The sequence below is a fragment of the Clytia hemisphaerica genome, unplaced genomic scaffold (assembly GCF_902728285.1).
Source record: "Clytia hemisphaerica strain Z4C2 unplaced genomic scaffold, Clytia hemisphaerica genome assembly, whole genome shotgun sequence".
Lineage (NCBI taxonomy): Eukaryota > Metazoa > Cnidaria > Hydrozoa > Leptothecata > Clytiidae > Clytia > Clytia hemisphaerica.
This window is the reverse complement of record NW_027104525.1, coordinates 113,072-185,007: the sequence shown is the minus strand read 5'-3', so window position 1 is coordinate 185,007 and position 71,936 is coordinate 113,072. Positions and strand designations below refer to the sequence as shown.

The 71,936-nt window shown below is 34.8% G+C and overlaps 5 protein-coding genes across 6 annotated transcripts in view; all 5 read right to left on the bottom strand.

Annotated features, from left to right (window-relative positions):
* LOC136821985 (hapless 2-like) overlaps positions 1-3,766 on the bottom strand; it is a 40,987-nt gene extending 37,221 nt beyond the window's left edge. The window contains exons 1-3 of one of the 2 annotated variants that reach the window (XM_067078201.1): positions 3,509-3,766; positions 2,108-2,251; positions 10-111 (exon numbers count right to left, since the gene is read on the bottom strand). In XM_067078201.1, coding sequence (XP_066934302.1) covers positions 10-111; positions 2,108-2,251; positions 3,509-3,736 — 474 coding nt within the window. In that variant the 5' untranslated portion in view covers positions 3,737-3,766. The remainder of the gene's footprint in view (positions 1-9; positions 112-2,107; positions 2,252-3,508) is intronic. The other variant, XM_067078202.1, reaches the window with a different exon arrangement.
* An 8,673-nt stretch (positions 3,767-12,439) lies between these two features.
* LOC136822023 (E3 ubiquitin-protein ligase UBR2-like) lies at positions 12,440-34,410 on the bottom strand. Its single transcript, XM_067078243.1, has 45 exons — positions 34,318-34,410; positions 33,781-34,213; positions 33,562-33,640; positions 33,217-33,330; positions 32,888-33,018; positions 32,508-32,652; positions 32,207-32,269; positions 31,925-32,048; positions 31,519-31,623; positions 31,112-31,148; positions 30,577-30,628; positions 30,389-30,445; positions 30,118-30,159; positions 29,778-29,862; positions 28,434-28,509; positions 28,206-28,302; positions 27,799-27,927; positions 27,546-27,636; positions 27,015-27,157; positions 26,547-26,735; positions 26,143-26,219; positions 25,974-26,007; positions 25,532-25,592; positions 25,151-25,281; positions 24,884-24,945; positions 24,630-24,732; positions 24,262-24,310; positions 23,963-24,105; positions 23,593-23,689; positions 23,335-23,417; positions 22,806-23,011; positions 21,774-22,235; positions 21,209-21,297; positions 20,799-20,874; positions 20,090-20,150; positions 19,431-19,509; positions 18,714-18,866; positions 16,560-16,784; positions 16,001-16,094; positions 15,739-15,872; positions 15,452-15,578; positions 15,096-15,140; positions 14,502-14,588; positions 13,269-13,544; positions 12,440-12,911 (listed from the first exon to the last, which is right to left on the bottom strand). The coding sequence occupies exons 2-45, from the start codon at positions 34,185-34,187 to the stop codon at positions 12,770-12,772; spliced, it is 5,262 nt and encodes a 1,753-aa protein (XP_066934344.1). The 5' UTR covers positions 34,188-34,213; positions 34,318-34,410; the 3' UTR covers positions 12,440-12,769.
* Positions 34,411-34,730: 320 nt separating this feature from the next.
* Positions 34,731-36,540, bottom strand: LOC136821996 (optic atrophy 3 protein homolog). Its single transcript, XM_067078212.1, has 2 exons — positions 36,393-36,540; positions 34,731-35,076 (listed from the first exon to the last, which is right to left on the bottom strand). The coding sequence occupies exons 1-2, from the start codon at positions 36,520-36,522 to the stop codon at positions 34,733-34,735; spliced, it is 474 nt and encodes a 157-aa protein (XP_066934313.1). The 5' UTR covers positions 36,523-36,540; the 3' UTR covers positions 34,731-34,732.
* Positions 36,541-51,297: 14,757 nt separating this feature from the next.
* LOC136822033 (uncharacterized) lies at positions 51,298-64,252 on the bottom strand. The gene is made up of 15 exons (XM_067078253.1): positions 64,133-64,252; positions 63,555-63,623; positions 63,294-63,413; positions 63,000-63,057; positions 62,568-62,707; positions 62,136-62,204; positions 61,805-61,886; positions 61,265-61,371; positions 60,938-61,042; positions 60,711-60,798; positions 60,267-60,421; positions 58,930-59,022; positions 58,529-58,687; positions 55,333-55,467; positions 51,298-52,622 (listed from the first exon to the last, which is right to left on the bottom strand). Exons 1-14 carry the CDS (start codon positions 64,250-64,252, stop codon positions 55,342-55,344), a joined length of 1,491 nt encoding a protein of 496 aa, XP_066934354.1. The 3' UTR covers positions 51,298-52,622; positions 55,333-55,341.
* Positions 51,788-52,573, bottom strand: LOC136822028 (ras-like GTP-binding protein Rho1). The gene has a single exon (XM_067078248.1). The coding sequence runs from the start codon at positions 52,571-52,573 to the stop codon at positions 51,788-51,790; it is 786 nt and encodes a 261-aa protein (XP_066934349.1).
* Positions 64,253-71,936: the final 7,684 nt, after the last annotated feature.

Here is a 71,936-nt window from a genome sequence, read left to right as displayed (position 1 = left end):
AGTATTCACCCTTGCTTGCCATGCGTCATAACATGTGTATCTGCTGATAGCTTTCCACCAACTACTTTTTCCCAATATGATTTCTTCCCATGGCTCATTATTGACGGTGTGCTAATTTGGGAAATTGAAATGAAAAGTGTTAAATCTTAAACTAAGGGTAAAGTAATCTTTTCGTCCTGCGAAACTTAAATCTTTTTTGAAAAAAATTATCTGCTTCTAAAATTTATTCATTCAAGGTAGTATACATTGATTTACGGCATTGATTATGCAGTCATTTTAAGTAGATTTAGGTAGAAACTGGCCAGGCCGTGTTGTCTAAACAAGGTAGTGTCAAGGCCACACAAATGTAAAGACAAGTGATACTTTTATGGACCTACCTGCTGGTTATCAAAACTAATCAATGAACATTAAAACAATGAAACACATAAGACATAACTGGTCAAAATAAAAAATAATAAGGTTTGTTTAGGTAAAAAGGTAATTCATTTATTTATAAAATAGAAGAATATTGATCTATACTTGTAAATAGTGATTCTTTCATAGCTAGAAATTCATTTTTTGAATGATAATGATGAAACCTTAAAAGAAACAGACATTATTGGGCATATTTTGGCCAAATTTCCAAACATGTGCTTATAAAAAAGTTGAAAAAAACAATATTTCAAAATAATGAAAGGTAGACCTGTAGTAGAAATTCATCCAATCAAAAAGTACACTGTATTTCAGCGGAATTTGACAATTTTTAAGCTCTTCATGCCAGTAAAAATACTTTTTTCCAATTTGCTTATAAACAAATTAAGAATTTGGCCCAGTTCTTATAAAAACAATTTTAGCAACTCAAAATTCGATCATCTCTTCCCTATGATGGTGCTCTGTTTTTATGCAAGAAATCAGAAACATTCAATGATTCAAACTCCAGGAAATCTCAAAAAACCTCATTTTTGGGCATATTTTGGCCCAAATTGACCCAAAAAAAATTTCCTCGGAAATCGGGCTCCGTCACATTCAAAGGTTTACCATTTTGATTCTTTGTGCAAAATATCAGAAAAACTGAATGAGCTGATCTCGAGAAAAGCCCATAACGAACGGACGAACGAACGAACAAACAGACAACGATTAATTTATAGGACCTCCACCGGGGTAGGTCCAAAAAGAGATGAGTCTTCAAAATCAAAAAAGTTGTAAAGTAAGTTTGTAAAGTAAGTTTGTGACTAAAGTCACATGGCGTCACGAATGCTCCCTTTTCTTTAGCTGTTAACCCATAAGTCATAGTTTCTACCCCCCCCCCACATTTAGGGGGTATTGGGTTTTGATGAACCGAAAGCAAATGGGTGTTAAAAGTACGACTTTCCTAAGGGGGGTTGCCAGTTAAGGGGGGTCTTCTTACGTAAAGGGGGGTCTCTTAGATAAGGGGGATCTTCCTTGAATTATGCGAAACTTCATTTATACTGATTTCTAAGGGGGGGGTCGAAATTTTAAATGAATTTCCTAAGGGGAGGTTAGCACTTGAGGGGGGGTCTTCTTTCCTAAGGGGGGGGGGTCTTGACCCCTCTAGAAACTATGTAAGTAGGGGTAGGGGTAAAATAGCACTCTATCTTCAAAACCTACTGTGCTAGAGTTTTTAGATGCATTTCTACCTGAATAACAATAGTATGAAAATCTTTTTGATTTCATTCATTTTTCAGGAATTGCCAGACCAAAAACTGACAAATAGGGTCTAAAACCCTGAAAACGCTGATTTTGGATGTTTTATCATTATTAAAATATTTAAAACATTTTAATGATAATAACTGGATGGTATTGATACTAATTCATGTTGAACTACTAAAATGAAGCGTCTACAGTCACTTTCAGAAGCAGTTAAGTCAGTTTTGGTGTAAAAAACTGGTCACAAAATCATGCGAAACTAGTGAGTTTAGGCTTGTCAACTTGACATGATGCCATCAAGTACCATAGTCTTTGGTATGACCCAGCCGGGGATGAATGAACCCACAACCGTGCACACCGTTGCTTGGGTGTTCTACCTTTATGCTACGGCCGCTATCAAAGCTTAAAACTAGAACTTTGAATTTTATTTCTGGATAATCTGCAAAATAGAGAGCCTTACACCGGTGTAAATGAAGGGATAATTAATAGTGATAGCTGACATGGAGAGCAGGATCACAAAAGGATTATACATTTTTGCAAATTCGCCTTCTGTTTCGTCACGAACACGTGATACGGTTGCCATCAACTTCTCTGTTCCTTCTTTCTATAAAAAAAGGGAAAAATGGGATCAAATTCATTGCTCTTTGATTATAATATTACAATCCAAGGTACATTCCTATAGCTAACAGGCTGATCCCACAAAGGAATTGCTTGATTATAAAAACTTGAACTTCTAAAGTGTGCACTAATTCTTATTTTACTTCTCATTCATAACCTCACTAGCCATCCAGTGGACATAAAATCCACAACAAGCTAATCTTGTTTTAGCTGGCAATTAGTCTGTTATACTTGTTTGGTGTTATCAATTATGCTAATCAAAATAACCAGAGATAGCAGCAGGTGGGAAAAAGCTAGCTAAAATAAACTGGTTTTTCCTTTTTCTCAGCAAAATCACAGGTTCTTTTCTTTGTTGAACTTAATAATAATATGAACTTTTATCAACAGAAGAGTACTAATCATTTTTCAAAATCAGAGAGCTTCGAGCCGCCATGGCATATTGATACCGGGTGCGCCACAAAAAAATTTCTCTCTTTAAGTTTAATTTTGTCAAAATTCCAAAATTTTAAAAGAACCAATTCTTTTCCACGAGAAAGAAGAAAGATAATGTGTCATTTTATTAAATTCGATTGATTAGATCAAAAGTTATGTTCAGTTGAATAAAAAAGTTACATTTAGAAAGTGCTCACAAAAACGATGTAAATGAACCTATCAAATGTTTATTCTAAAACTGGCAATTACAATAGCGTTCACATGATTAAGAGCATTTTTTAGTAATTAAGCATATACATTTTGAAACTGAAGGGTCGAATGGGTTTAAAAATGTCATCAAATTTCTTTTTACCAAAATTTCCCTCAGATTTTTGGTTCTAGACTGGATAAAGTCTATGTATAGCTAGATTTACCTCAAAACCAATATTTTGTGTATTTTTATGAATTTTACCAGATTTTTTGGAATTTTTCAATGAATACTCTTCCTTTTATTGGAATTCAACCTTCCTTTACACCCGGTAGTTTTATGAACCAATTGAGAAACAATACTCTCAACTCTACTTTCATATTTGATGGTTATCCAAACTCAATAATAATTCAATGTTTATACCAAAAGAATTTCGGACTTTTATTGACTTTCTAGACAATTCTTTATGAAATCTAAAGGTCATATTATAAGATCGAGGATAAATCATCTAAAGAATTTCAATAACAATTCACTGCTGAGTGAATGGAAAATTATGCAAAATAAATTTTGAGATTTGTAATGGGGTCAATTGTTTGTTATAAAGTAGAAAAACCTTAGACATACCTGACCATTTTTTACAGACATCAAAACAACCATTTTCTTTTTACATGCTTTACCATCGACCACATTATGTGGATCAGATGCACCAGCTATACCTTCTTTAGCAGCACTTTGGCCACGATCTTCACACATTTGAATTTTACTCTTTGAAAGGATAAGTCCAGTTACTTTTAACCGCAGATTATGCAGTAATAGCATTATTAGGAGAATGTATATTATTTGTTTCAACATTTTTCTTTAGTCATCAGTTATATAGATTTGTATACTAGAAAAGATTAATTAAGACAATTGAGTTGCTTACAATGACTGATAAAACTGAAACCAAATTGACAGAATGAATAATACGCTGAGCTTACAAAAGCACAAATAATAAAAAAACCTTACCTCTTTATTACTTCACACCTGGTCTATTTAACAATACACAGGAAAAATCTAGAGTGTGATTCTTTTAGCTCTGAGATTTTGCATTGATTACATTTCGGGTGATTTTGCCCATTTTAAAATCTTCTATATTACCTGATATTACTAAAAGTCTAATGTGAGTAAGCCATAAGGGGGCCATTATGGATTTTTGAGATGGGGGTTCAAGTGTTACGTGACCTATTTCAGTTGGGTGGGTGGTTGGTTGAAAACGAAAGCGAAAGTGTTCAGGGGAAGAGTGTGAAATTAGTGTTTTTGTGAGGAAGTCATCGTTGCAGTGCAAATATTTCGCAAATTTAAAAAGCAACATGCTGAATGGACCTACCTAATGATTACTATCAGATGAAAATAAGAAAAAAGTGACAATAATTGTACAAAAATTCAGAAGGGAAAAATAAAGCTTGTGTGTTGAATAATGTAAAATGGTAAAAAGGAATTTCCCCAAATACGAAAATCACTTAAACCATTCAGGCCCAAAAAACCCTATTTTTAAGCAGTTTTTTGCCCAAATTTGTCCAAAAAAATTTTCCTTAAAAATCTGGCTCCGTCACATATTGGGCATTGCCATTTTGCATCATTGTGCAAAAAATCAGAAAAAAACTATGAGTCAACATTGAGAAAAGCTATATTTTCTTATTTGGTTAAAGGGAATTTCCCCAAAATACGAAGATCCGTCTTTTAAGGTGAATAAGAATTTTCCGGGAAAAACCACTTCAGTCATTCTTTAGAGAATCTTGCCCTCCATATTTGTACAAAAAATCAGAAAAAAGTAATGAAAGGATTTTGCACAAAGTCTAAAAAACCCTATTTTTAGGCAGTTTTTGGCCCAAATTTGCCCAAATATATATATTTTTGAAAATCGGGCTCCGACACATTTTAGGCATTGCCATTTTGCATCATTGTGCAAAAAATCTGAAAAAAATAATGAGTCAACATTGAGAAAAGCTATATTTTCTTATTTGGTTAAAGGGAATTTCCACAAAATACAAGATCCGTTTTTTAAGGCGAATAAAAATTTTCTGGTAAAAACCACTTCAGCCATTCTTTAGAGAATCTTGCCCTCCATCTTTGTACAAAAAATCAGAAAAAAGTAATGACAGGATTTTGCACAAAGTTCAAAAAACCCTAATTTTAGGTAGTTTTTGGCCCAAATTTGCCCAAATAAATTTGTTCTCAAAAATCGGGCTCCGTCACGTTCTGGGCATTGCCATTTTGCATCATTGTGCAAAAAATTAGAAAAAACTAGTGAGCCAATACTGAGAAAAGCTGGTAACAGACGGACGGACGGACAAACGAACGGACGAACGAACGGACAGGTAGGTTTTTTGTTTTTTTGGGACCCTTGGGGCATAAGCTACCTGTTGACCGCAAAAATTTCAAAATTCGCGAATTGACCATTGACAGCATTAAGGGTAAAGGGACCCAATGATGTCACAGATTTGGGAAAAATTTTTAAATGCGATATCTCAAGTTTGAAAAGGAGTTGGGAGGTCGTTGACCCCTTGAAAAGTTCGAAATTTGAAAAGCCACCCAAAATGGCCATTTCACAGGCTTGGGATCTTTCAGGTTGTAAAATGGTCATTTCTCAGTCTGGTGTTATCACATACACAAAGTGTTCTGTCATCTAATTTTCGGTTTTAAAAAATAGTACATATATAACTTAAAAGCAGAAAACTCATAATAAAATCAAAATCCCTGTTAAAATGTATTTTTACAGGCCTGTAATTGTCTCTTTTTCACAGGGCAAATCTAAACATAGAAAAGGTCATTCCCACCCTGAAAAGTGACAGTTTATACCCCAAAATTAGAGAAGTTGTCTCACTTACAAGGCCAGCAGAGTATTTTTCAAGTACTTTTTACCACCTTCATTTGAATTGAGTGGGGGTGGGGTACTGAACCATAGCAGAGTTAGTACCTGGTACTACATTTTGTGGCGGGGAGGGCATTTTTTGTTGCTAAATGCGTAAGGATTTCCCAATTTTTGCAAATTTGAACAAAAATTTTATTAATTTTTTCAAAAAGAAAACCTGAAAATATTCAGATTTCATTTAAACAGAACTTTATTTTTTTTTCCTAATTTCTTAAAAATTCTGAAAAATTGAATTGTCTTAACTTCCAGCTTTTCCCACATAGTAGGGGGAAATTTGTAAAATCGTTCAATTTTTTTAGTCAAAGCACTTTGTTATACATTTTTGGAAAGCTAAGGGGTAGGGAAATCAAAATAACTTGGATGCCAATTTTTTTCGGACACTTTTGTGTGATTTTCGGACAAATACGACGGTCTCAGTCAAAAATCATATAGGCTGAAAAATTAATGAAAATTTTAGTTTGAGAAAACGGACACCTGTTGTATATTTTTAGAAACCTCTCAAAAAATTAAGATTAGTGATATATTGCGAGTATAGGTGATTTCGGTACCTAACTCGAGATATTGAGCTTCCAAAAGCGCAAAAACTGGACAAAACAGCTGTTTCTGGCTGAGAAACACTGAAAACACTGTTTTTAAGGGTTAATATCTCGAGTTAGGTACCGAAATCACCTATATTCGCAATATATCACTAATCTTTAATTTTTGAGAGCTTTCCAAAAATATGCAACAGGTCTCCGTTTTCTCAAGCTAAAATTTTTATCAATTTTTCACCCTATGATTTTTGCCTGAGACTGTCGTATTTGTCCGAAAATCACACCAAAGTGTCCGAAAAAAAATTTGCACCCAAGTTATTTTGATTCCCCTACCCCTTAGCTTTCCAAAAATGTATAACAAATGCTTTGACTAAAAAAATCGAGCGACCTCAAAAAAAAAAAAAAAATTTCCCCCTACTAACAATTTGGTGAGGTGAAATTGACTGCTTAATAAAAAACGGCATTTTTGCAGGTTGATTTACCCATATTTTTCTTTGAAACAGGCTACTGTATAGCGAATGGGGGTCACTTTTTTCCTCAAAACTAACCAAAAAGGGGTGGTGATACCAAGGACAAAGTTAATACCCTGCTCCCCAAATTGAGATAGAATCTGACAATGTTTGGTTCTGTCCATCTAGCTTATCGTGGTATTGAGGTAGATTAATTTAAACTGCCGTCCGAATTGAGATAAAAAATTGTCCAATAGCAAAGAACTAAAAATTGTCTTGTAGTCATAAATCTTGACTGCTTTGCTTTGGCAAGCTGAAATTTTACACACAATGTCCAACAAGGTAGGGAGATAGGATCAAAAGTGACCAAAACCTATAGAAATCATCATGTCTATTATTGGACCACGTAAAAGATAAAATTCTGATTTCACATTCTGAACAAAAGAGGACGGAGTAAAAATTGAATGCAGTTTGGTTTTAATAAATGTTCTCAAATCAGGACAAAGTTGTTGTCCATTTCATATTTCATTAAATACATATGGTCCAATCTAGGATAATTGTTTTGCAAGGACAACAAATTGGACAACAAGGCCATATTATATTACTGATTCTGAGTTTTTTTCCAAACCTATGTTATCTCTGGTAATATTAGATGATGCAACATTCAAACAACATATAATCTTAATATTGTTGAAAAAGCCCAAATAATGGTTGCTTTGATCATGAGAGAAAGATGCTATATGTGACACTCTATGGAAATCTCTTGTTATACCACATCTGGACTACTGTTCACAGCTATGGTCACCAAATGAAACACAACTAATCCAAAAAATTGAGGATGTCCGAAATCATTCACTAGAAGGATAAAAAACCTTCCACAACCAAGGCTACTGGTAACGTTTGAATAAACTCAAACTTTTCTCACCTCAAAGACACAGAGAACAATAATATGCACCTGGTGTATAATTTCTATTTGATGATTCAAAGGAGGTTTACAAAACCTATTCTCGCAAATATGGTAGATATATTGGGCTCTTCCAGAAAAAAATTGATATACCGGGTGCGTCAGAAAAAACTTTGGACGTTTGGTGAGCCACTGGGACCGAGCAAAGTCTTTTTGAAACTCAAAACCACTTTTATTAGAAAGAGGATAGTCTAACTTAAATTTTGAGGTATCATTCATAAAATTTGAAACAAAACTTTTTGAGATATTGCTATTTGAAGCTCAAAATTACTTATCAAAAAGAGCAAAAATGCATCAAAAACAGGTGATTAAATTTTTCTATCTCTCTCTTTCTCTTTTGTTCTGATGTGCACGTTTTTAACGATGTCATTAATGTTTCCACTGGTAATAAAACATACCAGAGTGGGAATTTGTAAAACAACAATTAAAAATTTTATTTTGGTGAATTTTTGAGAGAATCTATCTGTGAAGAGTGTGATGTATGGAAAAAAAATCTCTCTTTCTCAAAATGCCTCGACAACACTGTCTATTGTCACAACATTTTAATTACCCATTTTTGACGTTTTTTTACACTTTTCGAAAAGTGAATTTTAACTTCAAAAGCTTATAACTTGAGAAATACTTTACCCAACTTAAAAAGCTATACCTCAAAATTTAAGTTAGGCTATCCTCTTTCTAATAAAAGTGGTTTTGAGTTTCAAAAAGACTTTGCTCGGTCCCAGTGGCTCACCAAACGTCCAAAGTTTTTTCTGACGCACCCGGTAGGGGGTGGACAACAGGAATTTTCGGATAAAAAACACTCAGAAATCCAGTTAATTTTTCAAAGTGCTTCAGAAATTCCGCTCAATTTTTTATTTGAACCCTTGGGAATTCCACATAATTTGTCAAAATTTAGAAAAAAGTATCCAAAACATTTAACAAAAAAATATAAATGAAAATGAGTTAATAAAAAAATGTTTGTTTCTTTATTCAAAAATAAGAAGAAAAAAGAAGCTCTTAGGAGGCAATCACACTAATATCTTCGTTTTGCGTCGCCTGACCGACTCTCAAAAATTGAGTAGAATTCACTCGGTGAGTCAGTAAATTTCTCGGACTTTTTTTGTCAATCACGTTTCCTTTGTTCAAAACTTTTATTATTGCCATTTTTTGCGAGCAATTTCTAGCGCATTCAAGGCATTTTGACTTTGTTTATCATTAACATTACATGCGCCATTTTGGGTCGAAGGTCACAGTGTTCAAAGGTCATAATTTGAAAACACCCAAAACAAGCGGTTGTTTTGGCTGCTGGCAGTTTCCTTTTAAAATACACTCCAAAAATGGATGATGGAGGTCGGGCGGACGAGAAGAAAAAAACCAGAAAATTTTTACAACCAACCGACCGACTCATTTTTTAGACCCAACGAGGACGCAAAGTGAAGATATTTGTGATTGCCACCTTAAAACTAGGATAAGATAAAGTAAAGCCAGAATAAGCAGCCAGAATAAGCAGCCAAAATGCCTGTTATTTTTGCAAGCTTCTGCAAAAAGATTTTTCGATTTTTAAAGCTGATCCCCAATTTTATACTCAGACTCTAAAGCAGCTTGAATGAATTACTTATAGAATTGATCAGGTTTTCTCAGAAAAGTATTGTACTTTTTACCTATGACACAAATACAGCCAAAAGTTTGTTAAGTCAAGATGACTTCGCGCTCATCCCCAAATATTTGCAATGTTGGCACTTTTGATTGTCAAGGGACCTTTTTGGATGTTATATGTAAGTATAGTATGACTAATATACCCGGGGCGGGGGGGGGGGGGGGGTACTAGGGTTGGCGAATGAGGGGTATGACGGTATGCGCGGATGACGGGACCTCCAAAAACCGACCCTTAGAGAGACTGATTTTTGCTGAAAAGGTCTTAGCACTTAGGACCCTTAGAGAGACTTTTTGAATTTTTTTTTTCGATTTTTGAAAAAAGTCATACCCTTTAGAGACTTTATTACAATTTTTTCTCTGGAAATCCAATTTTTTTTCTAAAAATCATGAATTTTCGACCTTTTATAGAGAGACTAATTTAAAAATTTCTGATTTTTCCGACCCTTAGAGACTTTGAAAGGTGGAAAAACCGACCCTTACCGTCCGCACATACCCATCATCCATTTTTGCCTAAGTACCACCCCCCCCGGGCCAATACCCAGCCAATATATCATTGAAAATTAACTTCGTTGAAATTCTGGAAATTCTCTGCTGTTCTTTTATTTGAGAAATATCTTTACCTGTAGAACATATACCTTATTTCCAGTTGTAAGTTTTGTTAAACAGCTACTGCAAAAGCATTCCTATCAGATGACATTTTTCCTACTGGACACTAATTGCAACAGAAAAAAATTCAAAGAACTAAAATCAAGTTAGATTTCATTTCAGAATTTTTTAGACTGGGACAAATTCCCGCCAAATTTTGACCTTTGAGCATGCGTATTTTGACATCTGAGCATGCGTACATGCGTACCTTTTGCATAAGCTCTGTTGTGGAGCAAGAAAAACCATGAACATACACCTTATTTACACGAAAATAAAAGTAGACACATAAGGCCGGACTCCACTTGCGCGCGCTTCGATCGCGCTTTTTCGAGCAAAGCTTCCACGCTATTGGTCAAAAGAAAAATGAAGCAACTCCATTGGCGCGAACACAGATATCTGTAAAGCCCGAAGGGCTAGATTTGCAGCTTTTATCAAAAAGTGAAGCTCATCTTTGGAAGGATTTCCTACCAGTGCCACGTGACTAAAATATGCAATTTCACCGGTTTGAGAGATGTGAAATAGCGTTTGCCGCCTACGTTTTTTGATCTCGCGCTCCGAAAACAATCAAAATGCTAGATCCTATCCATCGGCACGAAATTTAAAAAGTCAAATTTTTGCTTCACTTTTTTTTGCTGGAGAAAGCTTAAAGCTGCAAATCTAGCCCTTCGGGCTTAGATATCTGTGGGCGCGAACTGACGTAACGGTTGAAAAAAGTTGAAATGTGTTCAACTTTTTTTTCAAGCGCGCGCTACATTTTTATGACGTAATCTTTTTTCCAAGCAAAAAGGATTGAAGCCCAAAAGTGCGATCGTAGCGCGCGCAAGTGGAAACCGGCCTATATAATTAGCCTGTTAACGGCCTTGAATTTTTTCTGCTTATATCAGCATTAAGCAGCCAACGGCGTAAAAAGACGAAATAGCTGTTCCGATTTGCCAGCCAGGAGAATATTACTAAAAAGTTGACATATTTAGCTTCTTCGGAACAGCTCCAAATTTTCAGCTGGAAAAGTAAAGTTTGTCTAGAAAAAATCCCACATTGCCAGGAACATCTCTGCAAAAGAAGTTTTTGCCTTGTTCCTTAAAGAACCTTATCGGGGAAAATTTCGAATCGACGATATGTCCCGCGCAAAATCTGCTTTTCAAAATCGTACCCTTACATTGCAGTTTAATATGGCTGAAAAGGTACCCTTTCAGCGCATTTTCTCTTGATTTACCCAATTCTTATAAGTTATAGTGCACTATATTTCTCAGCTGTAAATCTGCGTGAAAAGAAGAAGCTTGGAAATTTTCTATTTCAAAGAAAAAATGAGAAAATTATTCTTGTCAGCTGTAATTATCAGACAAAAGAACCTTTTTCAAACAAACGAGAAGCAAAAACCTTTCTTTTTTACAATTATTTTGAATTTGTCAGAAACATTAGTCCAGATCATATGAGTGCCCCCAGGTATTCACTTCATTGTAAATCAATAGACCTTTTACACAAATTACGTCACGAACATCACTTGCCTCGTATTCAAACAATTACCATGGTGATTATGTCCCCTGAGACATAAAAAGAAAGTAGTTTCAATAAAATCCGCTTGGAGTTAAAAAAATGGCTGATTTGAGGGCTCGAGTCTTAGCAACTTGGTTGCTTATAAAAAATGTGTAGACGTCCTCTTCTAAAAATAAGTCATCCCTAGAGATAAAAATAACCGAGAGATACAAAGAATCCTTTTTCGTGAAAAAAAATGCGTTCGAGACTCTGGGGAAACGACTTGATTCAAGAACTTCTATTACCTAAATCGTTATTGTTATTCCTTAAGAAAAAGCTTTTAGGAAAATGACCAGGAATAACAGCTGTTTGAAATCAAATCTATACCGATTGATAACCGTTTCTACATGTCAAAAGTGGTGGTGGCATTGCATAAGATGTGGTAAATGGCCCAAGTCCTAGCTTTGTTTCCTCTTTTATTTTCGATATTGTTGACCTTCAACATGACAATATGAAGTCTATCTATCGTCAAAAAAGCCACGTATTACAGTGGGGACAATTTCTTATATACAAACTAACATCAATCAATTATAATAACTTTGCAATAAAATAAATAAAACAAATTTATAAAGGTAAAAAGAAAGCAAACATAATCTTCCTCAAAACGTTGTTAAAATTTAGGATGTTTTTCAAATTAAAATAATTATAATCAACATTCCAAAACGAAGCGCCGTAAAAATGAATCCACGTCTCAAAGTTTGGGACAAGCTGGAGTTTTTACAAGCTCTTGTTTGATTTGGTTGGTCGTTAACCAGTAATAAAACAATTTTGTTACTTTTTCTAAAGAACGCGTCATGCCTATCACTTCAAATGACCAATTAATGAAGTATCTTATAAAAACTCCAGGTCATCCCCAAAGTTTAGATGTTTAGTTTGTTTTTTTTTCCTGTTGATATTCAGTTGATAGGCCATATAGAACAGCAAACTCTAATTGGAGATGGTCACTGAAAATTTTACTTGGTCCGGAAATCGGAAGCTTATTTGATCCACCATTAGGTAATTTTCACGCTGCAAAGTTATGTGAAAGAGTACTTACTGCGCAGATAAATCAACGACCTCGCGCATAAATACCGTGAAATGAATCACACATTTCAACACCTCTATTGTAGTTTTCTCACGAGGTACCTTTCGTTGGTTACAACTGAATCCAAAGCGAAAGCTCCGAATGCTAGCATCACTTTTTCTTTCCATATCCCCTCTTGTAATCTACCATCTTCAAATCATATTCCAATCAAAAGCAAGCAAATTTCGATTCTTTTCCATAGCTTGAACAATAGTGGTAGGTATTTTATGTTTTAACCAATAGTTCTGTATCCTCTCGTATCTTCCTTTGTCCAAAAACAACGGATTGCCTCGGCTGAGAATAAAGAAAAGGCGTTTTTAAGACTTTGGTAATCAAATCAAAAAATCTGGTTTATATTTTCATCCCCTTGTCTTTGGTGTCTACTTTGAGAAAATTTCCTCGGCTCAGTATGTTTAGCTTAACTTTTGACTGTGAGACCTAAAAAATGCTAATCTTAACAAAGACATCATCTTATAGATGACATACAAAGAGCAAAAGTAGCATAAGAATCTTTTCAAATTTGCTCTTTCTTGTGTTTAAATATACTGTGTATGAAGATGGTAAAAAAGACGTCCTTTAAAAGGCTTATTTGGGACCTTAGAATGCTTTCAATAGAAATTACCTTAATCAAGAAAAAAGAAGAAAACTTACTGAAATCCACGATCTGGTTCACCATAGGAATCCAAGTAGGGCGCTGCTATGAAAACGCCCTTCCTCTGATTGTACAGTAAATAAATTTCACAGTCTCTGATCTTAAGGAACGCCCCAACGCCCTGGCCGCATTGCTGAATGTGAACGGCAGAGGCACCAAATGATTGGTTTGGCATCCCTTTCTCATTGACACAACAATAACATTGACTACAAATCATTTCACCACAGATGAGGCACAAGGCTGGTGAACGGCTTGTATCTCCTACTGTCGGGCATCTGAAGAGAAACGGAATGAAGTCAAAGAAATGAAATTTGCGTAAAAAAGTGTCGTTTATAAGGTAAGGGGTTTGTGATTTGAAAGGAGAATAAATTTCAGGTTATAGTTGTGCGAGTCATAGTTCTCACAATCTCTCATCGTAAGGAACCAGAATTTTCAAATAGTGTAAGGCTGCTTTTCCTTAAAAAGCGAGAGCGACCGTAGTACAGTGGTAGAGCATCCGGCTACGGTTCGCAAGGTTGTGGGTTCAACCCCCAGCCGGGTCATACCAAAGATTCCCAAAATGGTACTTGATGCCTCTCTGCTTGATGCTCAGCAACTAAGAGAAGGATCAAGGATAAGTGGAGAAATCCAGGGAGAAAGAGTGGCGCCCTCCCCGACCTTCGGGTAGATAGCTATCGAAAGAGGAGCCTTCGGGTCGCCTCCGACTGCGGTCGCGGACTTACTTAGTTACTTATTCCTTAGAAACACCTCTGTCTCATTTTGAATTCTACCGGGGTAGCTATAAAAAATCAACTGAGTCTGAAGTTCCCTACACCGATGAAAATCTCTCTCACCCCAGTGAGTTATCGAGTTATAGTTGTGCGAGTCAGAGTTGTTGAGTATATTTGGTGAGTCTTTTTTTCCTAGAATTTATCAATATGTTTGTTTTTCGATTTTGACCGGCTTGCCAAAATTAATACCGGTGGCCGGTGTAAGACCATAAATTTCCAAATTTTGAATAGGTTATAGAATTTCAATTGAGTATGAGTTTACTTAAAGTTAGGCCATTTTTGGCAATATTTCTCATCGGATCATCCACTGGGGCGGATCTAATCAGGTCACTGTTACAAGGGTGTTTAAGATCTTTAACGATGTGGATATTTCATTCATACTTAAGGAGTCTCCTGAATCAATGTCATAAATAATATATTAATAACAGCAAAAATAACCATCGGAATTTAATATCAGCATACTTGAACCCGGATGCTCTCTTGATAAGTGTACTGTACTGCTCAGGGAGGTCTACAAGACGTCTCGATGATAAATAACAATCTTTTATCCTGAAGAAAAAATAAATAAATTGTGTATATATAAAAAATTTCTTCTCAAATTTGCGAAAACTTTCGCAGAAACCTATGCTTTGAGTATTATGCTGAGAGACTATACTACACTAGAGCAAGTTCACGAATTTATGTCCCTATAATTTCAATCGAATATCAAAGCGATGCATCATAGCTGTCAACTTTCCCGCATTGGGCGGGAGACTCCCGCATACCAACGTTTTCTCCCACATTTTCAAGATTTTCTCCCGCATCTCCCGCATTTCTAAAAATTTTCCGATTTCCTGAAAAAAAATTCTGATTTTGAAAATTAGGACGAAAAATTCCCCGATTTCCCCAATTTCCGACAAAATCGGATTTCGAGGGAAAATTCCCCCGATTTCCCGATTTGGAAGAACTGGATTATCGGGAAATTTTTCCGACTTGGGGCTCTCCCGCATTTTTGTGAGGCATCTGTAAAATTGTTGAATAACACCAAGAGAAAGAAAGAATAAAATCAGAACTTACGGTCTGACGAGTTTGAGTTGTTCTCTTCGGATGTCACTGCACCATCTGAAGGGTAAAGAATATCAATCATTATACTAAATTTTTGAAATGTAGTATGGAAGTTGAAAAAAAGCGTGCTGAAAGCAAATACTTTCATCAGGTGTCTGGTCAAACAAGCTAATCTACTTATAACCCGTATTTCTTAGAATAAATTGAATATTTTAAATTTTCGTGATTTTATGTACGGCGCCTATTTCGAAATTCGAGTTACGAAGTTTCTGCTCATTCTAGGTATTCGAACGATCTATCTGTTGATATCCTATGAAAGAATGTTTTTTTTCTCATCATTTTTTTCACAGAGCAATAAAATTGAATACCTGTCGACCATTAGCTTGATGGTTGGGTCATTGAATAATTTATCGAATGACAAAGCTTCAGACAAATTCGTTGGTAAGTTCATGTATCTCAACAACGAAGACATCTCCAATGAATCAGTCATCGTTTCTAAAGAAAATTATATTTGAGGTTTATGACACTTTCCTTCCCATAGACCCGGTAGGATCCTTATGCATCGTCTATTGAAATATCCGATTATCGCAGTATTGATGATAATTCCGCATTCGCCAATTCTATATTGGTTCCAATAAAAGGGAAGATGACATACTTAATTTCAAATCTTCCGGCATTGACACGCCCACCAAAAGGTGAAAGAAGATGGCTGAACATCGAAGGAATGGTAACAATGATGACGTCACACGTTCTTTCAACACATGACCATTAACCACTTGATTGTCGGGTCTGAAAAATGAGAATTAAAACAGCTTTGAGCTAATAAAAAAAACATAAACTTTGACCGAAAAATTCACTATAGACCTTTCTTCTTTGCCGAGGTAGTTTTACTTCTATGAGAATTGATGTTATCTTACCCGATCATTGATTGGACATATTTCCATGCTTTCACCAGATATTCAACATTTTCATCATCCTGTCCACTTTCATTTTCTCCTTCTTGCATTTGATCTGTGAAAAGGAATTAGAAATATTTCATTGCTAAATCAGTATTTTAATCATGATTTGACGAGACAAATGCAGATCATAATCTTAGACCTCTTTTAAAACAAAGTACACACTTAGAATTTTAGGCTCATAGAATGTAACTATGTTTCTCCAAAGAAATGATTTCTATAAACTAATAATCAGTGGTGAAGGACCCTCTGTAAATTGTTATAAAAATGGCCTCTCCAAAGAAAATTTACCCAATGTAACTTTTTAATTCATTAGAACTCTACTTTTTCAACCTGATTCAACTGGGTGCATGTGCATTATACGTTGACCAAATCTACTCAGCTTGTACACAGCGTGTCTGTAACTTATCACATATATGGCGTAAAATAAATAGTAGTACGGCAAAATTATTTTTGCAATTTCCGTAAATGTCGGGTGTGTTTACAGACAAGCCAAATCAGATAGCACAAAAAAACATACCATCTTCGTGTAAACCAGGTGTTTGTAACAAAGCTTTAACGTATTGCGCAACGAAACAAACTTTAAAGATGACATCATTCATTTGGTTTTGTTTGATTTTCATAAAGTTGGGTTGTTTCTCTTGGAAGATGTGACCACAGGTAGACAACAAGCAACGTAGACTGACCATCAATCCGAACACATCAACACTGTTCAATGTGAAGTCACTGTTCTCGTCACAAAAGACTGGAAAATAAGATGAAAGAGAACGATTGAATGATATTACCTGGAGAGATTCGGAAATCCCGAGTAATACTATTGAATGAGGTAAAAAAACAGAGCTACGAAGAAACCGAATTATGACGTCATTTTTGCTCGGGTTATTTTCATGCTTTTAAATTTTCGAGTTATTTTCCCTTTTTCAACTCGGTTTTTCATTTCCTTTAAAATTTCGAGTTATTTTCCCTTTTCTTAACTCTATTCATTTAACTCTATTTACATTTCGAGTTATTTTCCTTCCGTTTAAGCTTTCGAGTTATTATTCTGTTCCTTCAGGTTTACGAGTTATTTCTTTTTCTTTCGGGGATACCCGAGCTACTTAATTGGGGGTAATGGGTCTAACCACGAGTTGAGGTCGTATTGGAGGCCGATCTTGTGAACACTTTTTTAGCAGACAAGCTTCGATGTATTATTCATAGTTCTTAGTACATAAATGAAACTCACATGTTGAATACATGAATAAAACTCGACTCGATCAAGTTGAAAGCATTATCAATGCTCAATCAAAAATAACACTTTTTATCAATCGAAAATAGAACTTTTTAAACCACTTCACACAAATTTTGATTTCAAACTCTTACTTTAAACAATCAAACAATTTTGTACCTATATTGCACAAGAGAGAAAAGAGAAGAGAAATCGTATATGACTAGACCTCTAGTCCTCAAGATATATATTGAAGTTTGAATATGGAAAATCAAGCGTTAACCGACACAGAATTTGAAGAACTCGATAACGCCATCTCACATCATTTGCAAGATGGACATTACAGTGATGCAATCGAGGTGTATAAAAAATTGGTTGAAAAACAAAAATCCGTTTTAGGAACGAACCATCCGGACACTTTAGCGTCGATGTCCGGAATGGCTTATTGTTTCATCAGCAAAGGAGATTACGGTCAAGCTGCACCGATTTATAAGGAGGTGTTTGAAACAAGAGTTGCCGAACTCGGTCCAACTCACAAAGACACATACACGAGTCAAAATAATTTAGCTGATTGTTATCTCAACAAAGAAGAATACTCAAATGCAATCCCCGTGTTCGAGGACCTGATTCAAAAAGAGACGTCGTTTTTCGGGGCCGATCACCAGGACACGATACTGAGGAAACATAATCTGGCGTTCTGTTATCAAAATATTGGAAATTACACGCAAGCAGTCGTTCTTTTTCAAGAACTTGTAGAAAAACAGACTTCTTTGTTAGGGCCAGACCATGCAACAACACTAACAAGTAAACATAACTTGGGACATAATTTTATAAAACAAGATAAGCATGACAAAGCTATACCAATTATGAAGGATATTGTAGACAAACGTAGCCAGACTCTTGGGCCAGGTCACATAGATACCTTGAATAGTAAAAATACTCTTGCGTTCTGCTATGCTAAAATTCGTGATTATAAGGAGGCGTTGCCAATCTTCGAGGATATTTTGAAGCAGAAGACGGAAAGTCTGGGACCAGATCATAGAGACACAGAGAGTTGCAAACGAAATTTGGAGTTTTGTCAAAAACAATTAGCTAAACAAGGTTGAACTAGCTTTCTTCTTTAGAAGTAATGTCAAATACATAAATTGTCTCAATTCGAAACGATCACCTAGACAACTTTGTGCACCCTGATTCATAGTTAAATGAATAAGGTACATTAAATAAAATTCTGTCAGTAACAAGTTGTCATTTTAGTATATTGCTTCAAAACAACCCCCACCTGATTCAAAAAAATTGAAAATCGTCAACCCCACCCCCCAGAATCCTGGGGGGTGCCCACTATGACGTAACTTATAAAAAGATCTATCATGAAAGAAACTAATGACTACCAAGAGAGGCAAGAGGAAAGAGGCAAGAGAAAGCTAAAATATATGTTCGACGATTTCTATGAAATTATTTTTCGCAACTTACAGTTGAAGACTTCTGTTCCGTATTCTTGTATGGGTTCATACACTGTCGCCATGGCTGTGGAGGAGAGATATTGCACAAAAGCGTAAAAAAACATCCAATCACGCTCCAAGATTTCTTCGAACATGTTCGTCCCTCCTTCTCGGTGTATACATTCTGATATAATAAAAGTTTGGAAAAGTGTTTTTTAAGTCAGTTTCGCAACTCTGTGTATGTTTTACATATAAAAATCAAATGTTCGGCCATGGTTTAAAACCAGGCAAAGTAAACATTTTCTATACAATAACCTTGAAAACATTTATAAAATTTTCACATAGGGCATGTGAAACATGCTAGGTTCTGCCCACAGAGATCTTATATAAAACACTAGATTTTCGTCCCATGCTAAAGCAAATAATACACTTTCTTTAATAAGTAGACCACGGTTCGGTGCCGGCAATTTGATCAATCGAGACCATTCTCTCGCCTCTTAATTTTCCGCCTTGTCAGGTGTTTGTTCTGATCGAATAAATTACCGGTGCCGAACTGTGGTCTACTACTGTGTGGTCTACTCAGAAGAGATGGCTCAATATTTTGCTTCAAATGTCGTTGCTTAGGATAGCTCCATAAGATATATGTGGTTCTGCCCAGCTCAAAAAAACTTGCGGCCCATACAAAACGATACATTGCTGTAGTTGCCATCAAAACGAAAATGCATTGCATGAAAGAATAAATTATTACCAAGCGTTTGAAGGGTGAAAGAAAAAACCATCCAACTTAAAGGTATAGCTTGTCCACTGTTTTCGTCAAATGCGTCCAGCTGTAGAATATAAACAAATTTTAAAGAAACGTTTTTCTTTCATCATGAAGCCACTACTTACCTTAAGTGGATTTATTTTGGCGTGGACTTTTCTTCGCGAATCGGGTATCTAAAATTTTCGCCCGGCTTTCATAAGGGTTTCCCCCAATTTTGAGATTTTAAATATTTCGTCAGAATCAATGTTCGCGAAAACGGCAAAAATTCGCGAAAATCAAGAAAATTAATCCACGCGAAATTTAATATACTCTAATCGTTTCTTTCATCAGTCATTTGTATCATCAAACTTTCGTGACCATTCTTCAATTTATTCAGTGTGATACTATTCTTGTAAATGAAAGTATATACACTCAGTACATTAAGACAGGGACTTAACATTAACAAAGATTGTTTTCTTAGCCTGTGGCTCACTTAAGACTTTTTGTAGTGGTAGAATAGTAGTATAGTTCTCAATTTCGAGCTTTTACTTAAGCGGATTGTAGTACAGTTATGATTCTGTTTAATAGAATATAGTAAAAAATAATACTTTTAAAACACGATTAGGAAGATATTGTCAGAGGTCAAAATGAGAGCAGAGGAATACCTGCATTAGTTTTTTCGGGAACATATCCATCACGTTTTCATTTTGTTCCAATTCAGCAACCCTTTAAAAAAATATCCATCGATTAAACATGTTCCATTGCGGATGATGGAGACCCAGATGTGGTTAATATCATTACACGTGTTTTTTATAAGAACAAACTATATAAGAACATAAGGCTTCGATGGCCATAATGTTAAGAACAAATTAAGAGCATTTTAAGGCTTTGTGGACCTTAAAGCACCCGATTTCAAAAAAAAAAATGGTCAAAAATATTCAAAACAATTGCGAAAATAAGACCATATTAAGAACATTTTTAGGCTTAAAACTCAAAAAGTTAAGAACATCCCAAGGCTTCAAAAATTTTGGATGTTCTTATAAAAAAAACGTGTAACTGCAAATCTGCCATTCACGTATTCTGTCTTTCCGAATCACAGATTATAATTATTGCATGCTTTGTGCGGAAGGGGAATAAATTCCCAAATCAAATCGGGCAAATATGCTTCTAAAGTTGAAAATTCAAAAAAGGAAAAAATCCTGATCACTTGAAGAGTTTGAGGAACCCTCTTCTTGTGTCTTTCTTTCGGAAGGTATAAAAAAGAGTTCGAACTACGGCACGAAGGAGAAAAAATGGCGCCCACCCGTACCTTAGGATAGATTGCTATAAAAAAAGGGAAGCCTTCGGGCCGCAAGGCATTAATGAAGATTTCACCTGATGTAGCTTTGTAGCATTCGAACACCCATCGATATGAAGCTTCGGGATTTGGTTTTACGGTCTTCCTTTTCCACTGTTAAAAAGAACATAATTATTTCAAAAAAGCCTTGCAAACATACCGACTAACTAACGGGAGACCGACGAATAGTATAAATGGGTTTGACGTTGTCTGTAATAATGCAAGATTTTACGAAATTCTTTTATTATTATACAAAATAGGAAAATAATGTAAAAGGGGATATAAAATTTAGCGTTTTTCACTGAAATCTCTTTGAGCTATCTCTCAGATTTATCGTTTTATTTTATTATTTATTTCTTATGTTTCAACAACTTGACGTCTAGATTAAGAACGCCGCATGTTCAGCAAGGAAATAGAAAGACAAAATGTAAAAAGAGATAAATCCAACCTTTCTTTTTCGGTAAAGTCGAAAGTTCTGAAGAGAATTTATCAACGTATGACAGGAATTCGCTCAAACTCAATTCCAAACTATCTTCGCTAAAATAAAGAATAAAGGAAGATATTTGACTGAAGCGAAGTCAATGCAGAGCATGTTGAGCTTTTTGAAAGATTCTTAATGAAATGATTCTATGTGGATTCCATTTAGGTATCTGTAAAATTCCGATTGCGTCAATTCGCAAAATAAAATACCGCAAGATCTATCAAAATGAATCCAAAATTTGAGATGAGAGCGAACTTAAAGACCAGAATTTAGTCTATTTAAGGCCGGTCTCCACTTGCGCGCGTTGCAATCGCACCTTTTAGCTTCAATCCTTTTTGCTTGGAAAAAAGATTACGTCATGAAAATGTAGCGCGCCCTCGAAAAAAAAGTTGAACAGATTTTAACTTTTTTCAACCGTTACGTCAGATCGCGCCAATGGAATTGCTTCATTTTTCTTTTGACCAATAGCGTGGTAGCTTTGCTCAAAAAGTGCGATCGCAGCGCACACAAGCGGAGACAGGCCTTTACTCACCTTTTCTCTTCTTCCAACCTCGGTAATATTGGTAACACAGTATTACACAAGGAATTGCAAAGAGGGCAAAGATACTCTGATTGCAAGACATCAATAGATCTTGTTCTTGCCAAAGATCGATATCTCTCCTTAATGGTAGTGTAAAATTTATTCCAACATTCACTGTGGAGAATGTGGCCACAGCTGCTAACGTGAGTCATGGTCACACCGTTAAGTTCGGCTGTAATCTGACTGACATCCCTACTATTTGGTTTAGTTCCTGACTTATTGAAAACACTTGATTTTTGTTGGAAGCAAGTCATCAAGAACATCTTTTCATCGTTATCAATAGATTGTTCTTCTTGACATAATATACATTGTACAGGATCACTTCCAATGCTGGAATCGGTTACCGTACATTTGGAACCCAACACAACAGGGAATGTGGAGGGGCTGATGATACTTGCTCCATCAGTTTCATCGCTATAAGAAAAGGAATACATCATAGTACACAACTATGCTTAAACGTTATTAGGCTGACAGGAAAATCACCATCCGGACAGTGTTGTCCTCTGCACTATTCCCCGGCGGACGATTGCCCCGAGACAATATTACCTCCGGCGGACGATTGCCCGCTATGACAACTCCTAGAGCTTTACTGGGAAGATATAACAATTCACTATGAAAAATGTGAAGAGAGAGAGCTACGCGTAGAAAACGATGGAAATGAGTTGATTTCTTGATTTGAAGCTTATAAAGAGCCACAAACCAGGAAAGCCGCAATAGTGAGATCAATTAATTAATTTTGGTCAAATAGTTAATATTCACTCTACAAACGAGAAACTCTCCATAGACATATTTACCACCCTACCATACTCCACTCACTTGCCCTCCATATCATACTCTTAAAAATATTTCAAGAGGAAACTTAAAGTAGTCTACACGATAAACAGCTCCAGGCTTTCAGGCTTTACTCTTGAGCAACTCAAAGTAGGAGTTCTACGCCCGAAAAGGAGGAAGTTATGACGTAGCCTGATTAAAAGCAACATTTACCCAACGTCCATTCCCTCTGAGAAAAACCCTTGGTGTGATTGCATGAAAGCTTTTTGCATGTTGTTCATTTTGGCCATCATTTTAGCACGTTGTTCTTGAGCTCGTTTCTTCCTCAATAGCCGTTCAGTTTCCTCCGCTTCTTTGTTGTTATCTTGGTCCAACTCCATGGTGAGATTATCTTCGTCTGGATGTGCTTGTCGTAACAACTGAAAATGTTGAAAATAGTGAAATTATGAAATCAAGCTAGTCTTTAGTGAGTGGTTCCAGCGCTATATTGAAACAGTCCAACTAGCCTTTTTAGTCAGAAATATTCTTAAAAATAATTCATATCCGTACGATACAGGGTTATAGATTTACAGTCGATTTGAATAAAAAGTCAGTCCGTGTGATCAAAATTCCGAATGAAAGTATGGGCGAGCTTAGAAAAAAATGTATCATAATTGTTCACAAACAGCTTTATTTAAGAAGTCCGTGATATATAACAGGAAACTTGCGATAGGAGTAAGGACAAAAGGGGTATTTTCAGTACCTCTATGACCCATTTGAAAATTCCAGAGTCTGAATGTTTTCCACTCTTCAACATTTCTTCAAGAAGGTTCTTGATATTTTTACCTGTAAAACAATTCAGAAAAAAATGGTTGTCTCAGCATTAATAATTTCAGATGTTCAGAATTGTCTTGCAACTATCAAAATACAAAATCTTTAAAACATAAGAGAGCAATATAGGGGATATAGGTAAACTATTTGGATCATTATAGAGGCAGTTGCAAGCTTCCATTTTACATACCTTCCTCTATCGGCTTCGAGAGCATGGGTAGGAAGTTGGGTAGTTTTGAAGGGTGTCTTTTAGCTTCGATTAAACCAGTACCAACGATGAACAACGCCTAAAGGATATTAGGTAAGAAAAAAGTTTTATGAAGGGTTAACTGATTTGTAGTTGCAGAGTTCTGCGGAATATTTATGAAAGGGAGTGGCTATATCGCTAAATTTTTTTCAGATTTTGATATACCAAAGTAAGTTTTTTGACATAAAAATAATACATGCCAAAATACAGAGGTTTCTTCTTAAATATATTCGAGGCAGTGAAAAAAGGTCTGCTCGACTTCAATCAATTTGTAACATCCACTATCAACCACATTTATTGTTGCTATACTTACGAGTTCGACTGTTTCTTCAGACCCGAAATGGTCAGGATTTTTGAGGACGCATCTCAATATATAATCCATTCGATCACACTCGAAAACTCGAAGAATATTTTGAAATAACGGATTCCATTCCGGAAGGTCAGTCAACTCATATTCTAAAAAAAGCAAAAGATTAACAATGGAAGTTGGAAATTAAAATGTATCTGACATCTGTATCAGACAAAAAAAAACGAGTTCATCCTTCAAATTTGGTCAAAATCGTTTAAAAATTAAGCAAAATTAATTTGGAAGAAAAAAATGTAAATAGTTACCTTTCATGTTTGGAAATAACTTGGCGTGCTTCTTCTTCTGTTCCACAAACTGAGATGATAATAAAAACAAAATTTAAGCCATTAAAAACTATTAGGCACTCAGAAAAAAATCAAGGAAACGTTTAAGCTCGAGATGACTGTTGCGAGGAAACAAGTATTCAAAGACGTCTCAGGATTTAATGGGCGCGATGAGATTCTTAACACTACAGCTGCACTGAAAGCTCCCGACCTCCTGAAGAATATTAGTACAGCGGAGTCTCCGTAACTCGAATAAGTATAACTTGAATCTCCTTTATTTGAACAATTTGCCTTTGCCCTTTTTCAACTGATCAAAGAGACTTCAAAGTACCAAAAATCATGTTAAATACCTTGGCTCGTTCGTTTCGCGTATAATGGAGGAAGTATTGGGAAGTTGTTTTCATCAAGTCATCACGTAATTGGTATGTGCCTTTCCCATCAAGACCTGGACTCCTAAAACAAGCAAAGTAAAAAGAAAATGAGTGTATAGGTTTTTAAAAGAAAATCATTTAAAGCCCTTAAAGCCCAGTCAATAGCAAGGTTTAAAGCACACCCAATCCATATTTAAGAGTATATGAAATGCGATCAAAAGACCATTTCTTACTTGTATTCAGAGACATCTCGAAGAACATCATCAAGGCGTTCGTCGACCGAGGAATCATCCTCCTGAAAGAGAAAAGAAAGATAACGTTATCGTTATACACTTTCTTCTGTTTCGACAAAAAAATGTAGGGGAGTTTTACAATTTGCAAAATAAGGAAAAAATTATGATTAGGGTATTATTCTATTAGCAACTTCCATCATGTCCAATCGGGATATAAAAACAATTCCCCCCAAGGTTTAATTACAGAACTAAACGATAATCTCTTACGTGATCTTTGAAAGGTAAGTTCTTGACTAGTGAACTTCTGGTTGCCGGACCAAGCGCCAATCGATGGCATACTTCGCGACGTAAGATGTCCCTTGCACTTATTTCACTCAAGTTCACTACGTATCTCTCCACTATAAAATGGGGAATATGAAATAGGATCACCACAGCGTCGTCAATATCAACAAACACAGCTATAGTATACTATAAAACCTGAAACTATCAAATGGATACAGCAGTGTTCTATTTTTTAGATATGTTTTAGAGTGTTTAACTCGGATAAAAACTCGCATTAGTAACTTTAAATATCACCTTTCTGTGCTTCATTCGGCTATCTTTTTTTTTGCTTTTAAAGTTAAATAGAAATCATTTGAAAAGTCTCACCTAATATGAAATACAGTAGATGGAAACACTCATGAGCCAATATTCGAGTTTTATCAATGGTCTAAAACGCAAAAAAAGAACAAAGTATTATTACAAATGGAAATCAACCATAGTATCTAAGATAGAAGTTTTTAGCATAATCGAAAAGGAAGGAAGTTATTAACTTTGAAATTAAAATATAAATATATGTACTAGTTAATGCGACGACTTCCGAGTGTAATACGAGAAATATTTTTCCGAGCCTTTTTGGCGTGGAAAAATATTTCTAAAATCTCGGAACAAGTAAAATATCGAATATTGCACGAGAAGTCATGTGATAACTTCACATGGACACATGGAAATCAACTATAGTATTTTAGGTAGAAGTTTTTTGGCTTAATCGAAAAGGAAGGGTTATTGATTTTGACATTAAAATATGCAATATAAAAATATTAAAAATTACCTCGCCTTCAACTTTTTCACCTGTCATACTTGAACTAAAAAACAAAAAACACTGCAAGGTCTATTGATCATTGGAAAATATTAGAAAATTAGGAAGAAGAATTAGTTAAACTTTTAAAGGTCAAGAAACTAGAAAATAGTCGAGTTTCAAGAAAAGGAAAACCGTATACCTGAAGAAATCATGCAGCTTGTACTTTTGCAGAATAACATCCAAGAAGTGATTTGGTGACATCAATGATCCCATGATCTATTAAAAGGAAAACATGAGTAAGGCCCAAAATTAAGAGGTGTACTGGTTTAGCCAGAATCGACCGACCTAGACTGATAGTCAAAGGTTGAAAACGTGTCTATGTGCGCTAAAGTTCGTTTAGACTGTCTATCTTTGGGCATATAGCTGGAAAAAAAGTTTGTACTTTGGCCTTTGCATGCTGCAACAAGTTTGAAATACAAGAAAGGAAATTTTCTACTTTTAGATTCCCAGACTTTATTCCTTTATCATAAAAAGTTTGTTTGAGAAATACAATATTTACTTTCGCTTTCAAAAATTCAGCGTAACTAATAATTCAAATCTTACCTGAACCAATAGAACATCACGGTCGAACATCTCAGTACCAAATTTGACATTGTGATAGTAAAAGATTTGGTGGTGAATAGCATAACCGTTACGTTTCCACATTTGAGCATACTCTTGTCCCATCAACACCAATGTTCTCAGAGGTGCTTCTATTAAAGTGACTTGTGTTTTCAAACGGTCTTTCTCGGGCTGTAATGGGGAAATCAAGAACACATATAATGCTATATTTTATTGTTTCAAATTTTGAGGTTTCGCGGTAGATAGGAGGTCGAATCTTTACTTATAGACATTTTTTCTTATAGACAAGGTTGAAGAACTTAAATTTCTAAAATTCACAACCTAAAACATTGTTACTATAAGTTTAGGGTGACGCTACCACTTTAAAACTGGCGACTCAGCCGCTAGTTTAACTAGTACACTTTATGACGTAAACAGAGGAAAGTCCTTCGATTATAATGTTTCATATACCAAACCATCGTAGATCTGGAGTAGTTCTTTGAGATTGTTGATATCTGAGAACTTGACAGCAGCCGGTATCAAACCTGCGATGAACCTGCTTAATGGTGAGTGAACAGATACCAGTTTCTTTGAAACGTCATAATCACAAATCACTAAAAAGAAATGGATTCATTATTGAAAACCTCCACAAGAATCAGTAGACCTTATCACGTTGGAAGGACAGTCCAGATGAATAATGCACGACAGGTACACGCTTTTTTTATAAGAACAGGAGGCTGAAGATTGGCCAAATCCTAAGAACAAATAAATTCTCAGATAGGGAGTACGTTGAACGCCTTACTGTCTAAGACTGACCAATTGTTTATTTGACCGTCCCATCCCCCCCCCCCCCCCACTAACCACTGCTTTTTGATAAAGCTTTTATAAATATTTCTCCCTATGTCATCATTTCGCTATTACAACCAAATGATAGTGTAAAGGATCATTGGTTTTACAAAAACATTCTTAAGTAATAGCAGTAGCATAAAAATGTTAACTTACAAGAATTATTGACAACTTTGAAATCCAACTTCGGATATATTTTCATCAACTCGGTGACACATTTGAACATCACCACTTTATAAACTTCGAACTACGAAATAATTTTTTAAAAAAAGAGGTGCGATATAATATATACGATACAAGACATATGATATTTAGACTATTATATTATCCATGAAAAATGAACTCTACTTATATACAGCCAAAGGTCTGACCCTTGGAATGTTTAAAAATAGAAAAATGTTATTCTTACATTTGTACAAGTCCAGTGGAGAAGCATCTCGATAATTGGTACCAAATAAACCTGTAGGTTGAATCCACTTTCCCAATTCGGTTCGTATGTCACATGACTTTTCGTGTACCTTTCACATGAATCCATACCCTGAAAGCCAAATCCAAAAATAGGTAAAGATTTTTTTTCAAATGTCGGTAACATGCTTAATTGAATGTATTTATTATTTATTCTTTCCCGTTTATAGTCACGTGATATCAGCCTTTAAAAAGGGCGACTGTCATGTCAGACACCATTCACAGGCTGTTAGTAGAAATAAATTTGTGCAATGATGTATTTTAAGGTTAAAATTGCCATTAAAACAGATTAATTAAAAAAGAGATTAATTTCAGAGAAAATGATATTATCGCGAATTGGTGAATTCTAACCTGCATCGCTTTCAAAAGCTGAACAATTTTATCAAATGCCAACAAGAATTCCGTTTTGATTTTGTCACTCCATTTTGGTTTGTTGCGGAGAAGATACCTTGAAAAGGGATGAATGAAATATATAATGCACGTTCGATAATGCATGCTCGATAACCACTACGAAAATAGTGTTTGTATGGAAAGGCACGAAAGGCAACACTAAAAATACCTATTGGAACATCAGCTTACCCAATATCTCTTAGGATAAAATCAGCACGTTTAACTTTGATGACCTGCGATGGTTGAAAATCAAGCCAACCATGATCTAAAGATAAAATAAAGTATTTAAATAAAGTTAAATCTTTTCTGCTACCGGATGATCTACAAAAAGGTAAAACAGTTTGATGGCTCATTAAAGGCAATGAAATAGTTAAAATACGACTTATTCTGTTTGGAGGGTGCGTTCATTGATCTTTTTAGCGGTTTTTTGAGCTTGTTTCCTAAGCTTAAAACTGAACCAAATTTAAAAATTCTCTTCACAAATTATTATTATAGTCGAACGTGCGCAACGCACTGGGCTCAACTTCAGTGGCTTCAAATCATTCATAGGCCCAATTGTAGACCCCCAGATATTCACCCAATGAACAAGTGTGCCAAATCTCAACCAAATCCGATCATTTTGGAGGCCTGTAGACTGCTCCAAAGCTTTAGCCTCGTTTTGGCAAAAAACTCGTTCCCAGGCCCCAAAAATCAAAATTTTTGAAAAATGCAAAAAGCACCCCCAGATATTCACCCAAGGAACAAGTGTGCAAAATTTCAGCCAAATCGAACAATTTTTGAAGTCTCCAGGCTGCCCCAAAGTTTTAGCCTCGTTTTGGCGAAAAACTCTTGCCCAGGCCCCAAAAATCAAAATTTTCAAAAAATAAAAAAACACCCCCAGATATATACCCAAGGAACAAGTGTGCAAAATTTCAGCCAAATTGAACAATTTTTGAAGTCTCCAGGCTGCCCCAAAGTTTTAGCCTCGTTTTGGCAAAAAACTCGTGCCCAGGCCCCAAAAATCAAAATTTTCAAAAAATGAATAAGGTACCCCCAGATATTCACCCAAGGAACAAGTGTGCAAAATTTCAGCCAAATCGAACAATTTTTGAAGTCTCCAGGCTGCCCCAAAGTTTTAGCCTCGTTTTGGCGAAAAACTCGTCCCCAGGCCCCAAAAATCAAAATTTTCAAAAAATGAAATAAAACACCCCCAGATATTCACCCAAGGAACAAGTGTGCCAAATTTCAGCCAAATCGAACAATTTTTGAAGTCGCCAGGCTGCCCCAAAGTTTTGGGACATATACACACACACACAGACAGACACACACATATTTTCAGATTCTAACTCAACTGAAGTTGAGAATTATTAGTTATTCATTATCAATATTAGTTATCAATGGAAACACTTAAACTTTTTCGTGGGTCACCAAGTAGTTTAACAAAAAGATTCATAAAATTATCAATTTTACATCAGGGGCACAGAAGAACACTAAATCAGTGTGCTTAAATCCCTTCTGAAAAAATTTATTTTCAACTGATAAAATGAAATATACCTGAATTCATTGCAGGCTTGAGTTCATTCCAAAAAGCAGAAAAACATTTTTGTAAAACTCCTTGTTCCTCCAATAACATATGTGCCTGAAGTATAGAAAAAGAAATTGAAGATCAAACTTCCCATATCTAACTACTTACAGTACGATTGCGTCCAAAACTAACGATTGACTCAATAAAGCTTACTTGAAATAATTTTTTTTTGAGCCAAATTCAATGTATGAATAACTCAAAATTGATGTTTAAAGCTTTTTCATTTTCCAACGTTTAGAGTTTAGTCTTATAATACCGATGCAAACATGTACATTCTTATTTGAAACATCAATTAGTAAGAAAACTTACGATGGTTGGTACAGTATAAATTTGAACTGACAGTGAAGCAACCTGGACATAAAAAGAATGAATAATAAGTTAAATTTCAGACATGATGTAAATAATGTCCCTTGCACTTGTGGAATCTTTAGTTACAGCAGAAAAAACTCTATTCATACGTCTAAAATTTTTAAACAAGTAATTAAAAGTAATAATATCAGACATGAAATATTTAGCCATCATATTTATGAAATTTTAGTTACAGTGTACAATATCAAAATCGATGCCTTAGTATATTTACCGATATAGAATGCTCATGGTCATCTTTTATGAATTCACTCATGATTTGACTGTAATTCTACGAAAAGAAATCAAAATGGGAAATCACAATAAAATTAGGTTATCCTGGTCATATTTAAGCTTTATAATTCAATCTAGATAGTATAAAAGATTCAGAAAAGATTCTTTAGATAAATTTCAATTTCTTACTTTGCAAAATGTAATTGCAAATTGTTGACGTCCATACATATCCATCAGAATCCTATTAAAAAAAGAAAAACAATTGATTTAATAATTGGATCATTCTCACCCTTTTCTTTTCTCTGTCTTTAAAAAAACTATTGTAAGCTTTTATATCTGGAGTCCCTTTTTAATAAATTGAGCAAAAGCTCTAATGCATAATGATGACATGAAAATAAAATCAATGAAATCATGGTTGCCAGTATTAAAAGAAAAGTATTTAAGTCTAACATATACTATTGCAATTGGAAGCGATACTTGCTTCTTTTCATGATATGCACCACTGGAGAGTCTTCTGAGAACTTTTAAGATTTTCCACCCAATACGCCATTTTTTCTATTTTTTAAGGGACGTATTGGATGGAAGATTTTCAAAGATCTCAGAAGACTCTCCAGTGGTGCATATCATGAATAAGCAATTAAAACCTTCACTGAATCATGAGAGTTTTCAGTACTGTGCTGGTTTGAATTTTTTCAAAAAGTGCTGCCGGCACTAATGAACTTACCCATTCATGAAGAGCTGGTGAGTGTCATGCCTTGCAGCTAAAATCAAAAAATATATATTATACAGATGATAAAATTATTTTATCAGTATGATGACATACAATAACAACCCTGTGAAAATTTCCTTAGATAAATCTGCATATTGGTTTAAAGTAATTCGATATAATCTGCAACGGCGAAAAAAGGCTATATACTTTTTTGAATTTTTTTCTATTAGATAATATTCCACTCTTGAATATCTTTTCAACAAACATAAAACCGCTATTCAATTCAAATGTTTTCAAAAGTAAGTCACAGCCTTTTTTGTCTCTGTTGCAGATTTTATCGAGACAGACTTTATTATTGTTTTTAAGTCTTATTGTTAAATGAATTGACATAAAAAATATATAATAAAAAGGACTTTGTAAACCTTTCCACAATTGAACATCTACAGAGATCACTTGTTCTAGTATCGAACTCTGTCTTCCATACAAATGTTTTGTAGACAAAACAGTCAATATACGCCTCAGCCCATCTAAGAATGAAGGTGACGAGAGAAAGAGTCAAGAATAATACTCAATTTAAGAGTTCATGCTAAGACTATTTATTTGCAAAATAATAGTCCAGGGTGACGAGAGAAAGAGTCAAGAATAATACTGAACTTTAAAGATTTCATGCTAAAACTAATTATTTTCAAAATTTTATCAAAAATTATGTCATAGATGAAGGTGCAGCAAATTATACTTTAATTACACTGTAGGGCTGAAAATTAAGGGTGGTTTTTTTTCTAAAAGCAATCAGTAAGGATTGTGAGATTTTGAATAAATGATGCTCACCTGACATGTTTACAGTATTGAGTAGCCAATTCATTAAGCTCTGTGCTACACATTGATGTGCCACCAAATCTCGTATCAGTGCCTCACATTTTAATGGGTCTTTGTTATTTCTCGATGTCAATTCCTAAATAAGTTAAAAAGTCATTACCATATAGAATTAATAGAATTGATTTTAGCAAAAAGTAGCCAATATAAATTATCTAAAAAGTAGTTAACTCACATTATCCTAGACAGACTTTGAGTATGTTAACTCAACAATTTGAAGAGGTTTGCTTTACTTACCCTACACAGTGCTACTTTTTCGGTACAGATTTCTTTTTTTCCTTTAACAATTGCTGATCTTCCCTGAAAACAAAACAATGATAAATTAAAAGCTCATTATTTAACAAATTGAATTACACTGAATTTGAAAAACAACAAGAGTTGTGTTCACAATAAGTGGGCAATCATGTGGACGCCACTCACAAAAGAGAATAATCATAACACTAAAAAGATTTCCACAAGCAAACCAAAATTTAACACTTATCAAAGAATAATTAAGAGAATAAATGAGAAATTTTTTATATTATATTTTATGTTATACCATCTTATCAACTATAGTTGCAAAATGAAGTGCTTGGTTATTTCCACAGCCTGGTACAGTTTTAGTCAATGTTTCTATGACTTCGTCATAAGTATGTGACTCATCATTGAACAACATCACAATGAAGTTTTCTTTACCACTCTCACTGAAAAAATATTGACAATTAACTAGTATATTCCAATTAGTAAATTTTCTTTGAAGCAACTATACTATACTGTATTATCAATAAAGGTGTATTACAATATAAATGAAAAAAAATCAAGAAACTTTTAAATCAAAAGTCAAGATTGACAGGAGAGAAGAGGTAAAAAATTATGCCTTCATCCAAGCTCACTCTTAATGAGAACAATTATTCTTCATTTTGAGTTAGAAATTCAAACCTTGCAACCAAAGGGTGTGGTAATTCATCAGTTTCTTCCCAACAGATCAAATCCACACAATATTGAATCAAAAAATGAATTAGGAAGATGGATCTTCTTTTTAAGTCTTCTGGCAACTTTTCTGTAGGGTCCTTAAAAAAGAGAGGAAAAACAAAACGTATAACTATATTGAGGGTATTTCATTTCAAAAATACAAAGAGCAAAACATAATTCCATCAGTACTAGAAGAAGGTGATTTTACAATACCAAACTACATTATTTATTTTATAAATGAGAAAGATGGGAGCCTTTGATAATTCTAACAAAGGAGAGTACAACAAGCAACCTACAGCAGCCTCATCCACATCTAAGCCCTCTTTATGTTTATTACATGCTGGGTTAGTTGACCAAGCTTCATCATCGCCACAATCACAGTATCCACCTGTGCCTGATGATGCATGTAGCTAAAAACAAAGAAGTTGATAAATTAATAATTAATAAAAAATAACAATAAAATTTAATGCTGAAATCCTTTTCTGCTTTATCTTCAGTGCAACAGGTAGTTAAAAATCTTGAAAGCAAACAAAATTCATCACTTCAAAACGATTCTATTTTTTTAAAGTAAAAAACTTAAAGAATCTTTCAAACTATAACCAGTAGTATGGCGAAATGTTTTTAACAAATAAGAAAAATACCCTATATTTGTGATGCTGATGTTCAGAATTGAAAAAGCAATCGTGACAAAACACGCATGTTGGATCTGCTGCACAGTCCCTTAAAAACAAATAATTTCGAAGAATCTAGTGAATATAGAAGAATCTAGTGAATGTAGAAATTTTCCTATTCAATAATTGGATCAAAACTAACACTGTATTCTGAATAACGAATCATAGGGCAGCATAGGGTTTCCTTACTTGCATGTGTAAGTTGGGTCACCCAATTCAAAGACTTTTCCACAAAATTTTGTTGGATTACTGAATTCCTCTAAAGTCTCTTTTGTATTATAGCTATTGCATAAGAAATATTCAAGTTCTTGCGCAATCAGTTTTTCAAACTTCTCTGTATTGGTGACGTAGCGTAGCACCCCACCAACATCATTCTCTGTTAAAAGTGAAGGGACAACATTTGAAAGGTATTCAAAAATCTCTTTCTCTAATTTGGTATCTCTGATTTGAATTTGTGATGGACATTCAAAATGTTTATTGATTTTTGGGTCTCCATTGAAAAGCTGCGCCCAATATGCTGCATGGTTTTTGAATGAACGAGGAGACATCTCTGATTCTGAGGGATATAAGTCCAGTTTTGCTTTCTTCATTTCCATGTTGTCTTCAAGTGAAAATCGTACTCCTAAAAGAATAAAAAATGATTAGTTGGTGATTAAAATGGTTTAAATTATTTTTTGACGAAATTGAAGTTGAAACTAAAGTTTATAGATGAGACGAAATACTTACATTATTTTTTCTTGATTGGCTAATTTTCTTCAATCTTTGCTTGAATGAACTTCTATTATTATTTTAACTTTAAACTGTAGAAAGAAATGTACTAGAATGTAAAAAGGGTTGAAAAAGCAAAATCGAAGATCAAACAAAAAAAAAACAAATGAATAAGATGAATAATACTCCCCTCAAATGCTCATTACTCCCCTTTGCACCTAGAGTTTGTGTACGACAGATTAAAAAATGAATTTTTCTTTTTTCTGATAAAAAAACTACATTGCTTTTATTGCATACTATTATACAATTGATACATTGATAAAAAAACAAACAAAATATTCAATAATCAATACTCAATATCCTTATGCTATATATATTTCTAAAAAATTCTGTGACTGCATTCTATCTAAAATTGTGATAATTTAATTGTTTTTCAACCATGTTGCTTTTGGTCCAATGTACCACGTAATGTGTCGATTTCATTCTGCAACATTATTTGCTTAGATGCTTGTGTTTTAACTTGTAGTCCTAATATATCAATTTGTTCTTGTAAATTGAATAATCTTTGGTTTTGAATTGCTTCTTTTGCTTTGTCTTTTTTATGTCCTCTTTTATATTCAAAAAATAATGATCCAAGTGCTATTGAAAAGATTACAAGTTCTCCTAGTAGTTCTGCACCTAAGTTGATGGCAGCATCTTGTGACAAAGGTTTTACATCAATTTTCTTATTCCAACCCATTAGTTTCATCCGAACAGTTTGTTCCAGTTGATGATAACCTTAGAAAGAACATAGAAAAAATATTGATTTGGTAGCTGAATACACTGTTTAGAATTGTTGACTGCGCACGCGTAACCATAGAAAACTTCACTCTCACCGTAAAAAACGATAGGTAAAATTACGGTTCTCGTAAGGAATTCTTTTCATCTGGATGAATTTTTGTGAAATTTTCAGGGGAGATCCATAAAATTATCATTGATATCATGTTCAAATATCTAAATCATATCTTTAAAGAAAAGAAAAAATTGATAATGTTTACATTACTCTAACCTTCCACAGTACTAAAGTGCACATTTTTACCTACCGTTTCTACGGTGGAACACGGTGGAGATAGCGAAACTCCTAAACGGTGTATTCAAATAGTCAACTTGACTTTAACGTCTTGTAAATGATTTAGTTTACCTTTGATCCAATTTTAGAATTACTAAAATCAGTTGTTAGCTTTTCTTTTTCACACATGCTATTAAAAGAAATCAAGTTTTGGTCTTTTTGAAAATGTACAAATTCATCTTTTCAGGGTCAAACTTCCTACACTCAACATTCTGCCATTGGTTAAGCGCTTTGGTTTTCAGTGAAAATTTGAAGTCCCTTGAAGGTTTTTTGCTCTTTTATCTGATTTATATTTATAAAAAAGGGTTTTAGAGCAGATAGAATGAAATTTCAATCTCTGATCTTTTTTTACGATTGAATAAGAATTTCAAAATTGGATTCCTTAAAAGACCTGCAAATGTTGAAAGGATTTCCTTCAAAGAACTTCAATTCAGCAAGATCATCAAAAGTGTCATGGACCCGGTTGTTCAAAACTTGATTAGATTAAATCCCCATTAGAGCTAATCGTGAATAAATTTCGATTAGCTAATCCTAGTGATTAACTACCGTTGTTTGAAGGTTAGATTAACTAATCGTGGACTTTTGCCTGTGTTTTCAAAAATCTTAATCTTGACGTCATTTTTTGAAATGTTTTCAAAACATTTCGAAATCTTTTTTTGTTCGAATTTCTCGCAATGCAGCGACTTCACTTTTTTGTAGGAAAAAGCTTTGTTAATCCTATGTCAGAGCAGGATTAAAATTTGGCCGATTTAATTGGGATTTAATCCAGATTTAAAAGCCTAATTTTTTTTTGAACAACCAACGGTTCTGTGCTAAGCGGCGCTAATCGAGATTTAATAGAAAATTAAGCTAGTCAGCCGCTAATCCACTTTTGAACAACTGGGCCATGGTAAAGAAATATTGAAATAGTTCTCTAGATTGTTTCTTTACTACAAAGAAAAATTTTAAAACTAAATTTTTTTCAAACACATAGAAGTCATTATACCTTGAGCTGGAATGGCAATTGTGCTGGACAAACTTGGGTGTTCTTTCACATTTCTTTTGATTGCATTAGCCAGTGGTTTTGACAAAGTTTTTATGAAGAGTGAGCCTAGCTTGATTAATGGCAAAGGCATGACTAAATAATCTGAAATGTTAAAATCAACTCATTTAAATAACTCTCAAATCAATAAGTCTCAAATCTGGGATGGGTTGAAAGACCCCATTAAATATCGTTTTCCTTTGTGCTGTTCCTTTTATAATGTTTGAAGCAAGAAAATAGGGGAAGATGTTTAATACCAATTTTTTGAAACCCATTCCAAATTGAATTTGGGTGTAAACTAAAAGTTTCATTTTTATTTTTCAACCATTTGTGCATCTTTGGGGTAGGGAGATCCCTCCCTGAGGATGAATGAGGATTTTTGATAATTTTTTAAATCTCATCCAATTGGGATTGGGATAAAAGCCAACTATAGAGCCTGAAAAATACAAATCATCACCTGCAAGAGCATGTCAAAAACAGTTTTTGACAATATTGCTAAAAAAGTTTCAAACCTAGTATTTAGATAAAGCAATCAGCAAAACATTTTTCTGTTTTTCTATTTTTTGCAAATGACTGACAAATAACCTGAAAATAAAGGTCTGTTGAAATATAATTGGCAGCATTGTTTTTTCTTCTGTTTTCTTTAGACTTTTATTCAACTAAAATTTGTGTGCAGAAAGACTTTATATAAATCAGAATTGAGCTGTGCAAAAGATCATCTAGCATTTCTATGTAAAAAAGACGTTTTCATCAGATCAGAAAATAAATCACCTCCACAAAAGATGCATGAGTCAATTTGCCATCCCTTTTCTGCCTGTTTTCACACTAACTCAGCTAGTTGACAGCGTGTGTAGTCAGACTTGGAAATGCGGGTGTCAGTGTTCTATTGAGGAAATAAATTTTTACCAATGTCTAAACTTTTCTTACTATATCTAATTCTTTCAATAATCTATATACATAAAAAAGGTGTTTCACCATTTGAATTGAAGTCGGAAATTTTTATCATGTGACAAATAAATTTCCAACATCCAATAAAAATGTATGGTTATATTATTATAAGCTGGGGCTTCGTGAGGCTGAGCTTTTAGGGCAATGTTTCGGTTTTTCTGAAGCATATAAGATAGAGGAAAACCTACTGAAAGGTTGGAATACAAATAATGGCTTCAAGATGTGAGCAGTGAATGTGTGATTAAATTGTTATCAGACAAGCCTTAAGACATTAGCTGCAAAGTCATAGCGAAAAGTTTGAAACCGGTGATCATGTATTCTACAAACGAGAATCGAGTAACAAATGGATGGGTCCAGGAAAAGTTATCGGTCAAGATGGCAATACTATCTTTGTTCGTCACGGAAGTGTTTGCGTCAGAGTCCCTAAACTGTCGAATCCTCAAAGTTGGCGAAGAATTCAGCAACAAACCATTGACCAAACCAAAAATGAAACTAACAAGATTACCTCAACGAAATCTAGTCTGACAGCCTCTGATGGTATTATTGATGAACCAGAGACAAGTGATACTACAGAGAGCCAAATTACCAATCACCACAAGAACATTGTGATAATTAAAAAAGTTCTTATTAAGTGATGCTATCATAGCTTATCTAAACCTTACACAGAGAGTGGAGGTAATATATGTTAGTTACTTGTTTGATTGACCTTCATTATAATAGACAGAGAATTAAAAAAATAAATTTGAAGAATTGAAAAATTTGACTCCAATCGGGATTGAACTCGGAAACCCATGCTTATGAGACAGACGCTCTAACCGCTTGAGCTAACCACGCTTGGAGAGTGTGAGGGAAAGCGGGAACTTATAAGAAAGAAAAAGGAAAGAAAGAAACCAGAAGAAAATTAGTTCCCGCTTTGATGTTATTATCGAAACAAAAGGATCAGTCACGGCGACATTCCTTTCCACACGTCAGCAATCTAGTTTTTATAAATATAAAAACTAGATTGTAAGGAAGATTCTAAAAAAGAATAGCCGTTTTCTTAGACGACTACGTTTTTATTACATCTTAATGACCAACCAAATCAAATAAGAGCTTGTAAAAACTCCAGCTTGTCCCTATTTTTTTTCTCAAAATACCGAAATACTGGACAGAAAAAAGGCCAATACTGTGTCACCATAAACCTTGAACCCCCCCCCCCCCCAAAAAAAAAAACAAGTAATACTTTAATGGACCTACCTATTTATAAAACGAATAATTAGAATTTAATGGAAGTAATGTATAATTTTAAATTTCGATTTATATATCTATTGGAACGGAGAAAGCAATTAAGAAACGCATCGATGTTTAACGGTGAAAGAAAAATAATATCGACACTTTAATCAATCATTCAGAGAAAATTAAAACTGAAGTAAAAAATTCAAATGGCTTCGGATTCAAAGGATGATTTTTTTGGAAATCAAACGATGCTAAGTTTTGGGCATCATCATAAAGAACATTTTTCTGTAAAGAAACAATTAAATAAGTTGAAAAAATGTGACGGAAATGTGAAAAAACGACGATTTCCGGCACATTTCCGGTTCTACAGACCGGAAATTTTTTTTTTCGGCAAACGGTTTTCGACACCTTTTCGGCAGTACTAATGTGCATCTATGTGCAAAAAATCGCAAAAAACTAATGATAAAGTCTCGAGAAAATCTCAAAAAACCCCTTTTTTCGGGACATTTCCGGTTCTACCGGCCGGAAAAATTTTTTTTTCCAAAATCGGGCTCCGTCACATTCGAGGGTTTATAGTAATGCACCTTTGTGCAAAAAATCAGAAAAATTGAATGAGCCAATCTCGAGAAAAGTTGGTAACTAACGAACGAACTAACTAACTAACGAACACGGGTTAATTTATAGGACCTCCACCCCACCGGGGTAGGTCCAAAAAGTCAGTGAAATTAAATCGGATGAATTATAAAGAAATTATTACAAAACTACTCGACATACGCGTGACTAGACCAAAAGAAAATAAATTCAGCTTTCGACAATTTTTGCATCACACAAACTTTGCCAAATTTGGTTCTCCATTGTCAAGTCAGGATCGATGGTGACGTCACCTTAGCATAAAAAAGAAAGGATTTTGTCAGTTTTATGCATATATTAATTTGCGAGATATTCGCCGCGCAAGCGCACTTTTCGTAGACTAACGTCGGAATATTTTCTTTTACTCGCGGGATTGATGGTAACTTTTCATCTTCGTCAGGGCTCGAAATAACAATATTTAGGTGGTCGGACACATTGTCCGATCAAAATTGATTTGGGTCGGACATGTCCTAAGGCTTTTAAAGTAAAATGGGTCGGACATGTCCGATTGATTTTTATGTGGGGTCGGACATTTGTCTTTCAACTTAAAAGCAAAAGGTTTCTGTAGTACAATGAGTCATCTCAGACATAATTTAATTTTAAGCCTCTATCTCCAAAAATCATGATCGATCATATAAATCCTCAAGAATGCTTGAAATACTGAATTTCCTTATAAGGAAAATCAAAACAAACGATCGCGATTTATTTGAGCGAATAGGAAAAAAGCAGGTGCCTTATTTTGTTTTTGTGAGCTTACATAAGAATAAACCGAAAGTATGTGGAGCCACTTCAATTTTTTTCTTTCTAAACAATTTTCTTTTAAAAGGTGTTACCTATTAAATGGTAATTCAGTTTTGTGCTTACCGATTTTTTTCATCTTACCGCATTTTTCTATTAACAATTATGTACTTCCAAATCTATATACTTCAAGTCTAATACAAGCTTCTGATAGAATTTCACATTGATCACGAAGAAGCTAAACAAATGCCAATTAATGGTCAGAAGCCCATGATTTTTACTTGAAGCATGCTTTCATTTGTTGAGACAAAGCATCACACAAAATGAATATCTAACACTAATGATCGCAACTTTGAGAGTTTTTTTTGTTTTTTGTTTTTTCTGCGTATGTGTATTTTAATGACCAGCCAGGTCATTCATTTGAGGGCTATGCGTGGTAGCCTCCACTGATGCAAGTTACCCTTTCTCATGGTATGTACTCCAGCATAAAAACAATGATACAGCCCACGTGCGTTTGCGTAGGGTAAAATGGAGAAATGCGAAAATCGAATTTGGAAAAAAATTTTTGAAAAATGACCCTACAAGATTTGGCTATATCTTTTTATTCCATGAAGAGATTACTTTCAAATAAAAAATGTACTAACAATGAATGGGTAAGCTTTCTAGAAATCCAAACATAACTTGCATAGCTTTTACCAAAAAATAGCACTTTAGGATCAGAAACAGTCAAAAACCAGCTTTTCCAATTTTCTTTGAGTTACAGGAATTAATTCCTTGGTTGTTTTGATCTGAAATTTTCAGTAGGGGTGGCCAACATGGTTCCCTTGCTCATATCAGGGGGGGGCCGAGACGGGGGTAAGAGAATTAAAGTTTTTAAGTAAAATCTTAATTATCACCCAAAAAAAGTGCCTTTTTTTGTCCATATCTTTTAAATAGATTGTCCCAGCCTTATCCCTCTTTCAGTAAAGCTTCCTATACCTTTTGTCCTTCAGAAAAACCAAAAATATTGGCCTTAATTGCTTGCTTTCAGTTCCTGTAGCCAGTAGTGGACGGAATTGCGGGCACCACCGATCGACTTTCCACCGTACAATGTTAGCGACTCCAGAAGTCATGCAACTTTCGTTGACGTCAAACCAAATGTTTCATTTTTCCGTGAACTTTGAACCCTTGGAACTTTATTTCTATGTATGCTAAAGCGTTCCGGTTTTTACTAAATGAAAGCCTGTGATCTTAGCTTTCCACCGGTATATAACACTGTGGACACGGGCTAGACGGCAAATTGGTAAAATGCCGAACGTTTTGCAACATTTTGAAAATTGTTTGCCGACGGGAGAAAAACAATTAGCAACTATCGAAGAACAAATGTGTCTGGAAACGGAGGAAAATGTATTTGGAGGCTGAAACTTTGTATGTTTATCAGAAAAAGGGTGAGGAATTCAAAAATCACAATCGCTAATTCTAGTTCTTTCATTTTCATGTAGTTTTTTTAACTTTTTTGCTTCTTTAGCATGGGAATGTCCCAAAAAAAAGTTTTTATTTCTGCTGAAATGGATTTTCTTTTCATTTGGGGTTTCTCCTTTCAGAAAAACTTATTCTTTACTCATAAGTTTTTGTTCCTCCATTTCCAGAGGCCGCTTGAAAATGGGTCCTACCACCTTTTTTGACTCATTTCAACCTTTTCCAAGCTATTTTCTTCAAAAACAAAAATAAAACAATGCAATGTCTTCTTTTTTCAAAAAAAGATATATCTTTCGTTATTTTGATAAATATCCTAAACATTTTACAAATATTTTTATATAATAATATTTTAATAGGGTGGTCAGAAGAAATTTCAAACTTACTTGCATAATACCAAACCAAGTTTAATGGAAAGCCATAACCATCAGAAGAAAAATGAGGGGTCATTTACCTTCCAATTCTTTAAAGTTCCAAAGATATTACATTTTGAAGTTCAATTTTTCAAGCATTTTCGTGCACGCATCGCCAGCCATTTTGTACCTTCATTACGGCACCAAAAGCGAAAGTGTTTTATGAAAAATTCCGCGCGAGAGGTTTGGTGCGAGTTTTATTTTCCGTAGATGTAGCTGAAACGGGGGTAATTACACCATAATCTTTCCCTTAGCGCTTGCCACCGGAAACAGCTTGATTCTTACTTTTTTCACATTTGGAAAGAAAAAACATTGTTCTTTCTAATAAATTCATGTTCGATAAAAAAATTTGATTTTTTCAATGAAAAAAACGCATTTTAAGTACATAATTTGACTTCCTGAAAAATATACGTTGCTCCAACCAACGAACGTGGTACGTCTCAAAAGCTAAACTATTCCGGGGAACGATGCAAAAAATTCCAGGTCGATAGCTGTTTCGGGTGGCTAGCGCTTTGGATTTTAGAACCCCCGGATAAAAAAATTTGCCGTGCCGCGAACAATAAGTTTTAAAAAACTCACCCGCGAGTACTCATTTTCAAATTTTGAAGGAACATGAAGACATGATGTGCTGATTTTTTCTGCAAAAGAAAGCTGAACAAATTCTCTACACTTTGGAAAAAATACTTATGTTAAAAGAGGTTTCCTTCCTTGAGATATGTAAGCTTGAATATTTTTTTTCGAAAATCTATGTTTTGTTACTGCCGCACGCGTAAGGCCTGACCTCCCTAATTTTAACACCATCAAAGAATTCTCCCTCCAAATTTAAGGTCTCTAGCTACACTAGAAAAAGAGATATGCAAAATTTAAGAAGCATGACTGGAAAATTTCTTTTTTTTCTTTTTTGACACATTTTTCGAATATTTCCAAGCTATTTTCCTAACCTTTTTTTTGACATTTTTAGTCAAATTTTTGACACTAAAATTTGAATATCTTTACAACCACTAATCCTCTGGAGGCCTATGACCCCTCATTTTCTTTCTTTTTCAAAGCTCTACAAGATAGGATAGATTTTGAAAAAAAAATTAAAACTTGAAAAATCTTCTGGAGTTGCTAACAATGTACGGTGGTATTTTTCATGTATGGTGGGACATGTACGGTGGTAAAAATAGGTTAGGCTCCGCCCACCGTAAGCACACCGGACGCCCACCGGACTCCACCGCGCAATGTACGGCGGTGTCCAGGGTCGTCCTTGGCCTTTATATAACTGTCCGAGTTATTTTTCATTTTTTAACTCGGGAATTTTTGCTTCCTTTAACTTTCTGTAAATAGATTTACACAATACACTGATTGGCCTAATAAAAAGGCTCGGCTCAGTAAAATATTTCTCCATCTCCTCTTAACTTAGATTCCCTTTCGCTTTGCGAACACGAGACTCGTTCGCAGTGCCGTATAACCCCTTCTACGATTGATTTTAAATAAAGGCTTTGTCCACTTTTCCAGATTTAAACTTTGACATCAGACTTTTGACAAGAAACCAGGAAAAACACATCAAGAAAAAACAGCAAACTTACGACATATGTTCTGAACAAGTTCCAGTGTTTTGGTTATGCACAGCAAATCGGTTGAAGATTTTCTAGAAAATAATTTACATTTTAGCTAGCCGCTGAGCACTGTGAACTAGCCTGATAATTCGGCGATAACAGCGAGGGCGGACAGGCGGAGGGTGGAGACCATTGAGTTTCAAGCCGAAGGCTAGAGGTCAATCTCCTTGGTAGGATTTGAAGCCAACAAATCCTACCAAAGTTGCGCGGCCTTGAGCGGCTCGCCTGGTTTTTACACAAATGACAGATTGAAACTAAAATTTACCGCTAAATTTCGAAAAAAATATCAATCGTAAACAAAGGAATTGCTAGATTCAATCTGTCGTCAAAAATGCGGCGCATTTTTTAAGGCTTCACTTTTTCTTGCCTAAGAAAGGTTAGAGATTGACCTCTAGCCCTTCGGGCTTTAAACTCAATGGTGGAGACACACTCATACATCGGGCGCCCACCCACACGCGCATGGCGCATGGTATAAAAAACGCCCTCTAAATGTTATCAAACGCCCCATCCACTGAGCAGTTTGCGTGGTGCCTAATTTAATTTAGGCTTTTTTGTTACGTGATAGTATGGTTCACAATTTTTTGGTGTGATGTGATGTGTTGGCGAGATTCGTTTGTTTAGCGTGGAATTATAGTGTTGATGGAAAGCGTACACCCCCATCGAGTTTAATAAAGCCCGAAGCCGAAGGGTTAGAGTACAATCTCTAACCTTTCTCACCTCAGGCAAGAAAAAGTGAAGCCTTAAAAAATGCGCCGTATTTTTGACGACAGATTAAATCTAGCAATTCCTTTGTTTACGATTGATATTTTTTCGAAATTTAGCGGTAAATTTTAGTTTCAATCTGTCATTTGTGTAAAAACCAGGCGAGCCGCTCAAGGCCGAGCAACTTTGGTGGGATTTGTTGGCTTCAAATCCTACCAAAGAGATTGACTTCTAGCCCTTCGGGCTTATATTTCATTGCGTACACCGTAAGTAAAGGCGGAAAATAAAAAATGGCGATATGGCGGAATACGAAAAAAATCGGCAGGAGAGTTTCGAAGACTGGCAAACTCTACTGGCTGTAAAACGATGTAAACTACTCTTTATTTATTCGGGAAAAAAGCTCGTTTTGAGAATTTTCTTCGGCTTTAGGCTTATATAGTATAGTCTAGCAGCACCGCAGTATATTAGTATACAGTCTAGTACAGTTCGGTTAAATATTTTTTTTGTTCTCTGAAAACTTGGCCAGGGTATCCAGGGTATTTAAAGTGTGCATGTATGTGTGGTGTGTGATGCATGGGGCATTTTTTTTATTATTTATCGTTATTTGTGATCATGATGAGAGCAAAAAAATTAGAGTGATTGCGTATGATGAGGGGCCGGTGGGGAGAAGGTTCGTCAAATCATCATGTTGTCTACACGAAAAACAGCTCCAGGCTTTAGGCCTTACCCTTGGTCTATAACCAGCACTGCGGGCACTAGTAACCCCCATCCCACCGAAACGAAGAAAGATATGACGGCTACAAAGGAGATACAAATAATCACAATGCTCAAAAGACAGTTATTCAATTTGAGAAAGGTTAAGTGTGGCTTCCAAGCAGTGGCGTTGCGGGAAAATTTTTCTGGAGGGGCCAAAATCAATTTTTTTTAAATGGCGCCCCCCAATTTTCCAAAGCGGCGCCCCCACCCACCAGTTTCTAAACTTTTACTACTTTATTTGCCTAGGCATAATGAAGGAGGAAATTTTTAGTGGATGAGTAGATATATCTTTGATGAATGAAAAAGGGAAAAACAGGCCCACCATGGTTGGGGCCGACAAGAAAATTTTTGAAAATTGACTGCCAAGATACCCTAAATCACTAAATAAAAATAGACATATTTGACACTTGCTAGAGTGAAAAGAAACTGAAAGAAACAATGTGTAATTCACAAAAAAACTTGTAAATTAGGTAGATTGTAAAGCAGTTAAGAATTAAGGTTATTGCGAGCGAAGCGAGCGAAAAAATTTGCAAGTATTTTAAAATTATCTCAGTAAAATTGGTCCTGGGCGCAGTTTAAGGCGCATAAAGTATGATTTTTAAGATTAGGGCGTTCAAAAAACATCTTTTTTGTCGCCCCTTGCTCTTTGGCGCCCCTTCAAAAAAGCTCCGCTGGGGGGGGGGGGCATGGCCCCCCGGCCCCCCCTGCCACAACACCACTGCTTCCAAGCTTTCATCTCAGCCATGTTTGGAACATTTTTGAGCTTTTAGATCCTGAGATTTCTTCTTCTTTCTGAGAAGTCTTAAGGAACATAAAAGTTATGTTTTAGATTCTTTAACACTTTTAACAAAGAATTGCCTTTATAAATTGCTTTTTAATCAAACCCCTTAAGAGTAATTAAGAACTTAATTGCAAAAATGACGTTATGAACTTTAAAAAGACGTTAATAATATGTTGCATCACCTTCTTTTATAAAAAGTGCTAAGTTGTAATGGGTAATTAACCTTTTTGTTTCGAACTTTTTTCAAACTGTTCGCAAAGAATTGAACTATTTTAAATTTTGCGGAAAATTTTTCTAAAAAGATGTGTCAAAAGTTATGACTGTGTTTTTAAGCAAAATCCAGATGAAAAGTTGATGAAAAACCACTATTTTGAAGATTTCGAGACAAAGAAGCATTTACAAAAATTTATTGTTCGGTAAAAGATCTACTGCGAAAAAATTTTCAAATTGTTTTTTCTTCGCCCGAAATTAAGCTCTTCAAAGTTGAAATACTCTTTCTCGCAAAAGTCTTCATTTTCTTCTTCATCAATTTTTTTCAATGCAATTTTTGAATTTTAAGATTCAGGAATAGTTTGTCTAACAGAAAATGTATAACATGTCATAGTTTTGTTGGTTACATCAGTCAGAAAACACATTTTAACACGGCAATTATGAAAAATTCACTATGGTCAGAGCCCTTAAATCTAATGTTAACAAAACCCAGTGTTAATACTCTTCTTTCCAAAAACTTAAATATCACTTGTGGTTTTAAAGTTTTTTGTGCCAAATATTATAGCAGCGATTGTATATACTCCTCAACCTCGTTCCCTGCGCATTATCAGCATTGTTTTTTCCTGATGGCACGTCCCCGTGTATTCTCTGGCGTCAATGAGTAACGTAAATAAAGTCTAGAATACACGGGGACGAGGTTGTTGATACCCCTTTTATGCTCACTGTTGATGAGAGTATCGTGTTGATAGTCTACGTTGAGGAGGGATAAATATCATCAACATTGAAAAAAGCGCGCGGCACCACGGCATAAGTGACACGCGCGAGTCTTGCTCTTGCTTGGCGAATCATAAAAATGCGTAATGAGCAAATCCGCTTGAATGAATGAGCCTTATTTTTTGAAAGTTAGGAAGCAATAAAAGTAAGGATCGACAAGTCTAGTTGGACACTTTGTGCGGTAAAAAGTCAAAATCAATTTAAGAGATAGAGAAAGTGTTGTGAAATATCGCAAAGCAAACTGGAATATCGTATTTCAAATATTTGCTTAAAGCCTGAAAGAAGCAATTTTATGAAGTGTTTAAGACAAACTTTCACAACGACAGTTTGTACTCATAATAGATGTAGTTTTTGAAAGATAACTTTTGATGTTCAAAACTTTGGTCTAAGACAAGATATAATTTTTACTTTTACTTTTTACTCGTGAATTACGTCGCAAGGGAAACTTTAGCCTTTTTAATATCGTATTTATTTCCAGAGGAGCCTTGGGCGGATTTTCTTTGACATAATTTATGAAAAGGGGTATTAGGTGATTAAAGTTCTCTTCATAAATTTCCTATTGAAGAATCATAATTCAGTCATGATATCAGAAGTCAATATCGAATTTCTTACAGGAATATTCACAATCGATGTATTAGAGTGTGATATACAGACAGTCTTGCATTTGAAGCAAGAAATTTTCAGACAAAAAAGGATCGCTCTTCACCTACAAATACTTTTCCACGATAAGACAGCACTGAACGATGACAATCAGAAACTAACATCTATCAACCCTTGGCTGACGGAAAGTTCGATAACCATAAGTCTTATAGCAAAGCAACCCAAACTCGTCACACTACGTTTGAAGGTCATTTTCCTCAAAAGTCATCCGATTGACGTCGAAGTTCTGGAAACTGATACAGTTGAAACACTTAAAAAGATTGTCCATGAGCGTACGAGGTACCCAATCAAAATCTTAACAGTCGATTGCATAGGAGGCAAAGACATACCAGATAACTACCCTATCTGGGCATGTAACTTTCCTAGTAATTTTCAACACAAGGAAGTGAGAATTGATAGAAAGATTTTAATTTTGGTCAAAGATGGTGATATCGTAAGGAGACAAGATTATTGTTTGGGAGACTACAATATTGAAACGTTAAATGATATTCGGCTGCTGTTACAAAGATATTATGGACATCGAGGTGTAGTAAGAATGTTACCAAAAGATGGATATTCATTGGTTACAAACACAAAAGAAATCAGAGACGAAGAGTTTTTATTTGAAGTTATCGAGAAGAATGCTAGGAATCAAAATAGACCTTTATGTGTATTATTCTAAAATTCTGCAAAAATTGTTATATTAATTACATTTAAGACATTTTCTGTGTTAGATTTTCCACCCCCATAAATTAAGACTATGTTCGCACTTAACAGCTCCGTTAGCAAGCAATTTTATTGGTTAGAAGCGACGTAAAATTCGACATTAACCAATAGAATAGCCTCATTTCGTTTCGAAGCGAAACGGAACCGTAGCCTGTGAACATATGGTCTAATGCCTTCAACTTTATCATACTTGTAAAAACATCTCCAAATGGAGGCGGTAAATTAAGCAAGTGTAAGCATTAAAATTAGCTTGCCAAACATAGACTGATTGTGAAATTTGTATGTTGTCAATATACATCATCACCTCAGGACCTCTTGTCGCAATTTTTGACATGTTTTCAATTAAAGTAAACAGAAAACTGGCCTCACTTACTAAAGCAAACAAAGCTATAAAACGGGTTTAAACTTTCGTTAACGTATAGTTCTAATAAAAGCTTTCTTAATATGATGTTGTATAGAAGAGAAAAGATCAATTTGCTAAACATCACGACACTCTCGTCATAGACGTAATTAGAAAACTAGTTTTTCAAGAGTGGGATAGTTCTCAGAGTGATTACGTAGGAATTGGCATTATTAAGTTTACATTGGTTATTTATTCAATGAGGTTTAATGAGTTTTCTTAGACTTCCTTTGAGCTACTATCGGTTTTGACTCATTCGTAAGAGAATATAATATGTAGGAACAGATCTAAGTATCACGTATCAGAACATTTTTGTCTTTGATTTTTTGATCAAATCATTTATCATTTTTACTTTGATTTTCACATAAAAAATGATGAATAGGTAGCAAAATCAAACTTAGATACTAAGTTAAGATTCTTTTCGAATTTTAACATCAAGCTGAAGTGCTGAAAGATTGTCTTGGTCTCTAGAGTACTCTTTTTCATGAGAATTTTAAGTTTTAAGTAAATTTATTTTTTTTGTAAGTCGCAGGTTTTTTATTCTATCCAAAACCAAGGTACAAGAAATGAAGTCTCGTCTGATTTCAACTCGAAATTCAACTGAAACTCTTATTTTTTTATATAGGTAGTAAATTAAAAAAGGAAGATGAAAAACTATTTGATAATAAACATCGAAGGAAAATATCAATCCATATTTTATTGGTCAGATCTTGAAGGCTCCTTGACAACACTGAAACTGAAGATCCAACAAAGACACAAAATCCCATCGCATTGCCAGGGAATCTTTCACCAAGGCGAGATACTGGAAGAACACACCTGTTATGCATTATATCGTAACCGCATCCAGGAAAACGCCATCGAGTTAGATTTGGTGATCACAGATGTGGCTACTGCAAATCTGAAGAATGATATACACCTTAGACGTATCGAGGTTTGCCAAAAATCAAGTATTCACATTCGAAGTACATTACTTTGGCGATCATTCCTTAAGTTCAAGACAAAAGCTGGTTCAACAGTGTTAGATCTCAAGAAACACATTCAAGATTTGAAAGGGGTTGCTGTTGAGGATACAGTTCTGGTGATCAATTGTAAAACAATTCTGGCTGATGAACAGTTTTTATCAGATTTGTTGTTAGATCAAGGCGTTGAAGATGAACTTGATATCCTCCTGGTGAAAACCAAACAAACGAACAGAAACGTTTTTTATAAAATGCTCGACTTTTTATCCAACGTTGAGATCACTATGCCAGGAACTGAGAAAGACTTTAAAATCATATATCCACTTGAAGAAATTGGTTCTTTGAAAGTTGAAGATGTCAAACATTGGATTGAGCATCAATACAATGTTCCCAGTGAAATGCAAGAATTGATGACTTGTCAGGGGGAAAGTTGCACTCAAATGCTTGATAGAAAAAACTTAATGTTCAATAACGATCCATTATCAGTCCGTTTGTTAGTGTATAATCCACTGAGTACATATAGTTTACCAAAGGAAAGTGGAATTAGAACATTGAAGTCAGTTCATATAACTAACTTTACTGGTGGCTTAACTGGTGGACAATGGATTTATAATTACCAAGGGCATGATAGTGAGATGACCATTGAAAAGTTTATCGAGTACAATTTAGGAATCCCTCAATATAAACAACGGTTATTTTACCAAGGAAAACGAATTTCAGATCAAGATTTACTTATTTTGCTGAGGTCAGCAAATATCCAAAATAAGGAATCGTTCATACGAATCAAGCTGGCAGTTCAAGTGAATGACAATGAAACCGAACTATTGGCCAAAGTTAAGGATTTAGGATTCAGTCGGTTACGATCTATCCAAATCAAGCATCCAAATACCGAGAAGATATTATTTGAATGCTCACTTGTCAGATGGTACGCGTTTAGATCGACACGAGAGGAATATTATGAACTCTTGTTACGCGTATCTCAAGAATTGAACCTTCCTTTAGCCGACATCGCACTTTCACACAATATTGGTTATGATGAAAAGCAGTTGACAGAATTTAAGTCGAAAATGATCGATGTTTGTCAGTGTGGATATATCATCAGATTTAAAGATGATTTTCAGGAACTCATAATTCAAGGAGATAGAATCGTGGAGAATCTAACATTCACTCTTGTCATTAAACCAAGTTTGGATAGAAGGATGTTGCAATTTTGTAAGGAGCAAGGTCTCGAGTATCAAAGGAATTTAGAAATCAGATTCTTGGCTGGTCAATTTACAATCGATCTCTCTTCAGGTGAAATCAAGACAATAAAGGACCTGAAAAACCATTTATACCAAACCAAAGACATTTTACCACACTTGCAAATCCTACGTTATGAGAATGAGCCACAAGACGAGAATGTTGAGCTTGCTTCATTCTACCATTTGCCAAGTTCAGAATCAGCTCTGTTAATATTGATTGTTAAGGCACCAAAGGCGATGACATTTAAGTTAAGATATCGACCACTTAGCGATGAAGACATTCCAATAACTATGTTGGAATCTGAAACAATCTCAGACCTTAAAGACAGAATCTCAGAGCTAACATCAATTCCAAAACATCAAGTCACAATCAACATCGGAGGTGAATTACAACATTTAAGAGATGGCATGAAATTTTGTCATTGTAAATTTCAAAATGATATTGTGTTGATTAGTAGAGTTGTCAAGATTTTAGTGACCAAAAATGAAGAGATGGTGAGTGAATTTAACTATCGAATAAGAGGCAATGCTCAAGAAACTGTAAATGTTTTACTGGAGAATTTACAAAGAGAACATGGAAACAAAGGCACTGTAAGCCTAGTGATTAACAAAGAAGGAACAGTTACCTTAAACACTTTACTAAGTGATATTGGTGAAGAGGGACTTGAATTTGTTATCAAATGTAGCGCAACCAAAAGGTTGGTCAATTATGTTCGACTGGTCTGGTTTGCTTAGATTAATATATAGAAAATATGTATGTACATCTATCTTAATTTGTATAATATTTTCAAACAATTATAATCGCGTGAGACATAAATGACCATTTATAATGAACATTACAAAATATTTTAAGAGCAATGACAACTTATAAAGAAAATTGAAAATAATTGAATTAGGTGTTAAGCATTTCCTGATTGCGTGCTATTAATGGTTCTGGTGAAAGAGTATAGGTATGCGTTGCCAATTATAAAATCCTTCGAAAAAGATAATTCGGCTGTGATTTATTATGCAAAAAAACGTACTAACATCATCTTTAGATGATATCATATCAAAGCTAAAAAGTTGTTAAGATTTTATCTTTGATAAAATATCACATTAACTGACGGCTGACTCATTGTAAATTGCAATTTCTTAAAGCCAAAAAACCACTGATTTCATAAATTAATTTCAATCAATTGGTGATTTCTCTAGCCTCTTTGTCTTTCTTAAATTCCTCTTTCGTCACGTCATCAGGTGTATAAGCTTTATTATTATGATTGTCCGAAACGTTTGGAGAAGCTGTCCGAGAGCGTGTCACGCTCATAGTTACAGCACTGGTCAACGTTCTTTTTAAATCATCCAAACCACGTCCATCCTCCGACGAACATTGTACGTACGCAAAAATATTCTCTTCGTTTACAAGTCTTTCTGCTTCACGTTGCGTCGTATCCATTTTACGTACGCGGAACATGGAACTGGCACGACGTCGTAACGGCTCTTTAGCCGGTGTCGGTTTAACGGCGTCCCCTTTCAACCCCACTAAAATAATCGGTACTTCATCAGGACAATAGTAATTCACCTCCGGCAACCATTTGTCCTTTAAATCTTCCAAAGTTTTGTATGAAGTGACGTCAAAACATAGCAATACAGCGTCAGTATCCAGATAGTTCATAGCTCTCATCCGTCCTTCTTCTTCTAACGCCTCAATAAAAATCAAGGTAATTTTCTCTGTTTTAGTCGTTAGTTTCGGTTGGCCGTCTTTGAGACAACGTTTCCGACAACACAAACAACAGCAACAACACAGCAAACATGGTTTCTTACTCTTATCCATACTCGCAATTTCAACGACCGTACTCCGTCGCGCGTATACTTTGTGCGTGGCAGGATCAGTGACGGCTTCTTCGCCAGTGATGGCGTACAGTAATGATGATTTACCACAGCCTTCATCACCGAGAACGTAGATCTTCTTTTCCAGCATTTTGATTTTATGGTATATTTCTTTCCTTTCACAATGTGATGTTCTACATCTAGAAAAGTAAGAAAAAACATGTTTTCTAAGCTTTGTGAATGGTACCACAAGACTTTTGAGCATTGGAAAGGAAAGAAAAAGCCGAAAATTTTACCAAGAAGGTCAAATAAAAGAGGTCAATTTTACAATGGTAAAACCTAGTATGGTATACATGTACAGACTGAGGTTTCAAAAAACACTCTCTCTAAATTCAAGTAGTAAACAAAACATTAGAAACAAGAGCTGACAATCATAAGATGATTGCAACAACGACCAAGTACAAATTGAGTTAAATGATACAAAATAGACGATGCAAACACACTGTAGGTCAATAAACAAAAATCTCAAAAACAGACAAAATTGATTTTTTTCCTTTACAAGTTTGTATATGCAAGGATCAGATTTAAAAGAGTGACAGAATAGAATTTCATTAGATCACAGCATGACAGGGATGATATATAGAAAAATAAATAAAAGCCTCGACCCGGTTTTAAATAGATTGTATGCAAAACAAACCATGACTTATATCACGAAATTAAAAATCATTTAAGTTTTAAACACTACGCACTTCATGTATTCTCGCAGCTCACTGCAGGTTCTGAAAATTTGAAACATTTACATTAAAGGTTTTGTTTTTAAATAAGAGTGATTTCGTTTGCTTACTCATCAATTTTAATGTACAAGCTTTTTGACATTGGATTGACACGGATGTGGAGCAAGATAGGTCAGAAAAAGGGAAAGAAAAGCTTATATCAGCACATAATAACAATAGGCAGACACTGTTCTGATATGAAATATGTGCCTGATATGAAACGGGAACACTTAAAACACTAAAAACCTTTATAGAGGTGCTCAAACTAAAACACAACAGTTAAAAATCTCTTCTTCACAAAATGTTGCTTTATAATGCACTTTACTAGCCATTAAAAAATATCCAACGGTAGGAAAATCCTCAACTAATTCAAAAAAACATTTAAGATTATTGGAGTTCGTGTGAAAAATTAACAGGTACCATTTTTATACAGAGTAAATGAACTTTTTTTGGATTGAATATGCACATCTTCATAAGTAATTTTTTTGTCCAGACTAAACTATATTTTCGACTTAAGCTCAACATGAATTGATCTTAATAAAGGATAGGTAATTGCAATTGACAAATCATTTGAAAGAAGCATGCTGATTAAGGTATGTCATACCAATTAGCGTAATTAGCATCATAAAAATATCTAATGAATCAGCCTCGATTTGACACCTTCTTCTTAATGAAAAATACAAGAAGCTCTCTAATTCTTATTGCCCTTAAATAATACCAAATTCAAATCTACTATTTGAATGAGAACACAAAATACAAATTCAAATATACATTCAACTCACTAATTGGAAGCTCTATTGCTCAAACCTCCTATAATTCGAACTAAAAAATCTGCTCCTTTCAACTGGAATTTTGTATGAAATGCTCTCCATACTACGAATCTTTAATTCGATTAAAAGTTTCCGAATTCTTGAACAATACTTCTCAATCTAATTTCTGAAGCGTAATACTCAAAATTTTCTCATCTGGTTCGAAAAATTCTCTACTAATAAAAAACCACAAATTTCTCAGAAACTCAAAAGTTTGATTTTAACCAGTCGAAATCCCATCGATAGCAAATATCGTTCATCGTTTGCATATACCAGAACTACAAACTATGAAAAAAAATTTTTTTGCTTACGACCACAGCAAGTTCAAACGGAGAATGCCAACTTATTTTCTATTAACGAAAATAAAAATATCATAGAAAGACAAGATAAGACAACAGCCTACCGCACAAACAAAGAAAGAAAGAAAGTAAACCACCCCATACATAGAATATAGGACACCCTATCTTTTCACGAAACTAATCTCCTGACGTCACTCACTGCATGAGCTTGTTATCTGAATACCGGATTATACCATTCAAGAAAAGCCAACTCAATAAAATATGGTATTTTGTTATCGTTCTGGTATTTAGTTCAGTTCAATATAGATGAGATGATGATTGTATCGAGCGACAAAGATATGTCGGAATGATAACACACAGATGTATAATCATAGATAAAAACGTTATCTTTTAATGAATTCTCTCTTCCCATAGTACTTCTCCGTGTGTGTCAGTAAGAACTTAAGACAAAGTACTTTTAATGCAGTGTGAAATGGTATCCTGGCCCTAGTAAGTAAATCTTGATAACCCAAAACAACAGAAGAGCTTGCCCTTGATAATACGCTAGAAGTAAGCTACAAGTATAACACAATACAAAGGAAACTTAACTTTAGAGAAAGAATTCTTCCATAAATTTTGAGCCCTCCGGGACTCGAAGACAGATTTTACTTTGAATCTGTCCAGATCTGTCTCATTTAATTTAACTATTCAACAATCCAATTAGCAGCGACAGAAATCTTTCATCATGAAAAGATTTAAAGGTTTCTCCTTGAGAGGAATTTTACCTTTTTTTATAAGAACAGCTTTATAACAACGCGATGCTAATAAAAACAAAATAAGAACAATCTTAGCCCTAGATTATAGAATTTACCTAAAAATTACTGGCGCTTTACACTATAGACATAATAGCTTGAGCCAAAGCTTACTAATTATTGTAAAAAAGCGTGTGTGCGAAATGTCACGGTAGGAAGAGAGCTCAGAGTTTGTGTCGGATAATTTTCATTACGATCACAACAACTTGTGTTGAAAAATAACCAATTTGTAGTATACCTTCACTGATTACTTTTTGCTTGTTTTTTTCTTTTGTTGTTCATATTCAAGCATTTGTTGTTGATATTTCTTCTTGCTCGGTGTCTTCTTGCTACGGATATCATCGTCAAGACTCTTGTTCTTCATCGCTGCTTCCTGGTTAAGATGAGGCAAGAAAGATCGAGTAGAAAGATATGGGATTCCTTTCAAGTTGTGGGAGGAGTACCAAGTTTTGAGGGTAATGAGTACTTATGACAACCGAAAGCTTTCGGCCATTTCAAAAAAATTGAAAACAGACCTAAAAGGCCATTAAACGCATATAAATAATTCAAACCTTCTCATCTAAAGTATGACAAGTATGACAGTATGACCTAAAACCTAAAATATACCTATCATAATTCGGATTTCAACCCAGGTTTTTCTAGTTCACCCTTTTCCAGAGACGAATACAAGTCATTTTCAATCAGATCCACACTTGATAAACTATCAAACTCGTTAGATAAAAAGGCGAGGTTCGTAAAGAAACATCGACATGCATTCTCATTGTTTTGTTTATCAAAGAGTTGATTCTTGTGACGTCAGACATCGAAAAATTATCATAAGTGGAAGCCGCTACATTGCCGAATCGAACTATTTTCGTCGTTTGTTATTTGTGAAGACGAAAAAAAAATCAAAAAGAAGATGGAGGCGTTACCAAACGAAATTCTACATCAAATCATTCAAAAATTGAATTTAAGAGAAGTATGTGCTTTGGCAATGTGCTGTCGAAGTTTAAGTGAAGCTGCTGGATATACAATGATTTGGTACCGATTGACGCATCAGCATTTCTTGTGCCGTGAAAAATTCAATAAGGAAGTGACATCTTTTATTGAGCGACTTGGAAAAGAACATTCTTGGAAAACCTGCTTCTATTTACTATTCAAGATTCAAAACTTTCGACCGGCTTTCTTTTGGGACGACGCACAGGAGTTAGATTTAAATTGGCAGGGTACTAGAAAACTCAGTACTTCCAAATTTTCTGCGAACCGACGAAAGAGGAGCTCGTTTCAGCTCACTAGTTCAGGCATTGGTGAAGTCCCAAATGACTTTTTCAGCTGCTCAGAAGTTGCTGCTCAACTTGTGCATAGTTTTCTAAGGGAAAGGACTTTAAAAGAGTCTAAAGACGGTTGGCGTTTGACCGAAGAGCAGGTCCAAAGATTATGCTTGCTCTACGGCACAATACATAGTGATTTCAACCTCCCAAAATTCATTAAAGTTTTGTTACAAATCGGCATGGGCCCATATGATGTTGGCTGCGACTATTGTTATTATCCATTGTCGACAAGAACCATCAATCGATTCTATATGTTACGTTATCGACAAGAATTATATCGATATAAACGACATTCGGAAGATTATCGAGTACGCTTCGAAGAAGAATGCGATTCGTTTCTGTCCGATTTGAAGAAAACCCGATTCAAATATGGTTTTTCAGAGGTCTTCCGATCTTCTGAAGACGACGTACAAAGGGCTGTCTTACGAGTGTTGGTATCCATTCTGAAGCACTTTGAATTGTCTGTATCGAGTCTGACAAAGATGACATCGTTCATAGAAAACTGTTTCAAAAGTTATCGTTGGAGTACAGAAACAAATTCTTTACGAAATTGGATTTTGAATCTATTAGATATGGCGAACCAGAAAAAGAGGAGTACTAGATACAAGGAAGCAGAAATTGACCGAAAAAGTATTCGGAAACAACTTTTAGATTCTAATTTCGATGAGCATCATGTCGCATTGAAGATGACTTACCAAGATCAAATGAATTTGACTTCGTATAAACTAAACGAATATATCGATAGCGTTTTACTCGATAAACGACGACAAGACGACGAAATATATCGAGCCCTCGATTTACTAGAAGAAGAGAAACTCGAAGTCCGACGACTTTTACAACTTCAGGAATTCAGCTTACCAAGCTATCTTGTCAAATATTTTGAACAATCACTGATCGTCAATAAAACAAAGAAAGTCCAACGTTTAATTGATATCAGTGAAAAATTACACGAACTGAAGAATTATTTTTCACTGAAAAACCTCATGCAAGCAATCCGTGGAATACTTTCAACCAAGAGTAAGACGAACATGAATTGGGGTGATATAGGCTTCCAATATATGAAGAAGTTTGTTAGTTTAGAAACGTCCGTCAAAGCTGATAATGACTACCTCGAATACCGACGAGAAATGGACGAGTGCCAAGAATTCCACAGGATCCCTTTACTTGTGGTGCATTTGAGAGAAATTCAGGAGGAGCTGAAACGAGCTACTGGAGAGAGAGATGGGTCGAGTGTTGAGAATAATTTACCGGACGGTTGTTGGTATTATTTGGAGCCCAAATCGACGAAGAAGACGCTTGAAATGATTGGAAGTCTATACCATTGTTTCATATGAGCCATCTCTTTTAATCTGGAAATGTAGTCACACTAGGAGGACATTGTCTTACGCTTTTTTCATAGGATCATGAGGGGTTTTGCTATTTTATTTTATCTTATTTACAAGATACTGTAGAGCAATTTGATTGAGATAACGAAAGCGTTCTTATGGGTATTATCAATTAATTTCTGAAATGATGAAATATTCAAGTATTAAATTTTCGAGTCAATTTATTTTACATTAGTGTAAATGTAAATAAAATATTATGATTTATTTTATGAATCTAACTGGTTGACTCAAAAAAACAACTTTGGACGTTTGACGACTCCTGAGACCCAATCTTTTCATATATTTCTTTGTTTGAGAGAGGGTTTCATTCAAGTCTTTTCTGGTGTTAGTGGTTACTGTTCTAATTCCGTGCATGACGTAATATTTGTCCCCGGTACTGTGAAATCAAAGCAGGTCCACTTGTGTATTTCCAGAAATAGTCCGTGCCCCCCTGTTGAGGATATCGGATATCCAGGAGGTTAACAATTTTTGTTCAAAAGTGGATTAAATATCGACAAGGGAGCGGATATCCAGGTGGTAAAGTGTCTTTTCAAGTAAAAAATACGATATCCAGGGGTAAGCATCTTTAAAAGAGAGGATATACAGGGGGTTGGGCATATTTTTAAGAGTGGATAATCCAGGGGGTTCGATACTTTGAAAAATCAATATCCTCAACTTCTGGAAAAGCCCATTCGATGGACCTATTTTTCAAATCTATTTCAAATGTTCTGTAGTAATTAAACGGTACGCTGCAACTTACCTGAATTTTATGAGCAAAGATGACTTGTTTGTTTTGGGTGATGAAAGTGACAATTTCGCCCTCACCAGGAAACTGTTCGGTCGCGCGGCCCGTGCGTCCAGAACGATGTAAATAGTCGGTGGTATTGAATGGACAGTCGTAGTTAATGACAACTGTTATCTAAAAATCCAAATAGAAAGCATTTTGTTAAGACCTCTAAAAACATTTCAATATCGGTTCACAAAATCTGTAATCTATTTCCAGACTTTTTGCCTAATTTTCAATATGATAAACAATCGAAGTAAAGGGTCAAAGAAAGTCAGTAGTGAACGGTCTGGTAGAATTTTTTTGCGTCTCTCTAATTTGAACGTCTCCTTAACTGGAACAAGTTATATGGTCCCTTCATTTGACAATGCCCTTACTTCACTTGAGTCCAAGCCTCTTGAAGCAACATCAGTGCAAACCAAAACACGAGTTTCGTTTTTCACAAATTTATCATAATCTTTAGATCGCACCTAAAAACATTTATTAATAGTTGATTTATAACGTAGCCACCTTTCACTCATACAAACAGAGAAAAGGGTAAAGAAATGTCACACTCATATTTGATTGGGTACCTCATGTAACAACCTAGGAACACGACAATCCATTCACTATTGATAACCATAAAGACCGTTCTGCCGGTTTTTCTAAACCTACTTAGGATTTCACGGAATGGGCCTCTCATATGGCGCGCCAAAGCGGAAATAAATACTATCTCTTTAAAACAATACTATCTTCGTTTAAAACATACTATTTTCGATTAAAACATACTATTTTCGTTCAAAAAATACTATTTTCGTTGAAAAAATACTATTTCCGTTTGAAAAAATACTATTCTCGTTTAAAACATACTATCTTCGTTTAAAAACATACTATCTTTTGTAATGATACTATCTTTTTTTAAACAATACTATCTATTTTAAAACGATACTATCTTTTTTAAAACATACTATCTTTTCGAAAACAGTCTGGAAACGAGGTTGGCACGTCTTGCCTCGCTCATTTTAAAGTTTGCATGCATGACCCGCGCATGGTGGGACGGCGGGACCATACTTGCTGGATGGAAAGAACAACATGCTTTATATGGAAATGGCGGAACAGAAAGTCCAAAATGTGGTGAAAACACCACTGTTTTGGTTTTGATCTCAATGTTATGTGGTCATGTCCTTTTTTTCTTCTATTGATTATGGTGTAAATGCCTGAAAATCAGGTCAGATCTTGTAGGGAGCCGGAAGCCATCTTGTTATGTTGGTCCTTCATGTGGGCGGATGAGGCCATATAAAATAAACACGAAAAACCAACGCCCATTACACGCCCCTCAAAATGAAAATTACACAAATTTGAATAATCGAGGCAACCTATATTCGAAAAAAGATAGTATTTTTTAAAAAGATAGTATTTTTTAAACGAAGATAGTATGTTTACAACAAAGATAGTATTGTTTTAAAAAGATAGTATGAAAGATAGTAAAAATAGTATTATTTTTTAAAGATACTATGTTTTAAACGAAAATAGTATTTTTTAAGCATAAAATAGTATGTTTTAAAAAAGATAGTATGTTTTAAACGAAGATAGTATGTTTACAACAAAGATAGTATGTTTTAAACGAAGATAGTATTGTTTTAAAAAGATAGTATTTATTTCCGCTTTGGCGCGCCATACTCTCAGCCGATTCTAAATTTACGCAAACTCGATTTTTTACGAGCAATAGTTTTACCTGGGGATTCATATTTCCATGAAGTTTCGAATGCTCAATGTTTTCTTCTTGTAGTTTGATGGATACAAAATTACACGTTTTTGAATTGTTACAAAAAATGACACACTTTCGAGAAGGCCTTTTCAAAAGGTTTTCCAGCCTTTTGATGACCAAAGCTAAATGAAATGAAATGCCACATAAGTTTTTGCAAGAGATTACGTAAAAATCTACACAAAAAGAAAGAGTTTCACGAAGAATGTTACAGATTGTAATTTTGAATGTAGATCAGTGTAGATTGTAATTTGATTAAATCAGTGTTGTATGTCAAAATTTTAACTGATTTTCATATTACCAAGCTGTAAGCTTGAAAATCTTGATTCCATCTGGCTATTGTTTCATCAAAAAGACTAGGGCTGAATGGAAGAACGATGAAATTTAAATGAGGCTAATTATGAAAATATTTACGTATTTTTTGGTCTTCAGTGGTTTTGTTGAATGAGTGTTTGATATTTGGAAGAACTTTGTGCAGGTTCGATTGGCAGATTTCCAAATCCTAAAGGTTGGAAAATATAAATTTGGTAGTTGTAACAACAAAGGAGATGAAAAATTGTTCAGATAGAATGTATCAATATTTACAGTTCTTTAAATTTGAGATGATGAAGATGAATTCATATTTGAAACAAGTAGTAAACCTTGATGTATCTTTGGTATTTACTGAGAATTCCTTTTGGTGGTAGTGTAGCAGCTGTCAAGATAGCTTGTGTATCATTTCTCGAGTTCAAATTAGATTCTGTGAACTAAAGATATTGATTAGAATATTGACTGTAGAAATCTTTCAAACAGTTTTAAATCTCTTAACTTTGATATTATAGATTTAAAAAATCTTGGAAGAAAGCTTTAAAGAATATTTCTAATAGCTTTGTTCTAGTAACCTGATTATCAATTGTAGGCCTCCAAATTAAAATTATATTTCGAAGGAATTGACTTAACAAGTGTCATAACTGGCAAAAAAATGGTACCTGACAACTCTGCAGAATTTCAGTGGTAACTTTGCGGAAATTTTCATCCATCATCGTATCTGCTTCATCGATCACCAAATATTGAAGATCAGATAACAACAAGCGACCTAGATATATTAGAAAGTATACTAGAAAATATTTTTTTTAGACGATTACTTCTTTTTATTGAAACCAAGGTTATTATTTTTTGATTTCAATATATCTATATGTTGAGAACCACGAAGACCCTCAGGCATCCCGAGTTACAAATGTTTAGAGGTGGTCCATTAGAGCTGGTTTAAGGCTGTCTTTTCGATTAATCCTTTTACTATAGATCAATAACCTATATAGGTTTTGCCAATAGAGTTTGAAATTTATAATAATTTACTAAATGTATTAAAAATTATATGTAACAATGAAAACTTAAGGGCAACCTTTCAATTTTCGGTGATTGGTAAGACTAGACAAATAATTAGAGAAATTTCAATGAACACATATTCCTGATAATAAGTTCAGTATAACCCTTTAGTTGAATACTGAAATATTTGATAATAAACCCACCTCGTTGATGATACTTAAGAATAGTATTTGGTGTACCAACCACTACATCAACGATTCCTTTCAAATAATCCCTAGTCCATTTCTTAAAAGCAGAAGAGATAAGTTGAAATACATATGAAATGAGAAATAATAAACGCTGAATCCTAACACTATCAAAACATTTGGTGAATTTTCATCATGTACATTTGACAGATTTAAGGACCCTTCTCTACATAGGATCTTAATCAAACCATAATATCTTTAGAAACAGTCTTGTTTTCAAGACATTTACATAAAAGGGATGTCAACCAGAACAATAATATTTTTACATAATCTTTAAACATTATTATACCTTTTGATGTTGACCAATTAAACCTAATGATCTGATAGGAGCATGGTGACTGATGGATTTGAATATTTTCTGCAAAAGACAAATAAAACACAGCATTTTAACAACGTTGTTTCTTAAAAAATCAGTGACCAAGAAGAGTTTCGAAATCATTGCCATTCCAAGGGGGGGACAATTTAGTGTAGAATGAAGATAAAATTTCAATGTGATTTTCTCACTTTGAAAATGAATTTTTGAAAGTAAAATATTTAAAGCTCCATACTTGCCAATTTCGTTTAAGCTAGGTTTTAATGGAGTGGAGCAGAGTGGAGTATTAAAGAATTGCAAAAATGGTGCATGCGAAATACCCTTAATTCAAAATAAGAAACAACTTGAAAAAATTATGTATAAATCTTAGGAGTTTTACAAGAGAGACAATATTGACAGTAATTTTACCAGAATTTGAGAAGCTAATTCACGACTTGGTGCTACAACCAGTGCACGTGGTCGACTTAATCGGTTGATGAAGCCATCATCGCTATTATTCTTTAAATGAGATATGATTGGAGCTGCATATACCAATGTCTTACCAGAACCTTTGATTTAAAAAATCAAACACTAAAATATTATATTAAATATCAGAGCAAGCCCTCGTACCTACCTAGAGAGGTAGCTCTTATATAAAGTATTTTCATAGTATGCTTTTATTTGACCTCAAACAACTAATTGAACGAGGGCATTAGACTACATGGTCAGAAATAGAAAAACAAATAACTTTTGGATTTATTCCTTTATTAACTTTATTTTATGAAAATAATAGGGAACTTGAATTTGGACAATTGATTGGTGTAAAATGAAAATGAAAATAAAAGATCATTCTTTTTATACCTGTTTGTGCAGCACAAAATATATTTTTCCTATTATTTATCATGGGAATAGACAGCATCTAAATATAAGAGTGATATTTAAAAAACATCAATTTAAAAAATGTTGGCTTGCTGTCATCCGACGGACCCTCCATCAAAACCTGCTTTTTGATTCACAAACAAACTCCAGGGTATGCAGCCCTACTATAACTACTTCATAATTGAAATTTTAATATCGTGTCTGAATTACACATAAAATTTGAGACTTTTAGGTGTATTGTTTTTTAGAAGAGTAAATAAATGAAGCAAAAGAAACCTGTATAATAGTTGGGTTTACAACTTCAAGACTCCCAAGTCCTTGAATAACATCACTCCTCAGGTTCAATGTTTCAAATGTTCTCAAATCTTTTTCACTGTGATGAATTTTATTTTGATTCTAAAGTTTCAAAAGAAAACGATTGTTCAAAATGATGTGCACCAAAAATCCCACTATAACACACCATACGTAATTGAGATATTGGCTGCTCAATATAATAGAAAATGGTAGAAAAATCATATAAATAAGATATACAAATACCTTTGTTGAAGAAAAGACAATATTTTTGTCCCCTTTTGAAATCCGGTCAACTGGCTTATTAATATCTATCTGAAAATAGAATAAAAAGAGTGAGAAACAAATGAATAGAATATTTCACTAGTTCTTGAATAGAGATTCAAAGGGGTTTATCACATGCATTTATTACAAAGGGGTCGTCCACATAGTACATAAGCACTGAAATCGAATACCCCCTCCCCCTGTACACAAACGTACGCAAATGGCTATACCCCACTGGTAAGTACGTACTTTTTCATTCACCCCCCCCCCCTTCAAGGGGCCCTTGGTTAAAGAAAATTTCGAATTCAAATCGTTTGGTTCGGACCTTTATTTCACACATGAAACTTAATGTTTATTAAGAAACTTTTTCTTTTCCTTGATGCGTAAAAGAAGCGTGAAAGTTGACAGAAAAACAAGTAAAAAAGGGCTATGGAAAAATGTTCTCTGCGTACGTATATGCTCCTCTGATCCCTCCCCCCCCCTTAGTGCGTGCATACTATGTCTCACATCATTGATGCTGGTTACGCAAAACAAACTTGATTCTGAGGAAAAGGTAATACCTTTGGCTTTATTATGTCAACTTTCCTGGCACGTCTTGCCATTCCTCTGATGAATGTTAGGCGTTGCTCATTTGGTAAATATTTCAAATAATTCAAATTGGTTATTACTTTTAAATACATCTAAAAGATAGCAAAGTATTTTTAAAATTCACTAAGGGCTAATCGAAACAATAAATAAATACCTATAAAAATGATAGAAAGATCTTTTGAAATGAGAAAATGTAAAACTTTGATATTCTCTTCCCTTATTAATAGACCTTTCACTAATAAAGATGTCATGTTGAATAACTGTAAAGTGCTAAAGCACTGGGCTCAACTTCCAATTGTAAACACTTTTTAAAACAGAGTGACGAGCTCTCAGGATAATAGAAGGCCGATGTTAACCCAGGGTGATAGGCACTCGAGATTAAGGAAGATCCAATTGTAAACCCAGAGTGATAGGTGTTCGGGATAAGAGAGACCTGATTGTAAACCCAGGGTGATGGGTACTTCTAATTAGGAAAGGCTTGATTGTAAATCCAGATGGATTCTAATCGGGATAAGGCAATAGTCAGGCAGCTGAGGTCACAAAAAAAATGGACGGGTGTGAACAATCCAAAACCAATTTCAATCAAAAATACGCACCCCAAATATCTAGAAATCATCAACCGGACCTATCCTAATTATTTACCTGACGTCCCCAGTAATATTTTTGGGCTACCCTTCCTGATGACTTTAAAAAACTTAAAAACCTAGATGAATTTAAAAAAGAAATCAAGCAATGGAGGCCCACTACTTGTCCTTGCCGAAACTGTCGCACTTTTATTTATGGCGTTGGTTTCATTGAATTTAAATTAATTTGTAAATAATAGTTGATCTTGAGTATCAACCTTCTAGATAGATTTGTAATTAATAGTTGATATTGATTAGTCTCGAGCTAAGTACACATTGTACTACTTTGCATCAACTTTAAAGAAAAGAAACATAAATATAAACGTATTTTAGGTCCAGGATGACGTCATATAGGCCTAACCTAACTAAAAAATGTTCGTTAGCAAACATCATCATATTATATACCAAAAAAAGCGTCTTCAAACGTAGATTAAGAAAAAGATCAGTAACCATAGGTGAAAATTTCTCTATAAAAAGTTACAAAGGTTTCTTTAACGACCGTAACATCAATTTTACCTGGTCCGAGAGGCAAAAAATCTGAAAATTCAAACTCTTCAAAATGAAAATCCAATACCTCCATTTGAAAGCTCTCAAAAATCGATATAGAAGACTTTTAAGTGAATATAAACGATTTCTCAACGTAACTCGAGAAAATCGATTCTGAAAAAAGGGTAATTGTGACTTCATCAAAATTACAAACCGTTAAACTTTTTATAAGTAAATTTTCAAATGTTGATCCTGACCTTTTTCTTAATCTATGTCAAAATCTGTGTTCATATTTTCTTTCATAAAATTTTTCGTTTTGGATGTGGCGTCATCAAAAACATGAATGTTCCCGGACGCCCCCGGTAAATAATTTCAAAATATTTGGTTGATGATTTTGTGGTCACAATGCTCATATTTATTCAAAACAACCAACAGAAGTTTGTTAGCAAACTTTGTAAGTAAAGCACTTCTTTGTGTGACCCCAGCTGCCTGACTACAAGGCTAAATTGCAAACGCATGGTCCATAAAGCCTACTTTGACGGACACCCAGGAAAGGTAAGGCATAATCTTAAAACCCAGAGCCACAAGTACTCAGAAGGATTAGAAAAGGCTCAGTTGTAGGTAAATTTAGAGATAAAGAATTTTTTTCACTTTGTAGAGCAACCTTTTATTCTGGCACCTAAATAAATTAACGTCAAATATTTTTCAACATGCTTGAAAGTTTCTAAAAATTCAAAAAAATATTTGACAATTATTTCAATTTAATGACGTTAAATAAGCGCAAAATCCCAATAAAGTGGAGCTATAACTCCTGAAAAAAAGGAAATATAAAACAATGAAAAAACTATCCTTAAGTTTTATCCTAAGGAAGGTGTGTGCCAAATTTCAGCTCCGCGAACCAATCATTCCGCTCTCTACACTGTCCCAAAGTTTGCGGACATACAACTGAACTTCAGAATTAAAAAATCCAGCATCAAAACAATGCTCGTGTAACTTATGGCATGTTCAATAATGTCTGGCATGTTCAAAAATGTCATAGATGAAGTGCAAAAAATCTGAGAGCTTCAGGCATGGTCATTTATACGTCAAAAGAAGCATATTAGGATTTTAGAAATCACTGTGAATAAAAATCAATTTTTTATCTTTTTTGAGAAATTAGAGTAAAACTGACCTCATAAACTGTGACTCCCCAAGCAATTTAAATTACCTGAAAATCTTGGTATGGTATCACAAGCGGTCAAATAACGATCAAATTTTTGTTTTGGATCAGCCTTCAGAAAATCTGATTTTCGACGGTCCTGGCTTGTAAATGTGTGATAAGTCTTTTAATATTCTAGATTAGAGATTTCACAGAGAAAATTTCAATCAGTTTTAATTTGTTTTATCTTTGAAACAAGTTGAAGCATGTCGCTTTTTGACTGTAATCACCACCTAACTGACTGGCACCACTTCCTCTTTTTTTTCACATTGGAGAGATAATTGCTTTCAGATTACACCGTCGTAGCCCTGCCACCTTTATCTCCTTCATACTCCGTAATAGAAACCACTCTCTCAATCTTTCTTTTCAATTCTTTAGTTCAGTTCAGCTTCAATAGCCTTTTGCTAGCACTCCCACCTCAAGCCCCAATGACCCGGGTTCGACCCCCAGAGGATGCTATTTTTCTTTCTCAAAATTTTAAATTTAAATAAAAAAACTCTATCTCCCTCCTTCTTTCCCTATCTCTCGCCAACCCTTTTACCTCAAGCCCTATCTCTCACCACTCCTTTTACCTGAAGACCTCTCTTCCTACTCCACTTTCTAATTTGCCTCTGTCTAAACTGGTACTATTTTCAACATTGGCTAGTATCTACCTCCATCACACCCGTTTGACCCGCCCATCACATTTCCGCCACACACGCCCCTCTCACCCGATTGGTTAGAATCTCTGAACAGGAACCAATCGAAATGTAGTCTCCATGGTTACATCAAGTTGTTTACAACAGCGCTAAATTTCAAAAAAAGAAAAAAGATTTTTTTTTCGCTTTTTGCATCCTACATACACTGAAGACTACTGTCAAACTTCACCTCAATGTTAGAGGCTTCACTCAGGCGAATAACAGTCTTTGAATCCCTCCACTGATAGGTCATGTCATGTTCCACGTCAACAGGTATAAGTTGATGAGACATGACACCTGATCGACTTCATGTCTCTTGGTAGAGAAGATGGGTGGTTCTAGAAAAGCAAAGAGTGTTTACTCCTGTCGGCACACCTAACTCTAGGGGAAGTCCTAAATGCTTCCTCTTCTTCTCGCCTAGACAACTGTCTACAACTCTATTCCATTACGGCCATTCAAAAAGCCTAGACAGCCACATGACTTTGTCTCCACTATTCCAACACAAAAATAGGATCTTCATCTTTTCAAAGTTTGTTCTATGGCCCACAGCCCACAGCATGGAATTTCACCCCAAAAAATGCAAGGTCTTGACAATTACAAACAAAACGAAACCCTTGAAAACATCATACAGTATTCACAATGAAACCCTCGATAAAGTTGACTCTGCAAAATACCTTGGAGTCAAAATCCATAAAAAACTAAAATGGAATATTCATGTGGGTAACATATGTAAAAAATCGAACCAAATCATCAACTTCCTACAGAGAAACCTCCGAGGCTGCAACAGAACGATCAAATCCCAGGCATACAAGATCTATGTGAAACCCATTCTTAATTATGCATCCTCCGTCTGGAATCCAGTCAACAACGAAAGCCTCACTAAACAACTGGAGCAAGTCCAACGAAAAGCTGCGCGCTTCGTCTACTCCAACTGGTCCTGGAAATCAGTCGTAAGAAAAACAATTTACTCATTCTTCACAAAATCTTTAATGAAAAAATTTCCCTACCAAAAGACTTCTTGCCCAAACGAGCAAGAATAAACAACAAATTTCAACAAGTGCATGGTAGAGTCCTGGCGTATTCCAACTCTTTTGTCCCTACCACCATTTACTGGTGGAACGAACTTCCGAATGAAGTGACCATGAATGATAACTTAACAACATTTTCTGACGAACTTCTAAAACATATTTAAATCTTATTTTATCCTAACTATATACATATTTTTACAGCTATAGCCTTACAATGAATCTTTACTTCCACTTTCAAGTCTTAGCACCTTACCCTAGAACAATCTTTGTGCCAAGTCTTAGCACCTTCTCCTAGAACAATCTTTGTGCCATTAATTCATTCATTCCTGCTTAGCATCTACTAATCTCTTGCATTATTTCTGAGGTTTACTCAATACTAGGAAGGAGTTTTATTTAATTTTATTTTGTATATCAATAAAAATTTTTATTTAGCACATTAATTCATTTTTCATATCACTTTTCTTATTAAGTACTATAGCCTTAGTCTTAGCCTTAGTTAACTTTGTTTAACTCTTGCTCTAGTATTTATATTTTTTCCCTTAATTTTAATAAAACTTACATAATAACAATAGTATAATTTATTTTAAATTTTAAATTTTATATGTGGCGAATATGGGCTCACGCCTAATGCTACTTAATTAAATAGATAGATAGATAGATAGCCCCATGTTATGATTTATTTAGCATACACGTCTGACATTTCCATGACACCTTGGTTCAAAGCTCATCACAATCTCATCTTCTTTTCTTCAAAACATTGTTCTGATTACACTCTCTTGATTAAAACTTTTTAAAAATGGCCCACGCAGTTTCGGACCATGTTCGGGCCATATTCTGAAAACTTGCCAATATTTATATTTTAAATTCTTTATTTCAGCAAACAAATTTAAAAATCTTCATCTTTATTCAAATATATATTGTTCAATCATCTATTTTCCAATTAAGTTAGGAAAATCATGCTCAAGCAATCCCTCTCTATTCATTTTCAAGCAGCCCAATCTGCTCCAAGAACACCTACTACTGTACTGGTAATTAGATTGATGTAGATTACCCGTCTGCTTTCAGGGTTTCTGTGTCGTGGGATAGATCTTCCCACGGCCACGCTACCGAAACCCTGGACAGCATAGTAGTATTAAAAAGGGTACAGTCTGTTTATCGTAACTATCCTTTTATAAATTCAAAATCCCATCAGTGTATTTAGTGTTTCTATCTTACTCCATATCTGAAAATCTGAAACTTTACTTACATATACAATACCAATCAGCTGGGAAGAAAAAAAGGAAAGCACACATGAGATTCGAACACATGTCAACTCTCGCTATTCGGGTTACCATTTTCATTTAGGAAGGGTGAGATTGCTACACCACGTTGTCTATATTTTTTGAACGGGATCGCAATAATGCGGATCGATGGCGGTGTGGTGGCTAACTACACGTTTTTTTTAAGAAACTAGTTTTACTAAGCAACCTCAATGTTTCTTAAGAAATCGGCCTTTTGAGCCTAAATGTTTCTTACATGCTTCTAAACTTGTTGACGTAATCAGCCCTTTATGGAAGGCTGGATTGATTGAAGGGTTCTTCTAAAAAACTGAATTAAAAAATGTTATTTTCTCATGTTTCTTAGATGTTTCTTAGTTTTTAAAAATCAACACGGGAAAGGTCCCTGGCCTTGATGGCCTGTATGTAGATGTTTTGCTTCACGGAGGTGATAGCGTCCATACGCACATACACAATTTGATCTCTGATGTCTGGAATGGGGGGCTTGTTCATCAGGACTGGATTGATGCTATTTTAGTTTGTCTTTACAAAGGGAAGGGTTCAAGATCGGAATGTGGTAACTATCGTGGCATAAGTCTTCTGGAGTCAGTGGGTAAGGTCTTTTCCAAGGTGTTATTAGATAGATTAACTTCTTTCATTTGTCCTCTCATTATTCCTGAAACTCAGTCAGGTTTTCGATCAGGAAGGGGCACAGCAGACATGATTTTTGCTGCACAAGAAAAATGTATAGAACAACGTATGCCTCTGTATCAGGTGTTTGTTGACCTCACAAAAGCTTTCGACACCGTTAATCGTGAGGCACTTTGGGTCATCTTGGGTAAACTCGGCTGCCCTGATCTTTACGTTAATCTTGTTAAAAAACTTCATGGGGATATGAAGTGACGCTTTTTGGTCTTACAATAAGCCTTAAAAAAACTAAAGTCATGTATACACCACCTCCAAACATTCACTACGCGGAACCAAATATCTTTGTTAACGGTACTCGACTCGAGGTAGTGGACAGTTTTGTTTATCTTGGTAGTTCTTTATCAAAAGACGGTACACTTGACTCTGAAGTGTTACTTCGTATTCAAAAAGCAACTAAATCTTTTGGTGCTTTAGAAAATCGTGTTTGGTCAGACCGCAAAATTACTTTAAAAACCAAGGTCATTGTCTACAAATCTTGTGTTCTTACTGCTCTTCTATATTCTTCTGAAACCTGGACCACATATCGCAGACACATCAGGTTACTTGAACGTGCCCATCAAAAATTCCTCCGTCGTGTTCTCAATATTCGCTGGGACACTTTTACTCTAGACACGGAGGTTCTTTCTCGAGCAAATGTTGATAGTGTTGAAAGTATAATTATGCGAAACCAAATGCGATGGACAGGTCACTTAGTGCGTATGGAAGACAAGCGGCTTCCAAAAAGGCTTTTCTTCGGTGAGATGAAAAACGGCAAACGACCGAGTCTTAAACCAAAAAAGAGATTTAAAGATGTAATCAAATCAAATTTGAAATTTATGGGTCTTAATGTTAATAATTGGCAATCGACATCCAACAATCGTCTGGATTGGCGTAAAGCCATACACGATGGATGTCAACTTTTTGAAGCTAATAGAATAAATCATTGCAATGTAAAACGCGCACTTCGTAAAGGTGATTTTGATTCTCTCCCCGCGAGCGTCAGTCGTGAACTCTCTTGTGACGTATGTGGTAAACTTGCTCTTTCTAAAGCAGGCCTTGCCAGCCACAATCGCTCACATCGAAATGTTAATTCTGCTCTTCTTCCTCAAACCACCTGCAATCAATGCGGGAAAGTTTGCAAATCTTCAGGTGGTCTCAAACGCCATATGAAAATCCATCTCTAATTATTTTATTCTGTATTATATCGAAACCCGAACGTCTTTTATCCTCTTTTATCAATCTTTTACCTTCTATCATACATTTACTATTTATTTTACAATTTCTTTCATTTTGTTTTGACATGTCTTTTAACCTTTTAGTTTGATAGTTTTTTATACCAACTTAGAAGAGATGGTCGTCTTCTGTAACAGAAGTGACAATCATCATCATCATCATCATCATCTTAGTTTTTATGCATTCTGAGCCTCATGTTTCTTAAAAGTGTGTTTCTTAAAAAAAAACGTGTACTGCCCATTTAGATGTGAAGATTTTAAGAGAAAAAAACTTTCAAAGCAAAATTTGGGCTCTCCTACGCAAATGTTGCGCCCCTCTTGGCTACGCTACTGCCCTAACGACCATGTATAGAAATTTTAACGCGCATGTCTCAAGTCAATCTAATCACTGCAGAGAGAATCAAAGATGAGGAGCAAATAGTATTATTGTATTAATGTTTTAGCAGACTGTATTAGTATGCATGCTTACTATTGACAAATTCTCCAAGAAACCTCCTATTGTAATTGAAATGATTTTCTTTCAAAAAACATCTTCCACATGATTCCTAAATGTCTAGCAATTAGTTATTGTAATTACTAAACTATTAAT

Bases quoted from the DNA above. Each gene is read 5' to 3' on its own strand.
- LOC136822023 (XM_067078243.1), bottom strand. From the start codon at position 34,187: ATGGAAATGAAGAAAGCAAAACTGGACTTATATCCCTCAGAATCAGAG. The intron at 24,106-24,261 runs GTAACTATTTAC...TGCTTTTTTTAG, and splicing joins GTTATTTCCAAACATGAAAG to AATATGAGTTGACTGACCTT. The intron at 23,012-23,334 runs GTACTGAAAATA...CAACATTTTCAG, and splicing joins TTTTCAAATGGGTCATAGAG to TTGTTACGACAAGCACATCC.
- LOC136821996 (XM_067078212.1), bottom strand. From the start codon at position 36,522: ATGCCTTTGCCATTAATCAAGCTAGGCTCACTCTTCATAAAAACTTTG. The intron at 35,077-36,392 runs GTATAATGACTT...GTTCTTTCTAAG, and splicing joins AATTGCCATTCCAGCTCAAG to GTTATCATCAACTGGAACAA.
- LOC136822028 (XM_067078248.1), bottom strand. From the start codon at position 52,573: ATGCTGGAAAAGAAGATCTACGTTCTCGGTGATGAAGGCTGTGGTAAA.
- LOC136822033 (XM_067078253.1), bottom strand. From the start codon at position 64,252: ATGTATTTAAAAGTAATAACCAATTTGAATTATTTGAAATATTTACCA. The intron at 61,372-61,804 runs GTGGGTTTATTA...TAATATATCTAG, and splicing joins TCTTAAGTATCATCAACGAG to GTCGCTTGTTGTTATCTGAT. The intron at 58,688-58,929 runs GTAAGGGCATTG...TTGGATTTTTAG, and splicing joins GAGGCTTGGACTCAAGTGAA to ATAACAGTTGTCATTAACTA.